This window comes from Bidens hawaiensis, unplaced genomic scaffold (assembly GCF_021521415.1).
Source record: "Bidens hawaiensis isolate Kalapana, Puna unplaced genomic scaffold, B.hawaiensis_p1.1 tig00015554_1, whole genome shotgun sequence".
Lineage (NCBI taxonomy): Eukaryota > Viridiplantae > Streptophyta > Magnoliopsida > Asterales > Asteraceae > Bidens > Bidens hawaiensis.
In genome coordinates, this window is record NW_027492393.1 from 120,545 (window position 1) to 192,633 (window position 72,089).

The 72,089-nt window shown below is 34.8% G+C and overlaps 2 protein-coding genes and 3 pseudogenes across 5 annotated transcripts in view; 1 reads left to right on the plus strand and 4 right to left on the minus strand.

The window, feature by feature from the left end:
- Window positions 1–6,252: 6,252 nt before the first annotated feature.
- LOC143549380 (tropinone reductase homolog At5g06060-like) lies at window positions 6,253–8,872 on the minus strand. The gene is made up of 4 exons (XM_077040283.1): window positions 8,570–8,872; window positions 7,570–7,786; window positions 7,397–7,503; window positions 6,253–6,547 (listed from the first exon to the last, which is right to left on the minus strand). Exons 1-4 carry the CDS (start codon window positions 8,870–8,872, stop codon window positions 6,365–6,367), a joined length of 810 nt encoding a protein of 269 aa, XP_076896398.1. The 3' UTR covers window positions 6,253–6,364.
- Window positions 8,873–31,330: 22,458 nt separating this feature from the next.
- LOC143549383 (putative kinase-like protein TMKL1) lies at window positions 31,331–33,594 on the plus strand (annotated as a pseudogene). The gene is made up of 2 exons (XR_013138129.1): window positions 31,331–32,736; window positions 32,824–33,594. The product of XR_013138129.1 is annotated as a putative kinase-like protein TMKL1 (transcript).
- LOC143549384 (putative pectate lyase 8) lies at window positions 33,554–41,344 on the minus strand (annotated as a pseudogene). Its single transcript, XR_013138130.1, has 6 exons — window positions 41,286–41,344; window positions 38,406–39,047; window positions 38,214–38,317; window positions 37,991–38,129; window positions 37,489–37,898; window positions 33,554–33,639 (listed from the first exon to the last, which is right to left on the minus strand). The product of XR_013138130.1 is annotated as a putative pectate lyase 8 (transcript).
- A 24,759-nt stretch (window positions 41,345–66,103) lies between these two features.
- On the minus strand, window positions 66,104–69,499 carry LOC143549385 (RAF-like serine/threonine-protein kinase 20; annotated as a pseudogene). Its single transcript, XR_013138131.1, has 8 exons — window positions 67,683–69,499; window positions 67,511–67,596; window positions 67,275–67,427; window positions 67,049–67,212; window positions 66,827–66,974; window positions 66,619–66,741; window positions 66,450–66,537; window positions 66,104–66,389 (listed from the first exon to the last, which is right to left on the minus strand). The product of XR_013138131.1 is annotated as an RAF-like serine/threonine-protein kinase 20 (transcript).
- A 2,450-nt stretch (window positions 69,500–71,949) lies between these two features.
- The window catches only part of LOC143549382 (protein ROOT HAIR DEFECTIVE 3-like), a 5,544-nt gene continuing 5,404 nt past the window's right edge, over window positions 71,950–72,089 (minus strand). Inside the window, exon 21 of the mRNA XM_077040285.1 lies at window positions 71,950–72,089. This exon is cut by the window's right edge and continues 284 nt beyond it. The gene's annotated coding sequence lies outside the window, so the exon portion shown is untranslated.

A 72,089-nucleotide genomic window follows, 5' to 3' on the forward strand; every position in this document is an offset into this window, starting at 1 on the left:
AGGAACCCAAATGTATCAAAAGGAAAAGGAATGAAGACGTATTTATTCTCGACACATGCTTTCTCATGCTTAGCAATTTTTCCTGATTCCGCCTTCAACACAGCCTGCCTAACAACAAACCCGAAATCATAAGCCCAACAAGGGGGATACTCCAATAAGGTCAATACAAGCGTGCTTCCCCTTGCCCATTCGAACACAAGAGCGTCTGTTGGCCGAAGAGTGGACCTCCCTTCAAGGGGATCCGACAGGAAACTCACAGGAGCTTCTTTTTTTGCCGAGATCCCCGCTCGTTTCAGCACATCTCAACTGACATCTCTGACCAAATCATTATATTTAAATTTCGGGAGCTCCTTGCAATAGACGACATGTTCACCAAAATTATCCAAACAAACCTTACGGCACATCGGGCATAACTCATCAACTGGGAATAGTGGGATCATTATACGATATTTAAGAACGGCCGGTACTCCACTGCGACATGTGTTACCCTAATTCTTCAATAGGGATAACGTTCAGGTATTATTGGGCATGTGGAGCCAGAAGGCATTCTAACACCGCTCTATGGCGAGTTGATAGGTTAAACTCCTCTCCCAAACTTTGGACGATTTTACTAGAAAGGGCACTCGCCAAACCATGGGGGCTTTAGGGGGGAATCCTTATTAGCGAACCCGCCAAGATCAAAATCGGGAAGGGAACTATGCAAACAATCCAACGCACGCCCATAATCCGAATCCAAACCATCAATACCACAATCCCGCAAAATGTCGTCCTATAACTTCCAATATTGTGCTCTCGTTGCTACGAAAGCATATGTGCAAACATCCTTGGCTGAATATAACCTAATCCCCCAAAACGAATTGGGAGAGAGGCTAGCCTCCATTGAAAATCCCCAAAAAATAGAACGCCATATACCACAATATCCTCGATCACCTCCCAAAGCCCGTTGTCAAAAATAGAGACGGCATCCTTAACAAACATAGGCTGGCATGTTCAGAGACCGAATAACAATTTAGCAACCCCATACAGAAGAGAAGCAAGAGGAGCTCACATTGAGGGACACGCAAACAAGTAAGACATCTCATTAGGCCCACTGCGTTTGAAGCTCTATTAAAGGCCAAGCTACTGATAAAACTGGCGTCCCGGCTAACCGCACCCCAAAGGAGTTTCACACCCAGCTTCAGCCTCCCAATCCCGCTAGGAAATAAACCTATTTTTGTTTTTACCCCATTGCAAGACGGCCAAAAAACTTCAGTTTTTTAAATATTGAGCTCGAACCCCAAACATGGCCCCTCAGACTTAATAATATCTAAGGCTTTAGCCACTTCAATGGAATCTCTTATAATCGTGCCATTATCTAAGTACCATGCATGGAAATATAGCTTGCAAGAATCTCATACTCGATAAATGAGTGGTGTAAAGCTAACGCAAATAGGAGGGGTCCCAAAGGATCCCCTTGTTGAACACTAGTAGTTGATGAAGTACAATCGTTCCCTACATATAACCTAGCTGGTTTCCCGTATAGAAAATTGACCCATAGGGATATTGATGGGCATGTAGCACGAACCTCTTGTAGGCGGGTCGTCCTATCCACCAAATTGAAGACATTAGACAAATCGACTGTAAGAAAGGCTAGAGACCCATCAGAATGGAACATACTTAGAAACCTATTTGCGCTATGAAGCACCGCCTTCGCCCCGCTCAGGATCCCCACCCCGACTTGTCGCAAAGGTATTTTGTCATTTCTTTCCCAACACTCCTCAAAGCCACCTTAGATACAAGCCTTCTTCAAATCGCGCCTATAACAATAAGCCTAACCCCATTGTCAGGCTTAAGCAGTGGGATTAAAGGGGCAGAAACCACAAACTTGGCCAAGGTCCTAGGGCATCTCCCCCCACCCGCAAATTAACCACATCCGTAATAGCCATAATTAACTCCACAGCTGTCGATGATCCTTCCCCACATAGTGCATCGATGATATGTTGGGCCTGCAACCCATCTCTCCCACAAGAAGTCCCTTTGGGGAAAAATTTAATACACCCCAGAACACTTTCGATGTCCACAACCAAAGGGGGCTTCGAAAGTAAGGCCTCGGGCAAGGTAGGCAGGGGCAAGATGAGATGCTTATCCAGCAATGTTTTCATAGTAGCATCACCAAGAGGAGCAACACCCAAAGAGCACAAAACTTTAGCCGCAGCCGTGAAGTGCCCATATGCAACTTTCTAAATACACTGCTTAACATTAAAGCCCTCCTTAGAATAGTCACCCCGAAATTAGGCCTCATCGGGTCGTGGGCTCATATCTGTTAGTTGGTTAAAAAGCGACGAGATTAGTTCAACACACCCACTTCCATCCCCCCAAGTTGCCAAGGCACGCTGAATAGACATGTATTGCGCGGACTTCCTATTCCCATACCTACGTTCTTGTCGGCTAGATGGCCTGAAAAACCTGTAATGTGCAACGCGGTAATATCAAAGTATATAAGTCATAACTCTATACATAAAATAAAGTTGTATATTACATTATACAATAACATAGTTAAATTACAATTATAATTCAAAAAGATCTAAATGTTTATTCTATTTTTGCGTACAGATATAAATATTTAGTTTTGCAACACAAAAGGAAGGAAATGGTTATTGAATAAATATTGATACAAAAAGGAAAATTGGTTTTTATTAGTCCCAACTATTGCATTTTTGTTAGCCCTGGTCTTAACTTTTATTTTGGCTGGCAGCAGTCCCAACTTTAACATTCGTTTCTTCCACCAGTCTGCGACTAATGGAGTACTAACTTCGTTATGTAATTGGTGACGTGCCTATCCTACTTGTCAAAAACATATGACATGGTTGCCTACGTGAATATTAGTTTATGCTTAACATGTTTACATTCACAATCGATCCCCAATTCTCCACCCGACACATGTAATTAGACCCCCAAGTTCTCTCAAGAACCCTAATTACATGTGTTAATTACATGTGTTGGGTGGAGAATTGGGGATCGATTGTGAATGTAAACATGTTAAGTAGTAGGTAACCATGTCATATGTTTTTGACAAGTAGGATGAACACGTCACCAATTAGTCAATTACATAACAGAGTTAGTATTCCATTAGTCACGGAATAAACGAATATTAAAGTTGGGACCGTTACCAGCCAAAATGAAAGTTAGGACCAGCGCCGACAAAAATGCAATAGTTTGAACCAATAAAAACATTTTTTTCATACAAAAATTACTAAAGCACTTCCAAAGGACCATAGCTAATAACTTTGACCTGATGGGTACGTGGATTTACATGTCCAAGAGAAACACAGACGCATTAATAAATAATCTTTATTCATGAAGTTGAAGTCGAACAGATGATTACAAGAAATTAAATCAAAACAACAGTTCGCTGTTTTGTTAAATCCCTACCAGTGAGAGTAAATTTCATCCCTATCTAACATTTTTAACTCTACTCTATTCAAAACATGAGCAATAAAATATAACTCAAAATAATTCACTTTCACATAAATGATTGAAATATCCATTGATATTGAAGGGACACTAGTATAAATGTGTGATGGATTAGTAACCGCTTTGGTTGAAATGGTCAGATCCAAAATTAGTATAATATATATGAGCCAAGACTTTTTTTACTTTTTTGAAGGTGGTGGGTAGTGTGTACCGGTATGCGTCATTGTAAGTCAAGTAGAGTCCACAGTGACATATTTTTTGATAGGGTTTGATAGATTATTATTGTGATTAATTGAGTTTAGAGAATAGAATAAGAAAAACAAGAGATCGAACGATTGTATTACGAAAACGTAAAGAAAGATTACAAGATAATTCCAGGGTCGAGCCCTCTCTCACCACATACGCATGAGCCATGGCAATGTCATCTTAAACATAAATATACTCTTCATCTCCCTATTAGTTATTAATACCTATTTATAGAAATATAAGTTGCACTTGACCCCCTTTCAAAATAGACAAACGAAATTAAACTAAAACTAGACTAGGGTTGGCAATGGGTCGGGTCTGGGACGGGTCTAGGTATTCCCAGACCCGAACCCGATTATAAAAACTCATCCCAGACCTGTCGGGTTTTTATCGGGTAATTACCCATCGGGTATCGGGCACACCCAAATTAAACCCATCGGGTTTCTATCGGGTTTTAACAATATATATATATATATATATATATATATATATATATATATATATATATACTAATCAATTACTGAATATAATCAAATAATCCAATTCAACCAAAATGATATAATTCTTCTAGTTTTATGATACATTCAATTTACAAAAAAAGATACGATTCTAAAAAAAAGTGTCGTCATAACAATTTATGTGATTTAGAGTTTATGGAGCTAATAAGGTAAATAAGAAACCAAATTATATTTTAATTGATTAATATATATATATATATATATATATATATATATAGAATAACAATCTACTTTTCAAATGTTACGATAATTGTCGGCACTAACTAACAAAAGCAAACAAATATATTATATTTAATACTCCTATTATTATACTAAACATATGTATAATAAATATATATATAAAAAAAATTATACCGGGTATATCGGGTATATAATCGGGTAAATGGGTCAATGTTATCGGGTAATCGGGTCGGGTAACCGGGTCTTTTATAAATCCCAAACCCGTCCCAGACCCGCGAAAAATTTCAAAACTAATCCCAAACCCGTCCCAATCTCTAATGGGCCGACGGGTAACACCTGTCCCAATTATGTCGGGTTTCGGGTATTCCCATCGGGTCCGGATTTAACAGTCATCCCTAAACTAGACCATGATTCCTATCATTTTTCCATCTTGTGGTTCCATCCATCCCGTCCCTTACAATCCCCAATCGGTTGTGTTTCCCTCCTCATTTGTAAACAAACCAATAATTTAGAATCTTGAACAAATAATTTGTAGCTACAAGGTTGTAGGTGAACATTTTACTTTCTAGTGATATATGAGAATTAAATAACTATATACATGTATACAAGTTTAAAAAAAAGAATTTGCAAGATAAATATAGAGATGAACATAATAACGAAACATTGTCTATATGGTGCATCTCAAACTCATTATCAAAACAAACCTGACGCACGAAGTTGTTTTCCACAATGGAGGATGCCCTCCTAGAAAAAAACAGCAGCAACCAAAATTTAATCAAAAAATCAAAATGCGCCAATGAGTGGTTCCACTAGAACCCAAAAACCATAAACCTAAAGATAATACAATAAGATAGAAACCAAACACAAAATCTTTATGATAAAAAAGGGCATGTCTTAAGTAAAGCTAACTTTTTGTATATTGTGTGAGTGTGAAGGGAGTTGTTAATATTCAGGTACTAAGGATAATGTAATTTACACAAACTTCAAATCTTATAGCTTAACCTAATAATGAATAACATAATCAAATCCCAATCAACCATTAGAACGGAACAAAAATTGTTATTGGTCAAATTCAATAAATATATTAAACACAAGCAGAGGTAAAAACAAAACAAAACAAAAAAACAAAGCTCGTATCCATGGGCGTGTTCTTTAATAATCCAATCACATCTAGCCCGGATTCTTCCTTCACGTTGACACCAACTCTAAGTTTCAACCACATCACTCATATCAAGCAATATAAAATAATAATTCAAAGTATAAATTTTTGTTGAATTAGTCCACAATATATTACCAAGCGTAATATCTATAAATTTTCAATATGCATTCGTGAAGTGACCTATATGAGATGCACTTTTCTCATAGCATAAAATATGCATTTCCTAATTAATCAAATAAACCTAAGTTACAACACGTCAATGCTAAAAAAAGGGCAAAATAATAAAAACTTTAAGCCAAAAGCCAAACAAAAAACAAAATCCCTAATAAATGGATTGAAATAGCATAAACCACCACACAAAATTGAAATATTAAAACCAAAATCAAGTATGATCCATAGTTTCTCTTTATAACTATTTTTCTAACGCATTCAAAGTTTAACATAACTCAAATCAAGTGGTTCAGTGGTAAACAGGTTTTTATAAAAAAGCTAGGGATGTGCTTGTAAACGGAAAAAACCAACTCGTAACTGGACATATATAAATAAATATATAAATAAAAAGAAAAAAAAAAACCAACTGCATTGTTCTGTTCCATTAACAAAAATACAATATTACCATGTCTAACAAAACATGACACGTCAAAACCGTAAACAAGTGCAAGTTTGATTGCCTCCAAGAATCATAAAACTGAAACATAATCATAAAGAGCCATTTATGATCCACTATTGAGAATATGTTGACAAAGATGACATTAAAACAAGAACAGATAATATTTAAAACTTTGCCTAACATGAACAGAAACTGGAATTAAGATAATGAGAAACCGTTAACAGTAGATCCTCCATCAACGGCAACTGTTTGTCCAGTGATATAAGAAGCAGCGGGTAGGCATAGAAACGTCACCATTGATGCAACTTCGTTTGCTTCTCCGGGGCGTTTCAGTGGAGTTCTAGATACCACTTTATCCAAAAACTGTTCATCGCTTAACAACTACACAAAACATATTTAATCGGTATTTACACAAAACATCTTTGACTACTAAGTTCGCAGGTTTAGAGTTTGTGGTTTCCATATTGTACCGAGTTTGAGTCTAGGACTAACTTCTTGTAAGTTTTTTCTTAATTGACTAAAATGACCAAAATGCCCCTTTCCTATTTTACCAAAACATCACTGGAACCAAAGAAAAACGGTTTTGTTCACGGTTTGTAAAGGTGTGCACAAACCCACCGTACCCGGACTCGATAAAAAAAAACAGCTAGGTGTTATGTTTCTTAAAAACCGACTTTTCAGTTCGGTGTCGGTTTTCCATCATCCAAAAACCGAACCGAACAAAAAAAATTTTTTAAGTCATTTACAAAAAAATTATAAATTGCATAATCTGTTAACTTTAGCTCATATGTGTAATTTTCAATTAATCCTTAATCAACAAACACAAAATTATTGCAAAAGTTTAAAGCGCAAATTCAATATTTTGCACAAAAGTTTCAGGCAAAAATATCAAGCCCAAAATGTAAAACCAAAAATACTGAAACTGAATAGAACCCATCGTAATAAAAAAAATCGAAAGCACCGAAACGAAACAGTTTTCAAAAACTTAAATACCGAATTTTGAGTTTTTGGTTCGGCTTGACCCCAAAACAGACCAATTGCACACCCCAAACAGTTTGAAACTTAAAAGCGTCCGTATAAACCAAACCAATCGTTGACCTCTAGAATTTAAAATACTTTTTCATTTTAAAAACATGTAGTTACGGATACGTATAATATTAATATCCATGGACGATTTTTGACCATCCGTTTGACCCAAACTTGCATAATGTCACAGAGAAAGAGTATTACGTGTTCGACAAGCGAGGTTTTGATGTACCACGGGGCTACACTATTAACCCGAATATTATCTTTTGCCCATTCACATGCTAAATTCTTTGCAAGCTGATTAATTGCACCTGAAAATAGACGCTATAAACCTAAGAAAATTTTGGATAATTAAAAACGAGTCGGGAAAAACATACCTTTTGTGGCTCCATAGACAGATCCAGAGGAAAGGTGAACGAGACCCGCAACAGAGGAAATAAAGACAATGGAACCAACACCAGAAGCCTTTAAAAGAGGGTGTGCGAGTTGACACAAGTGGTAAGCAGAATCCAAATTGGTAGCCATGAGAGTTGAATATTCTTGTGCAGTATACTCTGTTGTAGGTTTCCTAATGTTTGTCCCAACATTGTTTATCTACATACATTTAAGCAAGTACTAAGAAACATGACAATTTTTTTTATCTCCATGGATCATTTGACAACTCCCCTTGGAAGGTAAGCAGGCTGGCAGGTTCAAATGTGCACACCGATCCCGACCCATATTGTTATTATGTTAAAGATTTCGACCCCAACCCACACACATACATTCGGGTCGACCCGAACACAACCAACTTTTTATAAATAAAATGTAAAACAAAACTAATATAATTTAGAGTCGGTAGAGTAAACGAGTAATACGAATAAATTTTTTCATAATATTACTAAAAATCATGAAAATGAATTGGAAATCGCATGTGCAGCTTCAGAAAAATGTAAAACTGAAAAAACAGAAGTAAAAATATAATTATGAAAGTTTTTTTAACTACTAAAACGGGTTAACAGGTCAACCCGAACACGACCAGTTTAACCCACTTTTTTTAAAAAGATTGTAAAACAAAATCGATATAATTTAGAGTCGGTAGAGTAAATGAGTGATATGAACAACTTTATCTTATAAAATTATCAAAAAATGATGAAAATGAATTAAAAATTGCAACTGCGTCTCAGACAAATGTAAAACACAAAAAACCAGAAGTATAAATATAACTATGAATGTTTTTTTAATTACTTAAACAAATCAACCCGAGGTTTTTTCGTGTTGGGTTCAGGATGTGTCATCAATTACCGATAAACATGAATATATACTATGAATCACCACTGGTAATAATAATAATAATAATAGTAATAATAGTAATAATAGTAATAATAATAATAATACCAGAATGTTGAGGTTGCCATTGAAAATTTCGTTGACTTTTTGGAGGAGGTGTTGGCGTTGAGAAGGAGAAGAAGCGTCACATACGGATCCGGTGACGGTGAAGCCTTTGGCGGACCATTCCTGTAACCGTTGAGTAAGCTCGCCTTCGTTGCGAGAGCAGGTGTGTACGGCCGCCCCAAACGCCGCCAGTTCCTCTACCACGGCGTACCCGATTCCACGTGTGCCGCCGGTCACCAAAGCAGTTGTTCCGGCCAGAGACCATCGAGGAGGAGGAGGAGGAGGAGGAGGAACAGGAGTAGTCATGTTTTCCTTTACTAACTTAACTTTTCAGTCGATATGATGTTTATCCTCTTTGGCAAACATTTCCATTTTTTAAAGACACCAACTTCAATTTTTCCATCCTTTTAAGCAATGTTTTCGGACCCGGCCCGGACGTCGACCCGGACGCCTTACCGGGTTAAAGGTCGGACTGACCCGGGAGGGCGGACCGGTGTTTGACTCGTATGACGTCATAAATTATATATATATATATATATATTAAAAGACAACTAATACTCATGGAATCGAAAATCATACATTATAATCGAAATTTTCTAAACACACATCACAATCTTAGTCTTAAAACATTGATATGTAATTTTTTTGAAGTATGCGTATTTAACCAAGCTTTTGTACAAAAATAAATTAAAAAACAAGAAAATCAACAAGATAGTATAAGTTAAGGGTTAACTTTAAAATAATTATAACTAGTAGGGTAAATAGTGTAACTTATCATAAAAAAATATTAAAAAACCAAAACAAGTGTGCAGATGCAGATCCAACAATCTCTCATCTCCTCTCCATTTCAAACCCTAAATTCCTAACTATAAACTACATGCCGCCTCTTCGCCGGAAAATGCTTCTAATATGGCCGGAAGTTACGCCGGAAAATGCTTCTAATCTGGCCGGAAAGTTCTTCTAAGCTGCCGGAAGTTACTCTGAATCCACCGGTTGTGGCGAAGTGAGATGGAATCGGAGGCAAAGTGCTTCTAAGTGGCGAATTTGATTAAAAATTTGAAAGAAAAGGGCATTTGCCGGTTCACCCGCCGGGTCACTGGGTCCGGGCTACCCGGCCGGGTTTTTAGAAAACGGCCAAATAGCCTGACCCGACCCGGTATAGAGACCGGGTCCCGGTCGGACCGGTCCGACCGGCCGGGCCGGGTTTCAAAACACTGCTTTTAAGTTTCTATATAATTTATAGCACGTGTAATTAGATGGTTACAAAATTATAATATAAACAAGTTAAATTTCATAAAATACATAATCACCGGATTCATAAGATATAAATAAAAGAGAAAATTAGCATTTTCCTCCCTGGGTAATATCATCGCAAGATGGATTAACCACTGAAAAAGAATTTGCGCATGCTGCACCTATGTGTTTCTCAAGCGGGTTTTTTGGCTCCTTTCGTCAGTTGACCCTTGGATGGCAAGGTATTTTAGTAATCTTATTTTAATATATAATAAATATAATAATAATAATAACAACAACAACGGTAATAATCATCTATCATCATTCCGCCCACATATTATCATCATCGTCTTCTTCCAATTTCTTGCAACACCCACAAAATCCATGGCTTCCATCGTCCCAAACGGAGTCTTTTCAACTTTCTCTCCACAACCCAATTCTGATACCCCCAAATTCTCAAAAGGGTCTTCTTCAATTATCAATTTCACCCTAAAATCTCACCCAGAACCCCCATGTTCTTAAGGAGCAAACACCACTCAATCGGACCCAATCATTGAAAGTAACGACGACCCAATTCACAAATTCCTCAAACGAGATTAAGTGGGGTTTTAATCAAGAAATCGATTCGGTTACCATACCGAAAGGCCTTTCTGAAGAAACAATTAGGTTAATTTCATCAAGAAAACAAGAGCCTAATTGGATGATTGAGTTTAGGTTGAATTCTTATTACAAATTCTGTCAGATGACTGAACCCAAATGGTCTGATAGTTGCCGGTGAATCCAACGGCTCCGACTACGATGAATTCTTAGGTTGAATTTTATTATTAACGAGAGAGTTGCCGGTGAATCCAACGGCTCCGATGGCTATGATTTTTTAACAGATGACGTATTAGATTCGATTAACATATCCATACGTTCATAAAATGATTTCTTAACAGATGACGTATTAAATCTATGGGTACGGCGGCGGCCGGAGATGGAGTAGTGGTTATCGGTAGGTTTTTGACCATCTAGGGCTTGTTAATTGTTAATAATAATAATAATAATAATAATAATAATAATAAATTGGTGATTATTCATGAATTAACATTGTATCACTGTTGAATATGATGGTGAAGATGAAGATAAAGGGGTAAATGGGTCATTTCAGCATATTTTTAACAGGTCAACGCTTGGTCAACTGACGGAAGGAGCCAAAAAAACCCGCCTAAGAAACACAGAGGTGCAGCATGCGCAAATTCTTTTTCAGTGGTCAATCCATCTTGCGATGATATTACCCAGGGAGGCAAATGCTAATTTTCTCTAAATTAAGTTTTATAATTCATAAATATCTAACAACTTCATTTAATACAACATTTAAAGTTATATTTGTTAGTATTTTTGTAAATTGTAATATGATTAGTTGGCTACCTTAGTTGAATGACATGTAAAAAATGATTTTGTTTTAATAGCATAGCTAGATTAGGATCGAGCCCGTCTGATATACGGGCGGTTAAAAAATTCAACAAATTAAATCTATACTATATTATAATAAATATATGAAGAGCAATAGAATGTGTTTCTACTTGTTTATAATGTCTCACTTGTTATAGGCTGAACACATGAAGAAATTAACAACTTGATACTTCAGGGGAGTGAGCAAATTGTAAAAAAAAAGAGAAAAGATTAGGTATTTTATTTATATTTTCTATGTTTAGCTTTTAATATTAAAGTGGTCAACTTATTCGGTTTCTGAGTTTTAGAAATCGGTTTTTTGTTTTGGGTTCTTTCGGTTTTGGTTTCTTAGTTCGGTTTAGATTTTTTTTTTTTTTTTTCAGTTTTACCATTCTGGCACCAAATTACAAAATTAGGCCCAAAATGCTATTACACTCCTTTTAAAACTTCCATTAAAATATGAGAGTTTGGAGTGAACGGAAAGGAGAAGGGTAAATGGTTATATTTAATGATGTTTATGACATTTATACCTTCCTTTATATTACACTAGATTAGTTACCGTGCAGCAAACGAGTTAAATAAATAAATTTATTTAAGTAATAACATAATGTCAAATACAAAAAAATATGTTCAACAGATATAAAGAGATATTATACAATAAAATAATTTACACATTACACAATATGAAAAAATAAAATTTAGAAAATTCATATATCTCTAAATATTTTTTTTGTACACAATATTTGTAGTTTATTTGTAACTTTACTTCTATATCAAAACTTAGTAGTTTCACATTGTTTATGTTTTTTACTCTAGAGAATGCAACACATAACTGGTCACGAGTTAAAATAAATTGTCCAAAAAATAAACCAACCATCTATAGTGACTGACATTTGCTTTGATTAAAATTCATTGCAAAACAAAAATAAGTGAAATTTTCGTTCTTTGAAATTAATCCTTTTTATCTAAAGGTGCAGGATTTTTCTTTTTAAGAATAAAATTGAGTTCTAGTATTACTTCCGGATATGCTTTTCGCTTCTATAACACAGTTATCATATTGTATTTTCACATGTATTTTAGTTTCATTGCATAGACATTTAAGCATCATCACTTCAGCACCGTCTTAGGACTAACCTATGACTTGACAACATTAGATTTTGAGGCCATTTATAACATCAAGAGACTAATACTTTTTTGTAATGTATCATTTTATGTTTGATAGATACCATCTGAATAATGGTAATATTTTCATCTCTCGGAAACATGGATAACAGACATTTGCTAATTTCTTGAACGAGCTCATTTTTTGGTGCAAGTATACTCATTCACTAAAGAAATCTATATTTTTGAAATCTTTAATAATAGAATGATATACAAAGTCAATTTATCATCTGATTAAAAGTTTGTTAATGTTAAACATTCTTTAATAATAGTAGGTCAAACTCATGGAATTATAACATGTGACAATGGATAGCTATTTATTTATTAGGTACTAAGTTATCGACCCGTATACCACACGGGTGAAAACTATAAATAAACGTCAATTAGAAATATACGTGTATATAAATGAACAATTTATAATCTGTTTTTATATTTGATTTTACACAAATGTTATGTTTTTATAATAAAAATAAATAACTACATGACCCTTTCAATTTGTTTTGTACATGCGAAAAATCTATACACCTAAACAACAAACTAATCCTAAAAGGAGACTTTTATTAAATCTTGTTTAACATAGACCATTAAAACTGTCTCATTTGACATTTTAAAAGAATATTTTTATCAAGAGTCAAAAAGTAACTCGATTATGTATATAAAAGTAGGTTTTCCAATGTCATTATAATGTCAAATATGATTTTTGTCTTTATAGCACGATTATTAAGTAATTTAACTGATAGCTTTGTTATAGAGTTAATGACCATTTTTGTTCCTGTGGTTTGCTACTTTCGCAACTTCGGTCCAAAATTTGTATTTTTATCAATTTAGTCCTCATAGCTTTAAATATTAGCCAATTACGTCCTATCCGTCTAACGGCATCCAGCTATGCCGTTAGTTCAAGGGTTTTTTTGTCTTTCTCCTTTTTATTTTGAGTTATTGGTCATTTTCGTCCCTGTGGTTTGATACTTTTGCCAATTCAGTCCAAAGTTTGAAATTTTGTCAATTTAAGTCAGTTTTTTTTTCTATAACCCTAGAGAGCATTATCCAAGCCCAAAACAAGTCTGCATTTACTCTGTCGACAACAGTAATCATACCCCCTCCTCTCGTATTTAGTTTCTAGACGGTTCCTCAACTCTCCCCCATGGTGGAATTCAATGGTAAAGTGGTCAAAGCAATTCTGTGAAACCGAATTGTGCGGAAAAAACTAAAAATCGTTTCTTTGATGAATGCATAGTATTTAGGGTTTAGAGATTAACATATCATAACGAAAATCTGGGTCGTAATCAACTATTATACATTAATCAACAAAACAATTTTTAGTTTTTTCTGTATAATTCGGTTTCAGAGAATTACCTTGACCACTTTATCATTGAATTCCACCATGAAGAAGATTTTAGGAAATGTCTAGAAACTAAATATAATGGGGGGTGGTATGATTACTGTTGTCAACAGAGTAAATGCATACCATTATTTGAGGTTGCTCGATGGTTTTGGGCTTGAATTATGCTCTTCAGAGTTATAAACAAAAAACATAAATAAATAAAATTGAATTAAACTGAACATTAAATTGACAAATTTTCAAACTTTGGACTGAATTGGCAAAGATATCAAACCACAGGGACTAAAATGACCATTAACTCAAAATTAAAAGGAGAAAGACAAAAATACACTTAAACTAACGGCATAGCTGGATGCCGTTAGACGGACGGGACGTAATTGGCTAATATTTAAAACTATGAGGACTAAATTGACAAAATTAAAAATTTTGAACTGAAGTGGCAAAAGTAGCAAATAACAGGAACGAAAATGGCCATTAACTCCTTGTTATATTACAAATCGATTTTCATAGTAATTCATGAGAGAAATAATGAAAAGCATATAATAATTTATAAATCTCTAAATTCTTATTTTAAAATAAAAAAAACCATAAAATGTTAATTAGAATGATCCATTCTATTCTATTACATTATTGTTATTGAAATAACAATATGAATATAAAATATTTGCCATGAGCTCAACAACATCGAATCACAAATGATAATCATGAATATAACCATGTATTTGTATATTTACTAGAGTAAGATATAAATAACCAGAATTTGTATTTTTATAAATGTCTGAGAGATATTCCTTTTGCTATTTATATAAGTGTTATCATAAACATTATGAGTTGTATGTGTCAAAAAGAAAGTGATATATTTGCTATCATCTCTTCTCATAATATTTTTTTAAGAACGACTTTTTTTTTTGTGTTAGACTATCATATTTTTCAATTTGAAAAGTCTCGTTGTCGTACTCTAGTCAGACTATATTGTCTTAACTGGGTCTACACTGACTCCATAGTTTGGCTTGGGCGTTCCCCAAGGAAACTATACATTCGACTACCACTTGACAGTCTTTGTGCCACCTCAAGAGTAGAACTCTCTAGCGTAACAAACGGCGAGATTAAAACCCAAGTGGGCTTGGGATTCGAACTGACAGCCTCATAAGGCTTAGCTCAAATCCTTCATTGTAAGTTTCCACCCAAAGTGACACAAGTGGGGATCGAACTTGGGTATCTATTAGGGAACCCAAACCTCCTACTACTAGACCACAATTGCGAGGTATCTTCTCATAATTAGCTTTTTGTTTAAATAAAATAAAAAAATTAATTGATGTCATTTATGTTTGCAAATAACATTTATGTTAGATTTTCGCTTTCGAAAAATAAAAAAAGGTTTAATCTAGTATTTGTGTTTAATAGTCAAGAAGGAAGCGACGAGGAAGGGTTTTGTGATCGGAGGTGGTGGAGAGAAGGAAAACGGAGGTGGAGTTGTCTTAGTTAAGGTGGTGTCGTCTATTAGGGGTGGTGGCAAAGGTGGGAAGGTGACATAGGTTGTCTTCAGTGGTTAACGAGACAATGTTCTTGCAAGGGGGTCAAGGCTGGACTTGAAAGTTAGTTAGACTTCAAAGATGCTAAAATGTCATGACTTACGTCATTAGTGGATTGCGGATCGACCTTAATGATTCTTGTACAACTTTTTTAAAGAACATGGAAAACGCAAGTTCTCTTCAACAACAATAAACTCAAGAACGATAAACTTAAGATACAAAGTCAAGTTAGAATGTTAAAGAGCAACAAGTGTCCATACAAACATTCAAGAATTCAAATTCTAACATGAAAATTTTATCAAAAGTTTTATAAATCAAACTGCCTTTTATAAAAACAATGTCTCTGAATCTAATTCAAAGGCATGTTTTTCTAAGGAATATATCATTAGAGACGTTTTCTAAATGAAAATAAAATAAGTCAAACTTACACAAATTATGAATTAACCAAACTGTTTGGGAAGCAAGGAAATGCATATAAACAGTATAAGTGGGCATATGACAACAGTAATCTAAAGACCACAGACCATAGTTAATATATATTACACACTTAAGAATTTTCAGAAGATCCCATAGCATCCAAAACATAGAAACATATCAAACATTAATATAAGTGGTCTTAAAACATTTAATATATCAGCTTCCTAAGTTGTGTCCTACCATAAAAACCTGCATTCCATGAAGTCAAGGCTGTTTAATGTTCTTGTCTTCTTGGGCTTCCAAGTTTTGTGGCTTTGCTTTTTCCGAGTTCATCAACATGAACATGACCTTGAAGTGGACGATGCATACATATAATTTCCAGCCCAGAGGATACATATATCACCGAAAACACGATCGAGTTGAGGCTTTTGGGGGCGAATAGCACCAACACAAACGCAAGGGGACAAGTACTAGTCCCAAGTAAGTAGTAACAGCAGCGAGTTCACCCTTGTTGATGCACTTGTCAATATCATCATTACCTTAACATACGTATGCAAGTGCGAGCCCATAGAAGACAATGCCGACCAAATGCAACATCAGCTTGTGTGTGGGGTAATGATACGGCACCAACAAAAGCGAGCAAGGAGCAATGTTTGTCGAGAAGATCCCAATGAATTTCAAAACGGTGTAATAGCGTGGTGGGACATTTGCAAAAAACACAATCCCCGATGTTACTTCAGCCGTGAATAATGCCAAGATTGAGATGATAAAAAACATTCCGTTTCCAATAAACTCAAAAGCCGATTGATTTTTGTTTGTCATTTCAGTACGCATATTCATTAATGCCACCATGAAGATGCCGCCATGCAAAGCTAGAGCGTATGCAAAGCTCCTGAAACAAAAACAAAAATAGTTATTACATATCACATAAATTAGTTAAAGAAACTCTGTAGCAAATAATTATAGTATTTATTTCTATCCATACATTAGCAAAACTAAATAAGCACCTAAGATATTAGTCTTGAAAGTACAAACCTTCTTAAAAGTGCAAACGAACCAAGTCGCTCGCTCGCTACAAGCCAACCTTTTTTGAGCTCGATTCGAGTCCGAGCCTCAAACAAAGCCCGTTTACTTATCGAGCTCAAGCTCGAGCCTTGCGTAATTTTGAGCTACTTCTATGTATTAATTTCACATGCCATTAAAAAAATGTATTAATTTCACACTGTATAACCGAGCTCGAGCCGAGCTTTGGCTCGTTTAGTCGTTTAAGGTAATACTCCGGCTCGACCTGGGCTTAGGCTCATTTTAAGATCTTTTCAAAATATATAGAATTAGTTAAAAACTTATATATATTAATTAATAAAATCATAAACGATCTGAGCCCAAACTTGAAAAAATGACTCATGAACCGAGCTAGAGCTTTAGAAAAAGAGCTCAAACGATCCGAGTTCGAGATCTCTCTCCTTCGTAAGTCAAAACGGGCCGAGCTTGGGCTCAGGTCAGCTCGTTTACACCGCTAATCATGAGTTTGATCACATCCCATATGAATTTTAAGATTGAACTGCTCGTATATGAGTATAATGATCATTCAAGCCATCTTTGATTAATTTGGTCAGTCAATCTACTAAGTCATTATCTCAGGTAAATTTAAGTAAAAATATTATTTTCACCAAAACATACAGTTACACATTTGCATTTTCATCCAACTTTTTCAGTGACTTTTAACTCTTTTTATACTGATTAAATTTTATAACACAAAAGTTCATAATATACACTTGCAATTAAACATAGTCAGCATATATATTTTCTGTACAATTTAACCAAAGACTACGAGTCAAAAGGGAACTTACCGTGAAATGGAACGTGATGGCGAGGACTCCATGCGTGTAGTGCGGTAACTTCTTAACCTAACAAAATAGGAAAATGTTATATATAATTATTACCAAAACTCTTTCCAATTATACAAAGATCACAGATATATTGCTAGTATCATCATGCCTATTGATTTTACACAAATTTACCACTTTGATTGTTTTGTTTAACTGAGATCCCAATATAATTACTCTTAAATGACTTATGGGCAGCATATTATATTTTTGTTTTCTAGCCAATTGTTTAATATCATCAAACAAAACCAAATAATCATGATAGAATCATGTGTTTGACCTCTAAACTAATATTCACATTTAACCAAACAGAGCATTAAATTATAAGAAACCCCAATTTGACTTACAACTTTACCAGGGGTGCAAACGCGCCGATCGGCTCGTTTAAAAGCTCGATCGAGCCCGTGCTCGAGCCAAAAAGTAGCTCGCTTAATAAACGGGCCCGAGCTTCACTTATCAAGCTCGAGCCGGCTCGCGAGCCTAAACGAGCTTGTCATTTATATAATTTTTTAAAGTATATACTAAATAACTATTAATTAATATATATTATTTTATACATAAGTTATAATAGAAAAAAATATATAAATAATTACACTTATATAACAAATCATTGATAAATAGTAAACTAGTCAAATCTGAGCCAATCTCGAGCTTTGAAGATAGAGCTCGAAATGAGCCTAGCTCGGGCTCGGCTCGTTTGCACCCCTAAAAAGAGTCGAGATGCACACGAGTTACTCGAAATCAGATCTATAAAAAGCTCAACCCGCCCTCCCCCCGGCGATATGTGGGCGATTTGGGGTGGGGGCGGGGTTTAATTATCGCCTAGAGGATATGAAGGTTATTATTATTATATTATATATTATTATATTACTATTGTATATATATGTGTATATATATGTATATATACTGAGTGTGATATATATATATATGTATATGTATGTGTTGTGTGTGTGTATATGTATATGTATATGTATATGTATATATGTTATGTGTGTATATATATGTATATGCAAAATGAATCCTAGAAACAACCCGAACCAACCGAACCACCCATTCCGTCCTTTCGGTCAACACCATGGTTCGCAAAACCAACCGAACGTGAACTTACAATGGAACCCGATGAACCTAAACCAACCGAGTTATCCGTTTCAATTTCCCTACCCGAACCTAAACATGTACGCCAACCGAGCTATATGTTTTATTATATTTTTAGTTATGTATTTTTTTTGTATTTCTTTTTAATTTTAATGCATTTTTATTTAATTATTTGAAGAAATTGTTTTTATTTGATTAGTTTAATTATAAAAAGAAAATAATAAAAAAGATATTGTGGGCCCAATTTGTAGCCCCTACACCATTACACCCCAAAAACAAATTCGCCCCTTTTGCTGACTGGGCGCCACGTGTCACAATTCGCCCCTATTTATAGCCCCTCCACTATAAAATGCTTTAAATGGTGTAATCTCTCAACTTGGTAACTACTTTATGCATGGAACTAATAGTGTTTTTACTTTAATTGTTTCTTTTCACATTTGGTGTAAGTGTGAAAAAAGGTGCATAGTTTCTTTATTGCACAAAAAACGGTTCCTAGAGCCCATTTTATGAGATAGATAGGCCTTGTATCATGATCTCAAAAATCAATGTGTGTATATGTACCGTGTAATTACTATGTCTTACTTCAGATGCATCATACGTAAATATAAGAATTCAAAGTTATAATTTATAATTCACATAAATGAAGTTATAATTAAGTCAAGGATATTAGTTAAAGGCCACATGAAACCATATAGGAAGTTGACTCGACTAACCTTAACAATAGAAGCTCCAGGAAATCATACCGTTGACTGCCACTAGACAGTCGTTGTGTCACCACAAGAGCATAACTCTCTACCGTAACACACATTGAGACTAAAACCCGTGTGGACTCGGAATTCGAACTGACAACCTCGCAAAACCTAGCTATAATCCTTCATTGCCAATATCCATACCAAGCTATAATCCTTAATATCGTAAGTGTGATTGAAATCACCTCAATGGCGAATAAAGAGGATGATAATTTCGGGTGGTATTTGCTGTTTGTGGGTTCAACCTAGGGTTTAGGACATCATATAACGGGTCGATATATCGGGTCAGGGCAGGATCTAATGGGTCTGTACTTTCTTTTTATTTTGTTGTTGTTGGTGTGTCTGGCTACTTGCTAGTATGGCCCGTTCTAAGAAAATTTGTTATTCATTATTTTTCTCTAAATACAAAAGTCGAACGTTAGGATGTTCCATTCCACTTGTACCCGTCCATTACTATTATCAAGATTTAACTAAAATGAAGATGCATTCCTAAAGAATTCACAAACCCTTACGAGAAAACCTTCCTATCAATACCTACTTAAAGATGTTACTCAATGAAATTCAAAGCATTTTCACACACAAACTCGACCCACCACCTTACTCTTATCCCCATCTTCGTCAATAAGACTGAGTTATGGAGCATGGTTAGTTAACCAAAACTGTTGTCACGTCATTAATACTAGGCATGAGGACATTCACTATCACTAACTTTCACTCAAAAACCGTTAATGATTAATTATATGAAAGCACAATTATCATTTACCCTTTTTTTGTATAAAAAATGTGAGTGGGGTATTGTGATCGGTTGGATTCGTAGTGGGCTTCACCATTTAGAGCCTCTTGTTTTTTTTCTTAACAATGTGTATTTTTCCTCAGTGTTGTGTTATATTACTCAACAGTTTGTTGTATTTCGTTCGGCATTTTGTTATATTTTAAGCTATATTGTGTCCTTTTTTTATTTATCATTGTGTTTTTTTGTTTTTTTTTTATTTTTTTCCTCGGCATTGTTTTTTTCTTTTTCTCTTTTTTTTTGAACAAGGACAATGGAGAAACATTTTACCTTTTTTTTTCGTTTTTTTTATACTTTTAGTTATGATTTTTTTTTTAAAAAAAAAATTGAAATATTTTTTTAGGCTACAATTCTTGATACTCTTCTATTTTTTGTGCCACTTTGTATTTAAACATTTACCTTGTTTGCGTTTCATGTCTTTCATGAATTTCAAACAAAATACATTATTATACTATAACATGTGAATTTCATTTCATTTCATTCCATTAAACAAACACATTATTCAAATTTTAGTTTCCTTATATTCTAGCTTGACAAATTTTCGCCTGACAAATTTTCGCCGGTTTAATAAGAAGATGCCCGCATAAATTAACTAGAAAACTCATGTATATAAAATAAATTAAATTTACTTTAGTGTAAGTTGTAAAATATTACGATAATACGATGGCACGAAGTGGCTGAAAGATGAAATAAGAGAAGCGAAAAAAGGAGTCAGACTTATGGAATTATAACACGTGACAATGGATAACTACTTTTTATTAGGTATTAGTTTACGTAAAAATTCATTGACAATTTGTAGACAAAAATGCGCTACTTTCATAATCCTGTTCAAGGGAATAAAAATATTTGCAAATTTAATAAATTTACCGATGGTTGTAGATTTGTCTTGCCTTTATTTCTTAAAAAACACTATGGTTGTAGATTTGTCTTGCAATTTGACACATTCACATCTAACTATCTATATAATTGCCTACCATGAAATCATATGTGTCGTTCTCAGGTTGTTCCCCTCATTCTCTAGAGCTGCGAAAATTATTGTTTGATTATGAAAGAGTTTCACAAATAAATGAGATGTTATAACTCATTTAAAGACTATCTGGGTTTGGTAAGACCCATACCCGCGATTTCGGGTCAAATGCATGAGAAGCCTTCATTTAGAAATCACGCAATCTGGTGACTCTAAAGAATTGGGGGGACCTAGAGCGGCACGTAGGATTTCATGGTAATGCAATTATATAGATAGTTAGATTGTAAATTATTAATATTGGCCTAAAAAAGCTTGAACATAAATGATGAGATTTAAATTCATAATCAATACAACGAAAAAGGAGCGACGTAAAGGCAAATTTGGATTCAAATATTAGGAAAGAGAACTAGTGAATCAAAATAGTCTTACCTTGAAATTATTGTGAAGACCACATAACCTGTGATGCATTCAAAATCATAATAAGTAATTCTCACACTAGTTCTTTCAAAATAGTCTTACCTTGAAATTATTCTTTCAAGTGTAATCATATTCCCCAAAACCGTGAAAACGAAACCAAAAAAAAGCTACAAACTACTCGTTACAAGCAATTCTCACATTTCAGCTACTCTTATCAACTTATTAATTTACAAGCTGAAGAACATCTCAAGTGATTTCAAATCGACCAATCTCCTCTCTGATCTGCATTAAATTCTCAGTTTTGGCTTGCCTGCCAGGTGTTCGATAAAATGTCTCAATGAGTTAATCGGATTTTTTGGGTGTACGGAAGGGAGGGCAACTGGCGGTTGCTCTCCTTTCTCCTCTTAGTTCCGGTTTTTACTCCCAAAACTCAGCTCGAGTTTGTTTGTAGGCCTCTCGTCTCGGGTTATGACTAGGCCTCGGATTGTCAGCGGAGCCCCATCGGGGGAGGTGGGCACGGGCTATTTAAAAGGTTCTTGGCCGTGTCCTTTTAGAGGATTCCATTGCTGCCCGGATGGATTGGTTGGATCCAAGGGGATTCAAAGGTTAGTGGCACATATAAAGCAGCTACACTTATGGACGGATGAGAAAAAATGCGCGATGCGGTATCCGGGGATTGTGATCTTTTTGTTGCGTTGATAGATGCTCTAAAGGTTGCCAAACAATGGTTGTGCGGTGAGTGCATGTCTTTGCAGGCTCTCAATCGGCACTGTCACCATGAAGACAAGGATATCAAGTTCAAAGGTGATACGGGAGGGGTGGAAGACTTCCTTGTGGGGATCCCTAAGCCACAACTTGCAATAGATGTAGTTGCCTTGGGCGGAGTCGCTTTGGACGCGACCCTACTTGACCGTATTTTCGCACTTCCGTTAAAGACAGTTAAAAGCATCCCTCCTAGCTGTCGCATGGCATTTGCCCATGCCTTAACTGGTTCACTGTGCAAGGTGGTGTCTAGGCCTGAGTCCATTGAAGCATGGGTTAAACTTTTGATTTTACCCCGTTGCATATTACAAGTTGTCAAGCCTTCCAACCGATAGGAGCGTAGGTCAGGGAATAGGAAATCCTTACAATGCTATTCTATTCGGCAGGCCCTGGCAAGGTGGGGTGATGGAAGCGGATGTGTTGATATTATCCAATCACTCTTTAACCAACCGATGGATATGGGCTCAAGAGCCGATGAGGCCTCATTCGGGGATGATCATTCGAGGGAGGGCCTTAATGCTAAGCAATGTATTCGAAAAGTTGCTGATGGGCACTTTACAGCCGCAGTTAAAGTTTTGTCATCTTCGGGTGTTGCTCCTCTTGGTGACGCTACTATGAAAGCGCTGCTTGATAAGCATCCCATCTTGCCCGCGCCCGCCTTGCCTGAGGCCTTACTCTCGGTGGCCCCTTTGGTTGTGGACGTTGAAAGTGGGGTTGCTTAAGGCTATCACTGAGGTGGTTAACTTGTGGTTAGGGGGAGATGCCCTGTTGCTTTAGCGGAGTTTGTGGCTTCGGCCCCCATAACGCCATTGCTTAAGCCCGACAATGGGGTTAGGCCTATTGCCGTTGGGGCGATTTGAAGAAGACTTGTATCCAAAGTGGCTCTGAGGAGTGTTGGAAAAGAGATGGCAAAATACCTTGGTGATTTTCAATTTGGGGTGGGGATCCCGAGTGGAGCGGAGGCGGTGCTTCATAGCGCGGATAGATTTCTTAATATGTTCCATTCGGATGGGTCGTTGGCTTTGCTTACAGTAGATTTTTCTAATGCCTTCAACCTAGTAGATAGAACCACACTCCTGCATGAAGTTCGTGTCAGATGCCCATCTATTTCCCTATGGGTTAATTTTCTTTACGGGCAACTGACTAGGCTATATGTAGGGAATGAATGTATCCAGTCAACGACTGGGGTTCAACAAGGCGATCCGTTAGGACCCCTTCTCTTTGCCTTAGCTTTACACCCCCTCATTCATCAAGTACGAGATGGTTGCAAGTTACCTTTCCATGCATGATACTTAGATGATGGTACGATTATAGGAGACGCCATTGAAGGATATTATTAGATCCAAGGGGCCAAGTCTGGGGCTTGAGCTTAATATTAAAAAGACCGAAGTATATTGACCGTCGTGCAATGGGATAAAGGCACAAGTAGGTTTATTTCCTATCGGGATTGGGAGACCGGAGTTAGGGGTAAAACTCCTTGGAGGTGCGGTTAGCCGAGACGCAGGGTTTATCAGTAGTTTGGCCAGTACCAGAGCTTCAAGAGCTGTGGAACTAATGAGATGTCTTACTCGCCTGCGTGACCCTCAATGTGAGATTCTCTTGCTTCGCTCATGTATGGGGGTGGCTAAGTTGTTGTTCGGACTTCGAACATGCCAGCCTATGTTTGTTAAGGAAGCTGTCTCTGTTTTTGACAAAGGGCTTCGAGCGGCGATTGAGGATATTGTGGTATGTGGGGGTCCGTTTTTTGGGGATTTTCAATGGAGACTGGCCTTTCTCCCTATCCATTTCGGTGGTTTAGGGTTATATTCAGCTGAGGATGTTTCCACCTATGCTTTCGTAGCCTCGAGAGCACAATCTTGGAAGTTACAGGACCACATTTTGCGTGATTGTGGTGTTGATGGGTTAGATTCTGATTTTGGGTGTGCAATGGATTATTTGCATAACTCTATTCCCGATCTTGATCTTGACGGGTTCGCTAATAAGGACACCGCCCCCCTTAAAGCCCAAAATGCTTTGGCGAGTGCCCTTTATAGTAAAGCCGTCCAAAGTTTTGGAGAAAAGTTTGGCATGTCCTCTCGTCAGAGAGCGGTGTTGGAATGTCTTCAGGCTCCTCATGCTCAAGACTTTTTGACTGTCACCCCCATCGAAGGGTTAGGCCAGCACATGTCAGCAGTGGAGTACCGAGCCATTCTTAAATATCGGTTAATGATCCCCCTGTTCCCAGTTGATGAGCCCTGCCCGGTTTGTCGTAAGGCGTGTTTAGACAATTTTGGTGAACATGCGGTTCATTGCAAAGAACTCCCGGGATTTAAATATAGACATGATTTGGTCAGGGATGTCCTTTTTGACGTGTTAAAACGAGCGGGAATCTCGGCAAGAAAAGAGGCTCCTGTGAATTTCTTGTCGGATCCGCGTGAAGGAAGGTCTACTCTCCGACCAGCGGACATTCTTGTGTTTGGATGGGCCGGGGGAAAGCATGCTTGTGTGGACCTTACTGGGGTGTCCCCTCTTGTCAGGCTTAGGGACACCGGATTTGTTGCTAGGCAGGTCGTGTTAAAGGCAGAAGCAGGAAAAATTGTTAATCACGAGAAGACATGTGTGGAATCAACACGCCTTCATTCCTTTTGCTTTTGATACATTTGGGTCTCTTGCTCTCGATGCTGCTACGTTTCTAAAAAGAGTTCAGCGGGTCGTGCACAGTAACTCAACGACGCCAAAGAACGATAATTTTATTTTTAGTAGGATCGTTTTTGCCATTCAAAAGGGGTGGCGGCGCAACTTGTTGCCCGCTTACCTGCCTCTTTATTGTAATTGGATCATTTATTATATTTCTAAAACGAATTGTGTGACCAAAAAAAAAAACTCGCAAAAAAAATAAAAAAATTCAAATATAGGATTCTAGTGCATCAAATATTACCATTCTACTTTATTAAACATCATGACTCATTATGCCGCCTATATATAACAAGAAGGATGGTGTTTGGTACACTTTACGAATGATTAGATTGTATCAATAATACATGATGCACAATTTTGAATATTATATATTTAAATTGTAAATTACAAGTTTGAATTCATAATTTCAAAAGCGGTATTGTTTTTAACTGAAATATTATCTCTTTAGAACATTTGCAAGAATACGATGATTATATTTCGGTGATTCACTCGTAAATGTGTAAACATAATAACATTTTTTGTTGTATTAAATAAATCCAAGTAAATGAAAGTAAAAAGATGGACCAAACAAATCAATGATCAACTAAGTGTAGGATATAACTATATTTCAGACTATACTAGCAAGCAAGATTGCTACAAAACATACCAGCGACATCCTTGCCACAACTTCACAGTCATAGGATAGAGATTTATCCAAGTGCCAACATATATGTATATGAGAGAATGCTGAACATGATATACTTATCATTATCCCGTATTTATATTGGTTGTTGCAACCTTTCGCTTACATGGAGTAATAGACCCCCAAGTAGTCACTGATTACAAGTATAACTGTCGAGTGATGGCATCACATGCAGGGAGCCGAGGACGATAATTAATGGTCACTAATTAAAATGCATCCACACTATTTCATGCCATGCTGAAAAATATTGTGACGTCTTGTGTCTACATGCTTTGTTTGTGATTGTTGAAATGGATTACTATGTATACATATAACACTAGTATTATCATAATAACAGACATGACTATTGGTCTAACCCTTATCTAGCAGCTTTATGCACAACACACTATGTTTTGTTGTTAAAATAGCATATCGTTTTGTTTCCAACTACTTGCTAGACCATCAAACAAGCTTATCGTCTTTCAATAGGTGTCGGTTCAAGCCTTATAGTTATTAGCAAAATGTACTATATCGTTCAAAATAACTAAGACAAATTTGAAATCTCAATATTGGAAGAAATAGCAAGTTAACCCATAACCCGACTTTAATTATCGGGCTGAGTGTATGTGTAATAAAATATACATGGTATATATTAACCAAGGCCAATTCAAACATTTTTTTAAGAAAAAACGTATAATGAAAATATGAAATCTAGGCCTTTTGAGAAGAAAGAAAAACTGTGATTTGCTTTCAATCTGGTAACTCATATATATCATTGCGTATGCATACTTACAGTTTCATTCCCTGATGTTTCATTCTACTGGCATTCAAGTACTACGGATTAACCATGCTTTACTTTAAATTTTACTAGTGTTAAAACCGACTAAAGTTCAATTTCAACATATAAAGGGTCGTTATATTCAAACTCTATATGACTCGTATTGGAGGTATAGGAGTTGTATAACCCTCACATGACTGACTAATGTACGAAGTGGACATGATGACAACTTCTTCCAGTCTATACGGGTAGTATTGCCTATATAAGAGCCATATAAGGTTCAAACACCTGACAATCTGCTACACAAAATGACAAAATTCTACACCTATATTGCTGATAAGTTGTATAACCCTTATACAAAGGCTTGGGTTATACATACACCATGTTGGTTATTCATACACCAGGGTAGAGGTGGTCAAAAAAACCGGTCCCCGAACCGGTTTGCCGGTTTAAACCGGAAACCGGTTATTTAAAAAACCGGTTTTTTTAAAACCGGTTTACAAACCGCCGGTTTGTATATCGGTTATACTTTTTCGAGCCCAAACCGGTTTTCAAACCGGTTATAAAAAAAACCGGTTTTTTAAATTAACCGGTTACTAAAAAACCGGTTAACCGGTTTTTTTTAAAACCGGTTTATTACCGTTTTAGAAAAACCGGTTAACCGGCTTTTTAGTAACCGGTTAACCGGTTAAAAACCGGTTTAATGCCGTTGAGAAACGGATATATAGCAGTTTTTTTCATTTTTTGACCGTTTTTTTTTATTTACCATTCTACCCCCACAAACATCTATATATAGTTTAGGTTGGGTATTGGTTAGAACACACTCGATTATACTACTCCAAACGCTCCAAACGCTCTAAACGTTTATTTCATACGCGATTATTTGGTTATCTCACGCTCTATTATACCACATTACCACTCCATACGCTCTTATTTCGTAGTCGATTATCATGGCCTCCCAAAGTGCTGCTTCATCCGTCAACATGGGTGCCTCGAACACGGGAGAAACGGTCGTTCGGGTCATCCCCACGAAACGAAACCAAGATGTTTGGCAACATTTCGACCTATGCGAAATGTCTAACGGTAGCCAAAAAGCTCGATGCAAACATTGTTTGAAGTTTTATGGCAAAGATGCAAACTCCACTTTAAAAGCGCATGTACAAAGGCCCTTTTGCAAGGCCTTGAAGGACGAATCGGGAAGTAGTTCGCAGCCGGAGATGACGAATCAAGGAACAGTGTTTACGTACGACCTTGAAGCGGTACGTCAACAGTTTTCAAACTTTGTGATTCAAAATACACTTCCTTTCAACCACTTCGACAACCCTCAATTCACGGAGATGATGCAAAAGTATGTTCAACCACGCTACCAACACGTAAGTCGTTCGACCCTTAGAAGAGATTGTCTTAAAGCTTGGAAAAACGCTAAATCCGAACTAATTTCATACTTTTCAAACTTACAAACTGGTGTAAACTTAACAACGGATGTGTGGTCGGTACCTAATGGTTCGCCCGACTCATACATTTGTGTGACGGCTCATTGGGTTGACCCCGAGTCGTGGCAAATGATGAAACGAACCGTTGCGTTTCAATTGTTTGATTACCCGCACACGGGTAGAAATATTTTTAAACTCTTGGATAAAGTCATTCGACAATACAAGATTGAACATAAAATCTTTTCAATTTCGTTTGATAACGCGTCCAACAATACGGCCGCGGTTGGCCATTTAAAATTAAAGTATAAACCTATTTGTGATGGAGCGTTTTTTCATAGCCGATGCATTGCACATATTATCAACTTGGCCGTGCAAGATGGGTTAAACGTGATCGAAACGCAAAGAAACAATTTTAAAAGAATGTTACGAGATGTTTTTAGCAACAATAAAACATTTTCAAGATACAAAAAATTTTGTGTAGAAGCTAATTGTCAATGGTTGGGGCCAAATTGGGATTGTCCAACAAGATGGAACTCGACTTGTGATATGTTTGAGAAAGTCATCCAACAAAAAGAATCACTAGTTGCGTTTCATCAAATTTTGTCAAGTAGGGGTAAATGTGCACCGTACGATCCTAGAAACTGGTTATTGATTGAGATCGTTACGGATGTCCTTCAAATTTTTAAATCTTGCACAACTAGTTTATCCGGGGTTTACTATCCAACTAGCCCCATTGCTTTACCAAAAATTGCTGTCATGTGCACAAAGTTGAGTGAACTACATTGTAGGGGTGCACCTTATTTTGATATGGGTGTAAAAATGAAAGAAAAATTTAGAAAATATTTTCAACAACTACCCGCTGTTTTGACATGTGCTGCTGCGTTAAACCCTTGCATAAATGTTGGTGGTGTTGAAGCTTTAATAGAAAAAATTTGTGATGAGCTAGAGTTAAACGACGATCAAAACCCCTATTATAAGCAAACTTTAAAGAATGCTTTCAACACCACCTTGTATAACATGTATGATGTTTACCTTACAAAATACGGGTCGTCTTCCCAAATTCATGACTCGTTAAGAGCTGTTGCCCAATCCCAATCCCAAACCGACCTTGAAATGGGGATGTACTACATGATTTGGGAAGACGCCGGTAAACGTCAAAAGGTAAACACCCCAAGCAGTGAACTTGGAAGGTATGGTGGTACCAACTTTGTGAAACACATGACTCCAGATGAATTTAGAAGTCTTGATTTGCTGGCTTGGTGGAGAGGTAAGGAGGATGAGTTTCCGATCCTCGCCGCCATGGCCAAAGATTTACTAACGGTCCAAGCTTCCACGGTAGCTTCGGAGTCTGCTTTTTCTGTTTCTGGCAGGGTTATATCGATTAGGAGGACTCGACTCACTCCACCAGCTGTAGAGATGTCGATTTGCTACAAGGATTACTTGGACTCTTTAGATAGGGCACAACATCAACGCTCACTCGAGGGGGAAATGGACTATGAGGCGGGCTTGTATGAAGACGAGGTCAATCAAGGACACACTCAACCAATGACCGATGAAGAAGCCGCGTACGACGATTACCTAAGGAATAGCTCGGGATCGGGTAGCGAAGAAAATAATGAGTAAGAAACAGCAAGTTGTTAATGTAATCGTGTCTAAGCATTCTTTAATGTTTGTATTTTTGAGTTATGAATATGCGATAACGATTTAATGTTTGTATTTTTAATGTAAAAGCTATAAATGAAAGTTATGTGTTTTTAATCTTCCAAGCAAAGAACCGTAACAACGAAAGCAAAGAATGGAGTCAGTCCGTTTTGCCTTGTAGTTACCGGTTTGCCTTGTAGTTACCGGTTTGTTTATACTGTGAAAAAATAATGGTTATTTAAAAAAAAAAAAAAAAAAAAAACCGGTTAACCGGTTAGACCGGTTATTAAAAAACCGGTTGATAAAAAAACCGGTTTATTAACCGGTTCTAACCGGTTCCTAAACCGGTCCTAACCGGTTTGACCGGTTATGGTTTTCATACACAAAAACCGGTTATTAACCGGTCCGGTTATTAACCGAACCTGTTTTTTTCCGGGACGAAAAAAACCGGTCCGGTTAATAACCGAACCGGTTTTTTTAAAAAAACCGATTTGTGAACCTCTACACCAGGGTAGCCTATACGAGTCGTATATGCTCCATACGACTCGTATAGGTGCAGAGTCAAGTTATTTTCAAGCATAAGTGTCAGGTTTTATTCTTTTGTATCGTATAGCCCATATACGACTTGTATAGGGCTATATGACTCGTATAGAGTCTATTTGACTCGTATAGTTTTTTTTTCAATTTTAAAATTACATAATATTAAAAATAACACATGAGTTGGTTACAAAATAAAAATATACATAACAACCTACATACAACATGAGCGTTTCAGGGCAACAACTTTTTAGTTTCATTTGTTAGTGTAGATGTTTTGGCTCGTGTGTAACTCAGCTTTTTAAATATAGCCTTTATAATTTATAATATTATAGTTGTTTAATGCCTTATAGACACATGAAATAAAATTTGTCGGGTGACACATTATTTAACGTATTTAAATACTTTATCTTCATTTTTTTACTCTAATTGATTGCGCTTGTAAAAGAAAAACTTTTTAAACATAAATAAGCAAAATTATAATAATCCATACGCGATAATTAATTAAGCAACCAAACAAACATGTAATCATAAGGACCAAAACATAATATCCAAAACAAAAGTTCCCAAACATAAGGTCCAAAACATAAAGTTCAAAATACATCAACATCTAAACACCCGATGATAAAATAACGACTACAAGTTCAAAATACATCAACGTCTAAACACCCGATGATAAGAGTCGTATAGGGGTCGTATACCTTCTATACGAGTCGTATAGACCAGAAAAGTAATTAAATATCTCTGGTCATAGTACATGCTGACATGCTGTGTATACGAGTCGTATAGACCTTATATGGGTCGTATAGGTCAGACGAGTTATATAGGCTATACGAGCTGGAAAATCTATACGGCTCGTATAGGGTCTATACGGCTCGTATAGACCGCAAAAAGCAGCCACACTGACACGTTCGTACAGAAGTCAATAAGTTAGGCCTATACGACTCGTATAGAACAAATAGAAGCTGTATAGCCTTATTCTCACGTAGGGGCTGATGTATGCATAGCATCACCCTATACAAACCGTGAACATTAAACATGCATGATATTCAAATAAGTTACGTGATCAAGTTAAAAGCCCAAAATGACCCGTTACTTGTAACACGCACCCACCTCCTACTCTCAACCGTCCGATCATCATCCAACGGCCAATATTTAAAGAACCACACCCCCATCATTTCAAATATTTTCCTCGCAAATCAAAACCACCAGTTTCACTTTCACAACTTCCCACAATCACTCACTCTGCATCATCAATGGCGGTTCCATTTCTCCTTCTCACCTTCTTCTTCTTCTTCTTCTTCTTCTTCACACTCACACACTCTTCACCATCACACGACATCACACTCCTCCTCACCATAATCAAACCATCAACCCAAGGCACCACCATCACCACACCAAACTTAATACTCTCCTCATGGAACACCACTACCCCATTATGCCAATGGCGTGGTCTCAAATGGGTCTTCACCAACAAAACCCAACTCAACTGCACACCACTCTCTTCACCAAACTGGTCTAACCTCACTCTCTTTACAAAACCCATCTCTTAATCTCCTCTCTCTTCAACTCCCATCAGCCAATCTCTCCGGCCACATCCCGCCGGAGCTTGGTGACCTTCAAACCCTTCAAAACCTTTACCTTTCGTCCAATTCAATCACGGGCCACATCCCAATTGAACTCGGATACAGTTCTTCCTTACAAGATATTGATTTCAGTAACAATTTGTTATCCGGGTCGGTCCCGGTTTCCATTTGGAATTTGTGTGATAATGGTAAATTAATTTCGTTTCGGGTTCATGGTAATTTGTTAACCGGGTCGGTTCCGAAGCCCGGGTTGCCTGATGCTAGTTGTAATAGTTTAATGGTTCTTGATTTTGGGGGTAATTTGTTTACTGGGGGTGTTCCTGAATTTATTACTGGGTTTAGTGGGTTAAAGGAGCTTGATTTAAGTAATAATAAGTTTACTGGGTTGGTTCCTGAAGGTTTGGTTAAATTACAGTTGGAAAAATTGAATCTTTCTTATAATAATTTTAGTGGGGTTTTGCCTGATTTTGGTGGGTCAAGATTTGGGGTGGATGTGTTTGAAGGGAATGATGCTAGTTTATGTGGGCCCCCTTTGAAGAGGTGTGGGAGACTGTCGGGTTTGCGATCTGGTGTGGTTGCGGGTGTTGTGATTAGTTTGATGGCCGGTGTGGTTGTTATTGCGTCGTTGTTGATCGGATATTATCAAGGTAAGAAAAGGAATAGTTTTGACGAGGAGTATGAGGAGTTTAAGGATGTAGACGACGGTGATGATGATGGTGGTGGTGTTAGTGGTGTTGTTAGCGGTGATGGTGGTCAAGGGAGGTTGATTTTGTTTCAAGGGGGTGAGCATTTGACAACCGAGGATGTGTTGAATGCGACATGTCAAGTTATGGAGAAAACGAGCTATGGGACGGTGTACAAGGCGAAGCTTTCGGATGGTGGGACGATTGCGTTGAGGTTAATAAGGGAATCGAGTTGTAACGATTCAGGTTCGTGTATGATGGTGATCAAACAGTTGGGGAGAGTTAGACATGATAATTTGATCCCATTGAGAGCTTTTTATCAAGGGCAAAGAGGCGAAAAGCTTCTTATTTACGATTATCTCCCAAACCGAACTCTCGATGAACTTTTACATGGTATATTTATATGTTATATCCATTTATAGACTGTGTATGTGCTTGTTTAATTGATTGATTTATAATTATTATAATTATTGTTTACAGAATCAAAACCAGGGAAACCGGTCTTGAATTGGGCAAGGCGGCACAAGATTGCGTTGGCTATAGCCAAGGGACTTGCATATTTGCACACGGGTATGGACCCACCCGTTACACATGGCAACATACGGTCAAGAAATGTGCTTGTGGATGACCTTTTTGTGGCACGGGTCACGGATTTTGGGCTCTACAAACTAATGGGCCCGTCGGTGGCTGATGAAATAGTGGCACTTGCGAAAACCGATGGCTACAAGGCCCCGGATCTACAAAAGATGAAGAACTGTAATTCTAGAACCGATGTGTACGCGTTTGGGATCTTGTTGTTGGAGATTTTGTTAGGAAAAAAGCCTGGGAAGAACGAAGGGAAAGGAGAGCCTGTTGATTTGCCTTCGGTTGTTAAAGCTGCAGTTTTAGAGGAAACAACAATGGAGGTTTTTGATGTGGAGTTGTTGAAGGGGATTAGGAGTCCAATGGAAGAAGGTGTGCTGCAAGCATTGAAGCTCACAATGGGATGTTGTGCACCGGTCGCATTGGTTAGACCTTCGATGGACGAGGTTGTCAGGCAGTTGGAAGAAAATAGACCGCGTAACAGGTCGGCTTTGTATAGCCCTACCGAAACAAGAAGCGGGATCAGTACGCCCTTCTGAACTTTTCCTTTGCCTATTTGTTTGAAATGTTGTTAGCTTTAAACTTGTAATCGCTTGTGATCGATTATTTTGTTTATTCAAGGTTAATTTTACACGTAAATCCTTATATGATCGACAAAAACATATCCGAACACTCTTGTGTTATTCCATATCGAATACTCACTCACTAAACATACTTAAATGTGACATCCGTAGCAAAACCGAGTACACCTTAGTACTTACAAACTCGAATAAGCGTTTAACCGCTTATTGCGTAACGAACAAACAAATAACCAAACGGGTCTGGTTATGGTCCGGATATCCCAGGGTGCCATCTATAAGTGATATATGATCTATGCAAGCTAAAATATTAGTAATATGGCCTTAGTTCGATAGCAAACAAAACGAGGTACACTATATTCATTACGTAACAAGTAAACGATAAATCGGTTAATTCGTAGTGCTTAAACGAGTAACCGACCGATACTAATTATGACCCGTATACATACTGAGGGGTCATATACGAGTTATATATATGTTATAGAGGCTAACATATTGATATCTAGGCTCCGGTACGTTTAAAACTCTTTAAACGAAAAAGGTTTCGTTTATCGATACCCTATAAGCTTAAACGCAATCGTTAATATCAAAACAAGCATTGTAGCATCTGTTAAGCCGAAAAAGACTTATAAAACACTTATATGACATGTTCTAAGCAATCCGTGAAAATATTTTGGAATTTTACAACGAGTCAGTACGTTTTTCTTATTTTACAAAAATAAGCTGAAAAACACTCGTTTTTACGCTATTTCTCACACCCGAATTAATTTTCTTGCGAAAAACCGAACCCGAACTAAATTTGAAGTGGGCTTTTCATGTTTGGGCTTGTATAAATAGAGTAATGGGCCAAAACAGCCCATTATGGGCTCTTCTTGAATTCCGATCGGAATAGCCACCAAACATCACATCCTTTTTATATAACTTACTACCTAAGTTTAGTTATTCATTACAACTCATAATATTTGAAGTCCAAGCAGCTCTAACTCCTGCTCTATCAACCCTCCTTCAAAACTCTAGGTATCTTGATTATTTCATCATTTTTAACTTATAAACATGTTTTAGTTAGTTTTAAACATGTTTAACCATCCAAAAACCCTAAAAATCAAGTAAAACCATGTTTTGATGTTAAACATGTTTACAAATCAGGAACATATACTTTTTTGGTCAAAAACGCGGATTAGAACATGAATACAACGTTTTTACGGTTAGAAAGTTCGGTTTGAACCCAAAACCGAAACCCTAATTATCAAGGCTGTTACATGGATGATTTATGCTTGGTTTGATGTTATATGATATGTAGATATACTGAGTTTGCAACCCGAGACCCGGAAAGTCGTTTAAGCTAGCAAAATTCATCGAAAACCGACAAGGTAAACCCGTAACACTCGTTTAGGGGCTGTTTAGTATTAGGTTGTGACGTGCTTGTTGTTAGCTTGTGAAAACTTGCAGGGACATTAGGGATCATATAAATGAGTCCCTGTTCAAATTTGGTAATTTTTCGATAAACGGAGAATATTTGGTGAATTTATTTCCGTTTATGAGCGTTTATTTGGGAAAAATAGCTAAACATATTGAAAAATTATGAAACTTGGTTTTGGAGTTTAATATGTGATGGTAAGATCACTGGTAAAGTTTGGGAATCATTGGAAATGTCTAAGTATGGTTTGTGCAATCACGGCTTAACCGAATTTTAACAGTCGAAAAACGCACAAAAAGGCATTTTGTCAAAAGAGTTAGGTTCTGGAAATTTTGCAGGGGCTATGTAATAACATTGAGGCCATTTGTAAAAATTATCGGATTTTTCGGAGGTCGTTTGATATAAACGGGCCATTTATTACACGATTATAACCTATTAAATGAATTTTTATAAATAAATAAATAATCATAAAATTTCTGAAAATATTTTTATAAAATTCTCCATGTCTTAATGTATTTTAACAAAAATTTACATAATTTATATATAAATACATATTTAGTTATGATTAGTCAAAGATTTAAATTATAATTGTTTTAACGAAACCGGCAGTTTTGTGTTTAACGGACTGACTGGTATGTCAAAATGTCAAAAGTGGTCAAATATCATATTTTTGAATGATATTGATAAAAACGAACTTTTTACGAGAATTCCGGACAATTCGGGTGGATTGTGCGCGTTTTGTATAATCAAACCCGTGTGAAAACGGAAACGAACCCTGCGATCAAACCAGACACCGAAACCTTAAAATTCTTTCAAAAATCAAATCATTTTATCAGTCAATATAGTTACTTAAGTTTTATGTGATCTTACCTAATCCCGAAACGTATAAACGATCAACTGAGCTAGGCTCGGGAAACGGTGAAACTAAGCCAAATCCAGTTTTAAACATTTCATAGTATACAACGTCACAATCTAAGACTATGGTCATGTTCTGGGCCTAACAGTTATACCCAGATTATCTATACGGCCCGACTTAGCTTGAACACTGTACTAGTATTAACGATACGATACCGTTTATAGGAATCAGGCTATAAACGAGGCATCTGACTTATTGATACGTAATTTCCGTGCGAACTACGATAAGGTGAGTTTCATGACCCCACTCTTTAAACTATTTTACGAACTTTTGGGGTGGAAAGCATGTTTACACACGTTATCTATCTGAAAACGGTTCAAGATATAAAATATCTGAACATTTATATATGAAAAGTCCCTACAAACATAATGATTGACTACGTGCTGATGAAAGATGATTATTATCGTTGATTGATATATTGAGCGGAGATAATACGAATTGCAAAACATAATGAAATTACACGTGACAACATGTTTATACATACACATTGTGTAATGATAAACATAACTAATTTGGTAAACAACATGGTCTGTAATGGCCATGGGGATAACGTGGTCTATGATATTTATGGGGCTATTGTGGGCGGAAGGGTGGCCACAATAGTAACAAACTAAAGTTGAGTATGGCCTATGAGCCAAGTTCTGCTGCAACTTATTAAACTAAAGTTGAGTATGGCCTATGAGCCAAGTTCTGCTGCAACTTACTAAACTAAAGTTGAGTATGGCCTATGAGCCAAGTTCTGCTGCAACTTATAAACTAAAGTTGAGTATGGCCTATGAGCCAAGTTCTGCTGCAACTTATTAAACGAACTAACTTGATTATGACATGAATGTTAAGAAAATAATGTGATTATGCGTATTGTGGGCGGATGGGGAGCTACAGTATTTGGTGATACGTGATAAATACTATATGTGTATATGTGTCTATATACATGCTATGTGATTAGCCGTAGGAAATACTATGTGTAGAATATACTAATTATTTGCGTGTACACTATATAATGTTTGATGTTAACGCGAGACCGTTGTGGGCGGAAGGGGGGCCATAGTGGTTGAGTTTATGTGGAACCGTTGTGGGAGGAAGGGGGTCCACAGTGGTTGGTTAAACACGGAAATTGGAAACAGGTAGTACGAACAAACAACCACGATTTTACCGAAATTTCAAATTTATATTATAAACTTACATGTGTGCATATGCACACACAAGGATATGGCTGTACATATTTATACAAACGTAAACACATATTTTTACATACGCGCGTACATACAAACTATGACTGTGTGGTACGCAGAACTGATTTCGTTAAACTTATGAAACTCACCAACTATTCGTAGTTGACCTATTTTAACATGCTTTTCAGGTAATCAGATATGAGAAGTAATTTCCTGTGCGTTACGTGTCTGATTGGTGATTGATGTCATGGGCATTTGAGTTAGAAGTAAAGTAATTGAAGAATCGGTTTGATTGTATCACCTAGTTTGTAAAAGATGTTAGAACGATATAATATATTGTAAATTAGTTAGTAATGTTTCTTTATGAACAATGTATTTGATACCAGTTGTATCTGTTGCATTTCCGTTTTACGCTTCCGCAATTCGCTTAACGGGGTGTGACATTAAATGTTGATAACTGCTCTCTATCAAGAGAATTACATGTAAACTACATAAATTTACAGACTCGTGATAGGCTCGTAGTGTAACAATGCGGTTTTAATAATGGAAATGTGATTTGAGAACAATGCTTCTGGCGAGCAGAGCCGAGGTTGAACTTTTAACAATGGGACCAATAATTCTATAAATATAAAAAGATTATCTCCTTCTGTATTTCACCAAAATGAATCAATTTAACACTGTTTTCCTCTGCGGCAAGAAAGCGCACCCGCACTGGAGGTAAGAGTGGCAACCACAGAAGACGATTGAGCACTTAGGCTCGAAGCCTTTGCATAACTGTCTCCCGCGCCTGCACCCGATGGTGTGAAGTATGCACCATTCAACATTAAGTCTCCCTGTGATCTTCAATTCCAATTCTTCCATTTCCCGGTCGTTATCACTCTCTTTGTCACCTGGATCAAGTATACCGGACCAGCAATGGTGAGGTAATAAGATATTTTGAAGGAAATCAGAGAAAAAAAATAGATGGTTTTATTATTTATACCTCTTTCGCATTCGGGTCAGCTGGTGCAAGGTATCGGTTGCCTTCACTGTTAATGGTCGGGTTTGCACTGCCACCGATCTCATACATTTCCCAGTGTGTGTAGTCATTATTTACAACATGGAAATACCCATGTCTACACCTGAACTCACAAGCAAGATCACAGCATAAGCGGGTCGGGTTGGTTTGGTATCAGGTCATAACGGGTTCGTTAATTGTTACATACCTTGGCATTCTCTGAACAAGACCCTCTCCAAAATGGTTATAAGCAACCGTCACTTGCATAACCTTGTCGTGTGTGTACGAATCACTATGACCCAATAACATTACCTATGAACCGAAGCCAATAAATATTAGCTTCTTACTTGATTTCAGTTTATGCAAACATGTAGAATGGTTTAAACTTTATAGTTTATACCTCATTATGATGAGTGAATAAGTTATTAGAGATAGTAATAGCGGTTGAACCAATAATGGCGTCAATCAGACCGTCGGCACAGTTAGATAAAGAATTATGATCAATCCAAATATGACTTCCACCAAAGATCGAAATACCATCACCATCCGCCATAGTTCTCCAACCATAATGAGTAGGCGAGCTTCGAACCATAGCATTACCGGTCCGCTTGCAGTCATGAATATGCAAACCATGTATAATAATATTTGTAACATATTGGATTGTGATACAAGCTCCATTTGCAATATGAACATTAACTCCACGAGCATCAATTGTTTTGAAACTGTTCATGATCAGTTCTTGTTTTCAGGTTATAACCATGTCTCGTTTAAAGACAATCCATAACGGTTTGTCTTGGATGACAGCGTATCTTAGGGTTCCGGGTTTAGGGTTTACAGCGTCATCGTCGTTAGGGTTGGTTACGTAATAATATTTACCGTCACGACCACCGATCGCGTTCCGTCCAAACCCGATTGCACATTCTGCTAGGCGCTTGCGGTGGCGTTGCCAGTTTTGTCACACCGCCAACAATCGTCGATCGGGTTTCCAGTGCCACATGAGAAGTAACCTAGTTTCCTTCTCTCTGTGCTGTTAAGAATGCTCCTGTATATTTTGTCAAAACCACCATGCTTTTAGTAATCCGTTTATTATATTGTAATGTATCAGGCTTCTAATATAGACTTATAGAGTGCCACAAAATAAGTGTCAAAATTAAATGGGTTAAAATCAGTTTGCTGAACTTGTTTGGTCCGTTTGGAGGCTTAAATATAAGGTAAACGAGTTGAGTCGTTCGTAAGCTGCTCAAGATAGATTCGCTAAAAGGTTGAACCTAGTTGATAATAAATGTGTTTGAACCCGGGTGTGAGTCTAAACCGAAGCATGCTTACTAAGTGAGGCGGAGTCCGGGGTCTTTATATACCAAGTTTGACTAGCCTTGGGAGCTCAAACGAGTTTATTATTTATATAAATTGTAATTATATATGAATATGATAAACAACTAAAATATAAGTGTGCGCGCGTAAACTATTATAAACACAGAGAAAAATAATTATGTTTTATTCATAAAAAATAATAAATTAATAAATATGCAGAGCATGAGCTAAGTTCGAGTTCAGAGAAGAGTCCGAACTTGAACTTTAAATATAAAGGTCAAGTTTAATACTCTTCAAAGTTAAACAAGACAGCTTGACTTCAGTTTGACACATTTGTAAGAAAAATATCTATGAAAATTGACATCCACATCCCACCATTGTTAATTTGTTACCCGAAGGAAGAAAGTGATGTAAATATACCATAAAAGACAAGTGATGTAAATATACCATAAAAGACACTAGTCATGTTGAGTTTCAAACCTCTAGTTATTATTACTACTTTGTTTTCATCATTTATTAAGGGACTTTGTTTTTAATCTTTTATATGCAAGTATATATCATAAAGGAGTGAACAATATTGGCAGTGGGTCAATATATATATGAGGAGTATCAACAACACTCATACGGACTCTACGGAAACTACATGACTTTCTTGACAACCAAATAAATGCTGCTAACTAGTCATGTAGTGATGACATTAATAATAATTGTTGGATCTAGCTAAATTGTAACGTCGGTGAGGTGAAATGTTTATATATACATAATAAATCAGAAAGGTCATTAAATGTAGACATGGAAGTGTCGACTTAATAATATTTTCCCACGAGACTTTGCAGGCCAGATCTGCTTGCTAGACCAGTTTGTGGGGTCGGGTCAAAGTGGTGTTTAGCAATCGAATTTAATGTACATGCATGCAGAATTCATGATTGTTTAGGTAAATATGGTAACACGTGAAGATTGTATTTATGGGGATTCAAAGTTTGGTTGAATCAGAATATAAATGCTTACTGCTATACTGTTTTTATTATTAGTCACCAGACATGGATCATGTGAATATAATAATGTCAAGAAAACGAGGAGGATTATATAAAGGAGGATGAATAACAGGGAAAAGGAATAAAAGCCTAATCACATTTCTAAGAATCATACTTTTTGATGATTTTTTTTTTGTTTTTTTGTTTTTTGATAAAACATTCTGTTATAATATCAAATATCGTCGTTTTCTTATAGTGTGATCATACAGTATCGTATTTATAAGTTACAGACATACATTGTCGTGATGGACTAAATAAACGTGAAACCAGAGAAATTGTTATTGTATATTAAATACATGATCTTAAGGGATCAACGGGTCATGTGAACAGATCACACTATTGTTATGCGCAAGGTTTAAAGTGTGAGATAGGTTACGGTAAATTTGAGGATACCCTATGACCATTCATTACGCAAGGTTTAGGGGGCTTTCGTCTATACATAGGACATCCATCGGCGTTGACTAGTTATTATTTAAATAAGAAAAATAATACTCCGTATAATGTATCTTGAGTGGAATTATATTAAATAGTGCGTACTTTATATAATTGTATAGACAAATGTATTACTTAGATTGCTTATAAAATACAGTACTATATGTTTATATAATTATATATAAACACCGGCATGATACTACCGATATCACTCGGTTTAGGTAATAGCGGAAAACCATGTGGTTTTTTTATGAAAAGCTATTATGCCACATGTCACCTTTAACTCTAAATCGATGCTAACATATTTTTTTTGCATTAATGTTTATACCTCGTTTTTAATATTTGTAATTCTACCTTTTGAATATATAATACCAAGATTAAATTGTATATATGTCACTATTAAGGAGATAAACATATATTTAATCACATAAATGACGCACATGCCCGAATATTAGAAATTAGAGAAAACTAAACTAAAAAAACAAATAAATAAAAATGCTCACATTTGAACCATGGAAGCTACCATTTCTGGATCATCAACAGCATTATCATTCCTTTCCATGGTGGTAAATCTGTTATCACTCAAATTAATGTATTAATGCTTAAGGCTTTTAACAAAGAAATCACACGCGACATGCTTGAATTAAGGGTAACTAACCTATCTACATTCGTCGAGTTTCTTGTTAAGCTTTGCAACTCATCTTTATTATCACTGAAAACATTAATGAATCAAATAAGCCTATGTTAAAAGCAATAATCAATTTGATATAAAAATCAAACAAACAATATTCACCTGGAAACAACATTGTCACTAGCACAAATCGCAACAACGAATAATAAACCGAGTGTGACAAATCTTAGAAAGTGCGACATTATTGATATATTTAAAGAACAACCTCACTCTGCTTCTAAATATTTGTATGTTGAGTCACTCTTTCTCTCTCTAGAATAAATTAGTAGAGAAAGAAGAAGAAAAATAAGAATGAGAAGAGAAGGGTCAATTGTCAAATAGATTGCAAAGCAGAGGAGTCATATAAATACGATGATGGAAAAGTGTAGTTTGGTTAATTATCTACCATGGTTAGGTGTTCTCACACTCACACCCTAGTCAAGTAGGATTTAAGTCATTCACGAAATGTTTATAAGCTACACTAGATCTATATACATTGTTTTATTTAATACAAAAACATATATATATTACGTAACACCATATCTTAGTCATGAATAAAATGATAATCATCTAGTTTTGTTTATTGACTTGGATAACTAATATTATATATTTTATATGTATTTTTTTCTATTAAATGATAATAATACAATTCTATAGTCCTCTTATAGATTTTTAACACTTTATGCTTAAATAAATAAAAAGAGCTCTTATAGTCTTATGGGATAACCCCTCATTCAAACCACATAAGGTTTGGTCCTACAACTCGATGGTTAATTGTCACCACTTGAGGTTAACCATCTTAAGCATTAGCCAACACAACTTTCGGGTATGGATACTTTTTAAGTCCGAAACACTACATACTAAATGTATCGAGTGGGTTACACCTTTAAATAAATTTCCACCTGAACTACACCTTATGGTTGCAAATGTACAATGTATGATCACTACGATGATCATATCGTACTACAATATATATGTAGATGCCAAATTCACTTTACTTATGTAAGCATGTAATGAACTCCAATCTATGTACTCTATAAAATATGCATATACTCTCATATTATTACTTTATATTTGTTTAAAGATAGCATACTTTTTTTTCTCAACTCAAAGCTTGACAATGAAACATATAATGCCTTTGAAAATAATATCGATGATCTTTTCAATACCATAGGAGGACCAAAACTTTTAACATCAAACACACAAGACACTACTACACATCTATATCAACCATAATCAACATTATGAAGAATCTCAAGTGCATGTTCCAATTCCTTGTAAACAAATTTAAGTTGATCAATCAGGCATATGTTGATGTCAAATCTAAAGGGTCGTTGCCGCGGGTCGGTTTTAAGAGGAATGACTCTTTTAAAGGGAATTAAATATCATTAAAAGAATTTAAATATGAAATTGACTTTTGTCAAATAAATTGAAATGTGTTAGAAAGGAATTGGAATTTATGTGCATTTAATTAACAAAATTAAACTATAGCACCAAGATAACAAAAACTATAATTTCCTCAATAAAATATAAGATAAAATAAGTCATCATATACAAGGCTATTTACTCATATGTTACTCCGGTCCATGTCACCAGAATATATTTTATAGGAGTGCCAAGAGATATTTAATGTGAAATTAGTTATATTATTTTAATTTTTAACATATAACCTATTGATATAGTTGTGTCTACTTCTAGAAAGCAATTAATTGCGACATGTGCCATTAACTTAATAATTGAATCAATCTTCAAATCAATGTTTGTGAATTTTATACTTGTTTTAATACTTCCCACGTGTTCTCCATATTTTCTCTTTCACTTTGACTTTATATAGCAACATCGACATATGATACCATCAGAAAATTATAAATGTAAGCATCCCAACCTCTTATGATTTAGTTTTCCTTTTAAGTTGTTTAATATATAATAGGTTATTGACCCGTGGACGTCACGGGTGGAAAAATATAAATAATGTAACATTCACACTTTTTTAGCATCACGTGAAACATAAATAATGTAAAAACATAACATTTAACTAAAATAACATCCATTTTATAATTACAAATTAGTAAATAGTTTCTTATAAACTACATTTGTAGTTTTATTTTTAACTTATCTTCCTTGTCTAATATAAGCATTTTAACACTATCTCTACTCTTCACTCGTGATAAAGCCATGACCATGTGTAAAAACCGGTTCTCGCATGTATATGCCAACTCTTGCTAGTGATTGGCCTTGACTTTTATTAATGGTCATTGCAAAACAAACCGCAACAGGAAATTGTCTTCGTTTTAATTTGAATGGCAGTTTCTTATCTGAAGGAGTTAGACCACTACGAGTTATATAAGTGCGAAACCCAATGTTAGTACCTGAAATAACCTTTACTTCGATAAAACGCCTCCCCAAGTTAATTACTTGTAATCTGGTTTCGTTAAACCGTTCTTCTGATCTATATTCCTTAGTAATATTATTGGCACATCAACTTTTAGAACCAATATATGATTAAGCATACCAGACATCTTTAAACCATTTAGAAAATTTGGTTAGTGTAATGATGGATCGAAACCAGGACCAACACCATTAGACTTTTCTATACTATCAGAACTGAGATGTTCAACTTCTTCTTCAGGAAACAAAGACAAAAATCTGTCATTAATGTCTTGGACAACCTCATTTAAAGGTGCAAGTATGACCCTTTCTTGAAAAAATTAAATATCATTAAAATTTTTCAATAATAATCGGATGAATCACTAATCAAAGATAATCTGGTATATCTATAATGGCGTTACCGTCATTGTCACCGCCAAGTTTTCCTTCACCAATCTCCAACAACCATTCGGCGAAATATACTGGTCTCTTCCAAATCTGATGCCTGACATCCGACCATTAACCTCATGTTTATTTTTAACCTAAGAACCTTGCATTTGGACCAAATGTGGGATGAACTAAGTGAAGCATTAACAATGTCACTACGTGATCCGTTTTGTACTACCGGTAGGATTTGTCTAAAATCACCTCCAAAAACAATAACTTTCCCCATAAATGGATGTTTGTAAGTGTTCGGTTACCACTTTTTAAAACATCTTTTAAAGTCCTATCCAAGGCTTCAAAAGCATGTTTATGTATCATAGGAGCCTCGTCCCAAATAATCAGATCCGTTTTACTCATTATGTTGAAAATATATGGATTCCTTGTTATTGAACATGTAGAATCCTCAGTTAGATTTATAGGAATTAAAAATCTAGAGTGAGCGCTTCTACCTCCCTCAAGTAACAAAGATATACCGCTGGAGGCAGTGTTTAAAACTATTTTAGCTTTAGATCTTATGGAAACCGATAATGTCTTCCAAATAAAAAGTTTTCCCCGTCCCTCCATAACCGTACACAAAGTAAATACCCCCTTCTTTGGATCAATTGCTTTCATCATTTCATTATACACATCTCGTTGGTCAGCCGTTAATGAAATAAAAAGTCGTTGAAACTCATCAGTCATGACTTGTGTATCATAAGCTAGCTCCTCGTTCATAAAACGATTTGTTGATGCAACGATAGAATCCTCATCAGGGAAAGGCATTGTAGGAAATAACGCAGAGTATAATTATTTCGGAGTAGGAAGTTTTGAATTTCAAGTAATGTGAGGTTCTTTAGTTGTGCCTCTAAAAGCACCAAATCTATAACGAATCACAACAGAATAAAACTGAGTATTTAACTAAACATATTTGGTAATGTCTTAAAGTATTTAAAAAGATAAGAAATTCTAATTATTTGATACCTGGATTTTTTTGCTCATTTTGTTGTTTATAAAGAATGCCATCAATTAAATACGGCCAAGTCTTTTCCCATACATCATCCGGTCTAGATAAACTATATGTGATTAACATTATAGCAAATAAACTTCGTAAATAATAACCACTTGCAGTATGACTTGCTTCTTCAATAGCTTCTGTATACTCGTTTTCATCATCTAAAAGGTCTCTTTTATAACAAGCATCTCTATAAGTAGCACACACTTCGCCATCAACAGTACGAATATCTTCAAAGCACGTAGGGTCTCTAACCTTGTTTAACAAAATTCTTAGATAGTATGCTTCATTGAAAGATGGAGGAACATGATGAACACGACCAATAGAGAAACCTCGTTTATGTAGGTCCCAATGTCGTTCATCTTTTTTCCAAACAAATTTTTTTGGAAACTCAATATATGTTAGCGTTCGAGCAAGACCATATTCTCATTACACTCCATCCAAGCAGTGAATCTTGAAGAACCAACAGTCGGCTTGTTTAAAACATCTTCCACACCATCATCATCTACGAACACAAGTGTTTGTTGTTCAGGTAAATGAAACGGGAGCCGGGTAACAGAAGGAACTCTATAACGGACGTCAAAAGAAAAAAAATTCTTCATGCAGCCTCACATGCAGATTGTAACAACTCGGGTTTTCGTTTACTTTATCAATGTCTAATACCCGACCTGTTTTCGTCTTCGGGTAATTTAATCAACTAATTATATTATACAAGATACACCCTCATCCTTACTTTAATCCCTATATGTTTCCACATTAAAGTTCAAGGACTAAAATGCAAGTTTTACCGAATAATATCCAAACCCAACATCCAAACCCGTGTACCCTATTCCATGACCCGATTAAGTTTCGTGGACCACAATTTTCGTTGTATAATTGGTAATTGGATCTTAGATCACGTTAATCACGCTCTAATCAGTTCACCGACGCATTTAATTTGGAAAAAAACGAATCTGTTATAATGCGAATTTCTTATATTACCTAGCGGCCAAACCCGTTCATCAAAATACACGTAAATGACCACCATAATGCAATTAACCTTGCAGATATGATCTCCTAAACATCGACAACTGAAACCCCATATTCAATTTCATTTTTATAATCCGCAAGTACCTGTTCGTGGCCATCTTTGGCCGTCGTCTTCCTTACGGCGTTTATCATCAATTACTCGCTGTTTCAGGTAATTAAAACATGTAGTACGATCGTCTTTAAGCTATTTATATAAGCCCTAACTTTAATCAATCGAATCTTGAACGATTTAATCAATTGTAGTTTCTAGGGTTTATATCATGTAAGCCCCCAAACCGGTAGCCCTACTTTAGCGTCGGATTTACTCATAAACACAGTTCTTGCAATCAGAGTTAATTAAAACTTCCGCGGAAACGTTTACTTGAAGCATTCGTTACAAAACATTCAATCTCTTCTCTGCTACTATAAAACAAATCATTATATTTAAAACATCTTTTCTTCCATCTTAAGATGCCAGCCATTCAATCCATGCCATGTGCCATCCTCATGCTAGTTCTTTGGTCTGATCACCTGCGTGCATACTAAAAGTCAGCTACGCTGAGTGAGTTCTAGTTAATCAAGCAACTTATCATACAACCACTACATGCATCATATACGTATCCGCAGACACGTAGTCCACTATCTAACCTGCTTACCTTACCACTTAGCCTCTTATTTACACCTACCACCTTGCCACTTTGCCACTTTAATAACGTATAACGTTATGCCACTTTGCCACTTTAATAACGTATAACGTTATGCCACTTTGCCACTTTAATAACGTAAAACGTTATGCCACTTTGCCACTTTAATAACGAAGGCACGTATAGGCTTACCCTACCACGTACTATCGTTATGCCACTAACACTCTTACTAGACTCTTGCCACTTCTAACACGCTCTACCTCTACTTGTCTACAACACACTTCATATCATTTACATATTAAGCAAGTCACATCAATCATACACACATAATAACGATGGCACGTACAGGCTTTCCCTATCACGCGCTCACGTTATACCACTAACACCCTTACTAGACTCTTGCCACTTCTAACACACTCCACCTCTACCTGCCTATATCACACTTCATATCAGTTCAGTATTTACGTAATAAACAAGTCACATCATAACATTCATACACACTATCAACCACTTGGAATTTACTATCCTTGGCGATACGTGCAATATCCGAAGATCGTTCACGTACCGACAAACATTATAAAATATATACCTCGTATAACATCTATAGCATACACTTACCACTTAAAGTAAGTATATTCACACTTCACATCGAGTATGCACACAGCCTCGAAAACATAACAAGGAAATGGGGCTAGAAACTCACCTGAACTCTACTTCTTCCTCCGATAGTTGTAAATCCCTTCTTTAACTGAGCTCGGCTGACTGTATAAGTTACACGTATCAATACCCGCCTGATTTAATCTGGTGGCCTAGTATTAGCTTACTTTTACTTATCGTTTTTAATTTATTTTCTAATCGAACTTAACTTTAGGCGAAGTTAAACCTTAAGCGAACTTAGCTTTAGGCGAAGTTAAACCTTAGGCGAACTTAGCTTTAGGCGAAGTTAAACCTTAGGCGAACTTAGCTTTAGGCGAAGTTAAACCTTAGGCGAACTTAGCTTTAGGCGAAGTTAAACCTTAGGCGAACTTAGCTTTAGACGAAGTTAAACCTTAGGCGAACTTAGCTTTAGGCGAAGTTGTCATCAGGCGAACTTAGCTTTGCAGGCGAAGTTCATCAGGCGAACTTAGCTTGCAGGCGAAGTTGTCGGCTGCAGCTACTGTTCGTCCTTAATCATCTTCATTTCTTAACCAAATAACTCGATTTAGGTATCCACGGAATCGTCTGACCAGCGCCTACAAACCCCTACCATCAAATCGACCTAACATCGATGTTTAAAGGGTGCGATTTAGGCATATAGGTTACGGGTTCTTTTATCAATCAATTAACCCATCAAATCGTAACCATTTTCAGTAAGTTTAGCTTTGTTGGATTCGTTTTTACCATACAAACACAGATCTATCATTTCTATACTAATCCAAACCTAAATGAATAAGTTCTCGATATAAACGTACCGTAAATGAGTTGAACTACGAACACGAGCTGGTCTTGTTGCTTTGGTTCGTCACGACGATCTAGCACCAACGAGCTCGGGTCCTCGCCTTTGGATCTTGGTTCGGGTTATGTGTTTTGGGGTGTGTAGAGATTAGGATGGATAAATGGATGGAATGGAAATGATTTGGGTTTAAGGGGGTATTTATACTCCCTTAAGCCCATGGACTGAAGGCCCATATTTCCTTTTGGTCCTTATCTAATCCCATCTAACTATCCTACTAAGTCTTCATATTTTGCTATTATTATTATCGTTCCACTAACTCGTTTATTTCACCCGACAAAATAATATATTAAATATTACTTTAGAAATTTCGGGATGTTACATATCAATTTTGGGGGAATAAGGCAGTATGAGTTGTAAAGGTTGATTTCTGGATTGTAAACGTCTAAACACACTAGCCCAATGGCTGGTGTATGGGTGATTAGTTCTGTGAACTAGCTGGTGTATGGGTGATTAGTTCTGTGAACCGGCCAGGGGCGCGGGTTCGAGCCCCCCTGGACGCGGTTTTGATATTTTTTATTTTCTTTTTGTTCTTTTAAATGGTTTGTATAGTTATTATTATTTCTAAACATAAAATAAACACATTTTATTAAACCGGCATCTTGAAGTTACGTCTTTTGTAAAAACCTCGTTAAAAGCTTTCGTTTACGTATTTATATATATATGTATATGTATGTATGTATGTACTATTGATATATATATTAATAATGAAACGAACTTTGCTTTATTAAAACCCGAACATCATTATTGATGTTTCTCGTCGTTGATCGGTTTTACCAAATTCTTTTATATATATATATATATAAATATATATATGTATATATATGTGGGTATTTTTCTTTAAACAAAATTATATTCAACGTATTTTAAACGTATTAATTATATCTATTAAGTTAGATTTTCATTAAAAGATTTAAACAGAAAATTTATTTTAGATCTTAATACATATTATATTTATTTTATTTATACATAATTAATTATTTGTTCGTTCGGATAATTATAAGTATGTCTCAAGTTATATTTATCAAAGTATTTTATTTAATTTGTATATTTAATTATATATTTATTTAGATATTATTATTGTAAGCATATTGTATATCTTAATTCTTTAAAGTTATTAAGTAAATGGATTTTATATTTTATCAATAATGATCAATAGTATTTTATAAATAATAATAATTATTTATCTTTTAAATGTAGGGCAAACAATAATATTAATCTTTACAATAATAACTATTGCAGAAACCCATCGATCAATTAATAAACATTCTAATCTCAAACATAACTCTAATCACATCAAAATCTTAATTCATTTAAATCATGTTATCTCAGTTATAATTAATTTAATATCATATTATCTAACTAGGAATCTTTGACGGTTTATCCCGAGGGATTATCTTTCTCATCATCATCTTCACCTATATTTCGTTCATCCGAACAGGTGAGCAATCACTCCCCTATTTTTACTTGTTTTCAAATGTTTTGGGGACACTTGCATACCATTTATCATATTATTTATCTTATTATTTCTCAACGCAAACTGTGATCTTTGTGCTGTGTATCAATTGAATGATTGCACGTTACTTGCTATTTGCTTACTTGCTTACTTGAATCGCATTCGGAGAGGTCCAACATAATCTCATTATAGTATGACCATACGCCCGTCGTAGTGGCCGGAGCCCGATCGCATTGGCAATGGTTTCACCGACACCTCATTTTTGGTAACCAATGCCCATTCGCATGGCAACGGTTTAGCCCTTTCTTTATGGTTGATTGTTTATGTATCTGCTATGGTTTAATTGTTTATACTCACAGATAACAGTTTTGCCTATTTTTTTATTCACTTATATCATTATATATTATTACCATTTTTGTTTGTGTCAAAACTGGTGATCTACTCATTCAACATGTGTTGTTGACAAACATATATTTTGTACGCATTTGCAGGTTATAGATTTGGATTGCTTATCGAACTGAAGCTCACATAGAGATGACTTTAGGATAAAACATATACAAGAATAGTTGGTTTTGTATTTGTAATTTTCTTTATTTTTGTTGTATATGAATGTTGTTTGATAATAAATAAATTAATTAGATATTGTCGCTTTCATGATAGTAACCTTGTGAGCTGTGACAATCAGCTCACGCCCCGACATTTCCGCCGTAGGTTGGGGTGTGACACAGATAGATATCTGCAATTATAAAACGCCTTAGCTTCGTCTACCACTTCATCTTGATTGTGAGTCTTTTCTTGTACAAGTGATATAGTAGCACGATCCGGGCCTTTATTAATGTACTTAAACAAATACTTTATCGAACCCTCTTGATTACACCATTCAACATTGATATGGGCCTGATATTTTTTTTAACAATTTCTTGTTATATGGAACAACATGTCTGTTGTCTAAATTGACCGCAGACTTCATAACAAATTACCCAAACCTCTTCTTCGATAAACAGGAAACCCATTATAATCAATTGACGTCTCATTCTGAAATTTTTTGGGAATTTTTTAGAACATGAGTTATCGACCATGCAAGAGCATTTAGGGTTAGAAACACCACAAGGACCATGCATCATGTGGTCGCTTACAAGCGAATAAAACTCCAGGTCTTCATTCTTATCTAGAATTTTGGCTGAGATAAATTTTTCTATATTCTCCGGATTATAAATTTTGTGATCGGAATGCAAAAACAAGCTTATATGTGCATGGGGCAATCCGCGTTTCTGAAATTCAATTGTGTAAACAACTACACATGATAAGTAGTAGTAGATTATATAAGTTATTGAATACCAATATAATATATGTTAACGATATATGGTATACTAACATAATTTTGACAATGGTAATGAATATTAACATTTTAAAAATTATGATAACGAACTAAAACCACACAATTACCTGCTTGAAGCTTTCCAAACAAAGCTCTATCCTTCAAGTCTTTCATTAACGAATCAAGCTTCATCTTGAACGACCTACACAATATATCTGGCCTGTCTTCGAACTTGCGATTTTCTTTTGTAAAAATCGTTTGATTTCGGGCCAGTTTGGGTGTAGACCCATGTTACACACAGGTGGAAAAACATGTCAACAAACATAATAAATTTAAACAACAAATTAAGCAACACAAAATTTCTTCAACTTTCAGACCAAAACGTTAACCATTTTGTAAGGCCCCGTCACCGGTAACCCTACTTTCGTGTTGGATTTACTCATAAACACAGTTCTAAATATCAGAGTTAATTAAAACTTTACGCGGAATATAAAACTTTCATAAAACATTACATATCAATTCATAATCATGTCGTAAAACATTCCTTTTGTCTTTCCAAAATTAAAACATAACTTATAAAACATATCAGATCTTCAGATGCCAGGCTTTAGTCTTCTGCCATGTGTCCTCCACTCAAGCCAGCTGTCTCATCCTACTCACCTGCGTGCATACTAAAAGTCAGCTACGCTGAGTGAGTTCTAGTTAATCATACAATACCATACAATACCTTATTACATACATACGTACTTAACCTCATAACTTTCTTTTATACACACATAAGTACTCATACCTTCATTCTTACTTACATACTTTCTTTCTTACTTACATACTTTCTTTACATTCATAATCATACGTTTTAAAGAGCCTTTCGCCCTATAACCTCACAGATATTATAAGGGTCTGGTCCCTAACATCACAGATATTATAAGGGTCTGGTCCCTAACATCACAGATATTATGAAGGGTCTGGTCCCTATCCTCACAGATATTGTAAGGGTCTGGTCCCTAACATCACAGATATTATAAGGGTCTGGTCCCTAACATCACAGATATTATAAGGGTCTGGTCCCTTGCTTTCGAATATTAGTAGGGTTCAGTTCCCTCTTCGTTACCATACAACCATGCATCATACCTCGAGTATTATTAGGGCTTGGTACCCTTTTCGTAACCATACAACCATACAACCGTCATTTCCTTCTTTTATTAACTTTATTACGTTCATACACATAAACATACATATCATAGTTGCCATATTTATAACGTTACAACCTGACAGTACGTGCAATATCCGAAGATCGTTCACGAACCATCAAGCAATCATTCTTACATATCACATATATCACATATGGCTTTATAACGTTACAACCTGACAGTACGTGCAATATCCGAAGATCGTTCACGAACCATCAAGCAATCATTCATACATATCACATATATCACATATGGCATACACTTATCACTTAGGATAAATGTATTAACAACACATCAAGTATGCACACAGCCCCGAAAACATAACAAGGAATGGGGCTAGAAACTCACCTGGATCCTGTTACGCTCGCCGTTGATCGTAATTCCTTTCTTTAATTGGGCTCGGCTAACTGTATAATATTTACACATATCAATTAACTACTACTACTCGTTTTGTATTTCTATCTATATATGACCCACAACGAACGGGGGTCCGGGGGCAGCGCCCCTGGCAGCGGGGTTCTAGGGGCGGCAGCCCCTAGCGGGGTCCAAGGGGCAGAGCCCCTGGCTGGGGTTAAGCTGCCAGGTCAGCTTGGAAAAATTTTATTTTCGATAACTGCCTTAACACATTTTCCATTAGGTTTTTAATTTATTTTCTAAACGAACTTGGCTTCAGGCGAAGTTAAACCTTAGGCGAACTTGGCTTCAGGCGAAGTTAAACCTTAGGCGAACTTGGCTTCAGGCGAAGTTAAACCTTAGGCGAACTTGGCCGTAGGCGAAGTTATCCTTAGGCGAACTTGGCTTCAGGCGAAGTTAAACCTTAGGCGAACTTGGCCGTAGGCGAAGTTATCCTTAGGCGAACTTGGCCTTAGGCGAAGTTATCCTTAGGCGAACTTGGCTTCAGGCGAAGTTAAACCTTAGGCGAAGTTACGCTTGAAGGCGAAGTTACGCTTGAAGGCGAAGTTCATCAGGCGAACTTAATCTTGCAGGCGAAGTTATCGCGCTGCAGATCTGTTTGCCCATAAATCCTTCGTTTCTTAGCCAAATAACTCGATTTTGGTACCCACGGAATCGTATGATCGGCGCCTACAAATCCCAACCATCAAATCGGCCTAAAATCGACGTTTTAGGGGTCCGATTTGGGCAGTTTGGGTTTCGGGTTCGGTTAACCCATCAAATCCTAACCATTTTCAGTAATATAAGCTTTGGTGGATTTGTTCTTACCTTACCAACTCAGATCTATCAACAAAATCTCGGGTCTCGGCTTCGAATCTTGATCGGTTAGTATGTGTGTGTTTTGAGTGTGTGAAGAAAGAAGGTGGAAATGAAAGATTGGGTTTGGGATGGGATATTTATATCCCTCAAAGCCCACGGACCCGAGGCCCATTCTCATTTAACCCATCTTACGCAATCTAAGCCCAACTCCCTCCTTACTCGACATTAAATAATTAACAACGTGAAATCACTAAACATAACTTTCTTTATTTATAATTAAAATTTTAGGATGTTACACATTTACAATGTCTAGATATTAAAAGTTTAAAGTTACAATAAGTTAGTGTGCACCAAACCACCCAAAAAAATCAACAAAAGACCTAAACATGTTCTTTCATATTAAACCACCATCAACTTCTTTAAATATTTTAACAAAAGAAACTCATTTTGCTTCACCACCTGAAACTTTAAAAAACCAATATCAACCAAATTAAATATACCATTAATATAATAACATGTTTAATAATGAAATCTCGTGTTACACACGGATGAAAGTTATAATAAAAGTAAAAAAAGATTACATGTAATATGTAAATTGAGTTATATTATATAATTAGTTTTATTTATGACTTTTATAATAAGATTTTGATATATTTATATACTGTTAATTATAAATTATAATTTGCAAACCAAACCTTGGTGTTTGATTTATTTTAAAACAAAACATTCATACCGATATTATTATACATTTTATGTGTATAAAAATGATTTTTTAAAAAAAATGTTGTCACATATTAAAAAATTTCTTTCTATAACGTTGGAAGAATTGGAGACGAAGACTCAAACAATAATAAACAATTTCAATATCTTTCAATGACTAGTAACATGTGTATCATACGCGTGAAAATTGTATATAAATATATATAGCGACATTGATGATGATGATGATGATGATAATAATAATAATAATAATAATAATAATAATAATAATAATTTGATAGTGTAATATTTATAAGAAGAAATAACTTTACATTCATTAGAAGGTATTACAATGTTGTTTTTAGTAAAACAAAATAACATACAAAGTAAATTGCCAACCTAAAACATCTTTCTAATTTAAAACATGAGGCCAAAAAGATATATAAATATAAACTACATCATGATATATGAAGTCATAAAGTCTTCTTTATTAAACAATCATTGAAATAGAAAGAAATGTGTTGTAATTTTTATACTTGCAAAGAAGAAAACTAAAATCACCACAAAATCAAATTCAGTGTATTGTAAATAAGAGAAATAAAGGTAAAAATACAATTCACAAACTTATAAACAAATCATAATTCTTTATATACATCCTTAGAATGAAAGAAAGAATTTTATGATAAAAATTATATAGAGATAGTCATCATATTATCATACGCTTTAATAGAAGTTGTTTGACAAAATTATTACATGATTTTTATTTATAGATGATTTAGATAAACTTTGTAAGGATGTGATATAATTAATTATGATGTCAGTTTTTGTCTAAATCTGAATATTAAATTTGAATATTAACGTGTGTCAGTTTCGGTTTAATTTGAATATTCATTTTTTGTCAAATTTGGTTACGAAATGATTTATATATGAAAAATAAATATGTCTTTTTAGTTAAAAAAATAGTATAACTTAAAAATAACTTGTGATGACACGAATTCATACCGAACAAATTTGATATTCTTTTAAAATTAAAAGAATATGTTTCAAAATAATTACAAAATATAAAAAAAAATGGTTAATTAGTCAACTTCAAAAAATTATGGAAAGATTTTTTATTTTTGAAACATTATAGTCGGGGGTTTATTTTAGACATTATATTTTACATTTAGGCATAATAAAAATGATCAAATATAAAAGAATGGAAAGTTTGTTGAGATTGAAGACTATGAAAAACTTTAAAAGCTTGTATGTAATTTGTAAAATTCCGTATTTAATCGGGTTTAAATATGTTATGACTATTAACCATAAATTAAGCAATTATAGTGACTATTTAAAATTTGAAATTTAAATATAAATTCGAAATGATTTATCTCAAATTCCGTATTTAAGCACGCTTACTATATTTTCAGTATCATTAAAATTAAAAGTAAGTTATAATAATGATTCTAATTTGAATTTCGAATAGAAAATTGAAATTAATAATTTGGGGATTTATTTTTAGACATTAATTTTAACATTTATGCGTAATTAAAAATGGTCAAATATAAACAAATGGAAAGTTTGTTGACATTGAAAAATATCGAAAGCTTTAAAAGTTTGTTAGTAATTAGTAAAATTCCGTATTTAATTGGAAATAAATATGTTATGAATATTAATTATTTATTAGTTAAGAATAAATTAAGCAACAAAGATAATACTTATATTTTGGTCAAGATGTGTATTTAAATCATTAATGCTGGAATTCGGTAATAATGCTAGAACATATTTTAGGCATAAAAAATGCTTTAATTTTATATGTATTTAATCTTGATTAATTATGTCATGAATATTAAGCAAAATTTAAGAAACAAAGACTTGTATTTTAAGTAAGATTTTAAAGAAAAGTCAAATGACTATCTTCATTTGAAATTTAAATATCAATTGAAGTCATTAATTTATATTTTAAAAGGTAATTCTGTAATAAGCTGGAAAAAGTTTTATGTAAAAAGCATATTAAAAAAATAATGACAAACATGTTTAAAATTGATAGAAATTTTCTATAACATCGACGCATATTAACAATCAAAACATGTTTACAATTAATAGAAATTTTCAGTAACATCCACACTCATTTGAGACAATTTGCTAATTCACAATCTTGGACCACCAGAAGCTGAAATGAATAAAATTAAATTAATGTTACATAATAATTTTATAATTTATATATACTAAATTAAAAATTAAAAACGCATATTTTGGTTTAGCAAGAACTAACAGTGGATTTAACCGGAATATGTAAGATAATAATTCTAATGACCACCTAAATCAGCCATATCTAAGAGAATAATTGTAAATAGCACCTAAATCAGTTTAGAAATGCAAGGCTTCCTTATATAGGCTTGCATTCTGTTGCCCTGCAAATTATTATTAAGATTAGTAAAAAGTTGTATGAATAATAGAGTAAGTTAATTAATGTGTTAACAATACCATTTCGTCTTGAACAATCATTTCGATGGACCAATCTTGCCCGAGCTTTGAGTTGTCCTTCAGCCGCCAAAGTTTCAAAATACGCACCTTTAGGATACACTCACTGTTAAGAACATCCATTTGGTTCAACATGGTGATATTTGTTGGCTCCATCTTACTAGTGGTGAAAAATTTTAAAAAACAAAAAAATCATTTAGGAACAATAACACTTTTAAGCAAAAAAATTAATAAGAAAATGGAAGATATAAAAACAACAAAAAGTAAAAACCTTGGCACAAAGCTAATCGGTTTTACTAAAGAGACTTTGATGGTGTAAGAATTAGCCTATCAAATGTACGTATTTATACGAAATGAATTAGGGTAGACTAAATTATAGAAGGAAGGTATACAGGTAATTGATTAGAAACATAAATTTAGGAAATTTCAAAAAATTTCAAAAAAGTTATAGTAAGAACGAATAGAAGGGAATCGTAATTAATGGATTTTCAAATTTTGAATTTTCTAAAATGCAATGTTACATAATTAGTGTCACACCCTGACCAAAGGCGGCGGAACATGCCGGGGTGCAACGGATTGACCAAAACACAAGACACTATTAAAGTGACAATATTTAATCAACTCATTTTATTTCATAAATCAATAAACAACACATCTCGTTAATACAAACAAATTGAATACAAGTAAACAATTATATTTTTCGTTTTACTAATATCCTAATAGTCTTGGTAACGTTTTTTCGTCAAGTCATCGAGTCAACAAAAGTCAAACCTGTAACATTTCATAAAATAAAGTTTGTCAACACAAAGGTTGGTGAGAAATTCATAAGTTTGAGCATATAAGTATATAGTGATAAAAAGCCACAAAACTTGTATACAAAACAATAAATAATAGCAACAATTTAGATATGCAAAAGATAAATAGTTCGGACCCTTTCTAAATGGTAACAACCAAGTATACTCGGATCATAGTGTCCATGAGGCTACCCGCCTCATGCTAAATAGTTATCTTTAATAAGAATACATTAACGACACCCTCCATAAGAGAATATCAAATGGATTCGGGATTTCGATTCGGATCGCGATACCGTCTATAAGGGGATACCAAATAGATCGGATTTTGTGAGGCCAACCTGCCTTAGCATTCAAAGTTTAGCATTCAAGTGTGGATACCCGCCAAAGCAATAAACATTTAAGCATGTAAGCATAGAACACCAAATAGAGCAATTATTTAAGTAAAGTATACAATCATGTTTGTGGGTTTAAAGATTCAAGTAAATAAAGAATTTAGTTTGATAAGTATGAAATGTCACCCCAAAACGAAAGATGGAAAAAGAGGTATGAAAGTACTCACATTCAAGTGATAAACTTGATTTGGTAAAATGACGAGTAACCGGAAGGATGAGGTTTAATGGGCAAGTCTAGATGAAAGGAAGTCTTTTATTAGGAAGGTTGTCTTAGGAAGTCTTAAATAAAATAAATGATAGGAAATGTAAACAATTTAAAGTTTAAGGTTTAAAAGGTAAATAATTAAGAAAAGCATAATAATAGTCCTTTAAAAAAGTAAGTTTGCTCGAAACCGGGTTAAAGTATCCAACCTTAATATTTACTTAACCAATGGTAAGTAATAAGGTGGGAAAAATGCAAAATGCAAGTTCCTTCTGAATATAGATACTAAAACGGGTTTTTAACGAGTGTCTCGGGTTGTTGTTTCGGGTCTTGATAATTGGTCAAAACCCAAAGTCAACTTTCCAAAATAATGAATATTATGAGATAACTCAATAAAACTTAATAAGACTTAACCAAGTATGTAGTTCTATTGTTTTAGAACTAACATCGTCCGTTAAGCGAGTGTTCGGTTTTTGTCGGTCCAAACTTTGTTATGAGATTAAGTTGGATCCAACATTCCCAAGTAATTAAGAAAATGATTAAAATCAGTTTGTTAACTATTTTTAAAGAAATATACAAGTCTTGATAGCTAAAAACACACTTGTGTCTTAAGCGGGTAAAAAATCGGATTGGTTCGGTTTTCATCTCACAATACGTTCCTTGATGGTCTCCACATGCCCAAATAACCAAGAACTTGTACAAATGATTTTAGAAACTTAAATCTAACATACGACATGTTTAAAACAATTATTTAACAAACTAGTAACAAGTTCGGTTCACGGTTTGGACTATTTACGGTTAAACCGAGGTTAGTCTCTACAAACCCCCACCATGGAACTTCATAAATATGACAAAGAAAACTAAAAAGAGCATAAGTTAAACATGATTAATATGTGCAACAATTTGTATAAGTGTATATATATCAAGGACCACGAAAGTCCTACATGAAGCCTTGCCTTACGAAGTCCGAAGCTTAAGCAACCGGAGTCGGAGAAGCAACTACCAAAGGTAACAAGGGGTGTGTATTATATATATGTTGTACCACCATAAACAAATATTAATAAGACTACATAAGCTAAAAAGAACGAAAGATTAAACTTAGTTCGACTCTTGGAAGTCAAAACTTCAAGAACACTAAGAAATAACAACCTTTAATCTATGGAGTTTTGAGAGAGAATTTGGAGTAAGAGCAAGTGTAAAAATGAATGAAATACACTTGTATTTTGGACCGACAAAAATGTCATGCAAAAATGTCTATTGGTTGCTTTTGAATTAAAGTAAAGCCATTAATTAAAATAAAATAATTAAAAATGCCCATTGGTTGCTTTTAAATTAAAGTAAAACCATTAATTAAAATAAAATAATTAAAATACTTAAGAGAAATCTGAAAATCATAGTTGGTAAAATATTTATGGGATTAATTTTTGGCAACTTTGGTCCTTGAAGTTCGTTTCGATGTAATTTGAGCGTTTTAAAAGTGTTTTCGAATCCGTAAAAGCGGTTTTTTCAAATTGAACAAGCGGGAATGATTTAGTAACATAAAATCCAATATTTTATATATTTGAAATGTTAGGGATATAAATCGGGTCGGTTTACAACATAAAAACAAATAAAAGATAGCCCGAAATTGACGAAGGTCACAATTAGATTAGTATAAATGTAATATTATTTAATTTAAATGTTGACTATATTTAAGCATACGGAAATAAACTTATTAATGTAAAAATATAAGTTACTAATTATATTATTTACAATAATATAATTAATCATCAATTATAACATCATATATTATGTAATGTAATTCATATAAGGTGTGAAAATAAAAGTTACTAATTTTGTTATATATATGTAACTCAATTGTTAATTAGTAAATCGTAATTATAAGTCAATGTTTACAATAATAAGTCAATGGGTCAACAATGGATTTGTAACTCAATTGTTATTGTTAAACAATAATAAGTCAATGGATTTGTATTATAATTGTTAAAACTTAATGACCGTAATTAGGTCAATGGGTCAACATCCGTAATTATAGTAAAACTTAATGATTGTTAATTAATTCAATTTTACATTCAAATTTACACCATAATTTATACAATAATTAATTCAAATTTACAAATTAATTACATTCAAAGAATATATAATAATTAATTCAAATTCACAAATTCCGTAATTAAACCATTTCCTAAATCAAATGAGTCATCATTTCCTAAATTTAACATGAATGGTACAAACCTTTACAACTTTATGAATTTGATAAATTTAAATAATATAATATTTTAAAAAGTTTAGTAAATAACTAAATACTAAAACTTATTTAAAATTAATATTTTATTCCCACCTTCAAAAAAAACTGGAAAACGTTAATGTAGAAAATGGTAATATAATAGTGGGGCCTACTTCCCATTCTCACCCAATCACATGCCAATGTGCCATCCAAGCGGACGGTAGTCATTAAATTATCAAGCTTCTCTATTGAAATTTAGTTTACATTTTTGGGTTTTAAAAATTAATGCATTGTGGTTTGTGTATGATTATTTTTTTTAACAAGGTTAAAAGGACACTAGCAAGTAATTGGCCTTCACATGGTTACATACATCAAAATAACAAAATTACAAATCTATCTCATACCTAGGACCAATATTAATCAAAATGAAAAACTACATCAATTTTCTTCTATTCTTCATTCATGAGTACTAGAATCTCTTGATAGTTGATACTATTTATAGATACATGGTGTCAAGTCATTGTAAAGAACATAAATCTTTTTTAGTTTGACATTTTTATATAATGAAACTTAAGTACTACATATTTTTTCTATAGTGAACTTCATAACCACCAAACAAACAAACTACAACAGCAGTATGGCTACTCCACCGGAGGAGAAACTACAACACAAAAACCTTTTAATCTATTCTTGATCCATAAAACACTCAATGTTCAATGTACTAGTATATAATAACTTTTTAACAACATTTGGAATCACCTCTATTAGGGGTGAGCCTTCCTAAGAGGTTAGGATGAGATATCAATTGCTCATACTGATTCTGACGCTTCAAGTCTGGCTCGTCCATTAATACCATCAAGGAGGAAACCCACCACTATAGGAAAACTCCATTGAGTTAGGTTTCGAACTTAAGACCTTAAGATCTCAAGCCTTAACCAACACTAGCATGCAATTGGACCAAGATACCAACTGCAGTATATAATAACCAAGAGTTTTAACAATTTATACAAATGTATCTCCAATTCTTAAAAAGCTGTAGTTCATTTAATATTATATTTTTTTCGAACTGTGACTTTTATAAAACATACCAAACAAACACCACGCTCAGCCCCTCTCCAAACCCGAAGAGAGGCCACAAAACCAAAAAATTACATCAAGTTAAAACAACACCAATTCGACCACATTACATTTTTTAAAATTTAGACCTGTATTTGTACCACAAAAACCCAACGTTTTAGTTCATTTAATATTATTGATTCCCTTTCTCTCTAAAAAATTCTCAATTATATTATGGATTATGTTGTATTTTCTCAACTTTTTTTTTTTTGTTATGAACTTAAAAATAAATGTGTGAATCAGTCGTATATAATTAGGGTTCGTGATAACTAATGCCTAAGGTGTACATCAATTAGTGAAGTTACAAAGTGTATAAAGATTAAAGAGTTGTATGACTTGTATCAAAGGAGGCATGGCATGTCATACGTTTTTATGCGGTTCGGGTGCTCAATATATGAAGAAAAATATACATGCTAGAAATGTACGTAATTGCCCACGAATTAGAGATCTAAGCTTTCCTGGCATGAAAGGCGCGTTGAAGATGGTCCATGTGTCATGTTCTATAAAGTAATTTACTTTCTTTTATTATATGTACTAATTTCTAACTCGTTTAATAAAAACTTTGGGAACATTCAAGCTTAGACTATCAGGTAATACAAAATATTATATTTGAACTCAATAACTTTAATAGTGTTAATCTGGTTTTATTTATTTGATTACACCCACTTAAATAATTTAGTTATAACATGTCAACAACAACAATAGAAGACATTGATATTACTGGATCAAGTCTCACCCGTGATAAAATAGAGGTTTTAGGTTAAGCCATGTGATTTTCTCGCATATATGAGTTTCCTCCTGAGTGTGGTCTTCGGTACTCGAGGAATAAAGATGATCGAGTAATCTAGTCCCATCAGTGATCCAAGTGCTCGTTAAAAAAAGTAGAAGACATCGATATCAAATTATTATTTTTCATATTAAATCCAAAGCATCACGCCACTTAAATTGCATGAATTAAAATGAATATATCATTATTATTCTAGTTTGAATTAGGATTGTCACTTTTACCCGAAATCCAACCCGAAAAAACCTGTACCCGAACCCAAGAAAAGGCTAACCCGAATTCGAACCGAAGTAATTCGGGTTGGTTTTCGGGTTTGATTTATAAATTTCGGGTCAACCCGAAAAACCCGAATAAACTTTTAGTTTTGAAATTAAATATATTTTTAGGTATAATAGGCTTAGTCTTAGTGTAACACCCCGATACCGCAGCGGAAACGTAAACGGGATGCAACAGACACATCTGATATCAACAGCATTGCTTATAAAGAAAACACCACTACATTAATTTACATCATTTTACATTGTTCCAAGTTTAGTTCCCGTCTAGGCGTTACATATAAGTTTTACCAACAGTACATTAACATATTTAATACAAAATGATCACTAAACTTCCACAAAAAGCACGCATCATCAAGCATGTAGCACTTATTCCAGTTTGGGAGTACCTAGAAAGCATGTAAAGAAAACGGGTCAACTACGAATAGTTGGTGAGTTTCACTAATTTAAATAAACAGTGACAAATCATTATAATAATCATATATTAGCGATGTAATTATGCTGAGCCCACAAGTGAAACCTCTGACTATCACACACAACCCCGTGGCATACTCCGCTCACGAGCCTGCCCCAAACCGCCATGCCTAACATTACATAGCAAAATAAATATAACACCCAATATAGACATGTGCAACTGGCTGGGAAACATCAGCAAATCCATGCCGGACCAGTTGGGTTTGTCAGACCAATAGTACTATCCACACTCTACCGGCTTTCAGTTAATCACTCGTGTTCCGGGGCCTTAGAATGTTAGCAACTCAGAAAATTACCATCTTAGTACATTTCCGTACGATTCCCGTACAATAAAACATATATAAATACACGCAAATCCATGCGTTCAGTATGTACTCAAACATTTCAGTAGTAACATGCTTTCCGCCCCGGGAAATATTTAAAAACAGTTCAGGAAAAAGGGGCTCGTGAAACTCACCTTATCGTATGCAATTGGGTATCACAGTACACCAGCTATTAGTCCGGATCTGTAATACGATCCCTAAGTTCGTTACTATACAAACACTATTAATATAACTTTAACCGTGTTAACCGGTACATCTGGGGACACCGTTAACCAGTACTGTAACCGTTCCGGGGGCAATGTCAACCCAGAGACACTTCTCAACACTCAGATTGTGATATCGTTTAGAGTTCACTAGTCAAAATTACTAATGGTTTGTTTTCCCTGTTTTGCGTGCATAGCACGGTTATCTGTTTTTACGTTTCAAAAATGAGTTTTGTCACACACGACCCGAAAATAGTGGTTGATTGATAATTTAATTAAAGATGTGAAATTAAAGCTCGGTTTAGTCGCCTCGTTTGGCCTCGGGACCCGTTTCCGTCTTTAGTGTACCGGAAACTGTTAAATCGGATAAAAATTACTCAAATCATCCGAATTATTTTCGGATGATTCATTTTTACTTGTTTAACTCACTTATATGAAAATAGTTCATTTTTAGGGTTTTTATACACCAGTCAGCTCGCTTAGGCGAACTTTACCGGTTTACACGTTTTAAGCTTTAAAAGTTTGTTTTTATCTTCTTTTTAGCACAAATAATTATCCTATTAATCTCGGATCTTGAAATTTTGCACAAATCACTTTTTGACAGTGAGGAATTTTATAAAAATATTTCTAGAATTAATTTTTATATTTAACATTTATTTATCTATTTTTAAACACCATTTAAACACTAATTATGTCGTAAATGCCAAACGATCTTAGAAAAATCCCAAATTTTTCCTGGATGACCCCTGCCATCCACATAGTCTTTAAAATAAAAAAGTAGACTTTAAAATAATTTTAACAAATGCTGATGCAAATGTAGAAATAAATGCCGATGCAAATGTAGAAATAAATAAATAAAGGGTAGGTTTGCTTATGGTTGTTGATATATAGTCATGCTACTAAATTGCTATTCAAACATGTTGGCAAACCACTAAGTTTTACTCCAACTATGGGTTTTGGTGACTTCAATACATTGGTTTACCAAATCCATTTGGTCTCAAAATCATTTGACTAAGACTTGGTGTTACTTTATTCTTAATATATGATACTTAGATATTTAAATAATAATTATATATACTTGTAAAACCCCTTTTCAAATAAAACGCAACACACTAGTATGATGTTTTTCTATGTTCAAGATTTAGTTGACTAAGTCCATCAATCGTATACTTTATTAATGACCCATCAAGTAAAAATATTTGTTAATTATTTATTATTATAAAAACATTTTGATGACTAAGTATATTTTGCTCATTTTATTTCTATTTATATTTAATACATTCAACTAATCAATCAAAATCAAAGAGCTCTCTAAAAAACTCATGGCTTGATGCTTGCTCGAAGCTCACTTGAAAAAAGACAACTCAAATGCTTGGTTTGTAAAAGAGTGGAGCCAATGGTGGTTTATGATGTTTTTTTGATTGTTAAATGGTAACTTGAAATGTGTTTATTCAATTATCTTTTAAAAACCAAGCCAAAACGAGCTGAGCCAGTTGGGTTCAAAATCAAGTTTGGCCAGGCTCGGCTCGTGAATAACCCTAAATCAAACTACTTAATATTTAGATATTTTGTTATTGTTTGTGAATAGCATTGACCAGGTTATTTTAAATATAAAATGAATGTTTAATTGTAGAGCAAAACAAATTATAGCCATGGGTAAACTTGTTAAGTTTAGATTATAGTCCCTTGAAATTCAAATGCATATATATTATTGTTAAGACGCTAGTCAATCTCTCTAATTGACAAGTCTTATTTTGCTCTACTTAATATTCAGTTATAATGAACCTTTTGAATTCCTTTTTATTATCTTTCTCTTCACGACCAATTAGCTTAATCACTAATAAGGTTGCCCTAATAGCACATGTAATGAACACCGATACTTCTTGCTTTATAAAACGAGAAATGATTATAAAGCCAGAGTGAATATTTTGGTTTCTAATTGGAAAACCAACCTTAGAAATGGAAATTCAATGTAATTAGTCATATTGTATGAAGTGTATTAACTTGTTTCGACTTGAGTCATACTCAAACGTCTGTGTCCATTTTGACTACCCATTAAATCTTGCCAAATTTTATTCCCCAACAAATAACACTTTTTGAGTCATAACATCACAATTCTAGTGGTAAAAAAGCTATATGCTTTGGAAAGCAAAATTCAAATGTCAACTCATCTCTTTCACCATTCCATTAAATTGAAACAATGGTGTTTCTTGACACTTGCTTATTTCGATTTAATATTTATCGTGTTTATTAACTTATAATATTGAAAGATAATGTTCAGTTTATCAACCAGTCAAATAATAATATATCTTGTAACCAAACGTCTAAAATACTCATTGTGTGCAGCAAAAAGTAGTTTTAGATAAAAAATCACGAAAACCACAATAAGCGCCGGTATAATATTTAAACCAATAGATACAAATACTTAATGTTATTGTGGTTCTCATGGCTCTCTACTTCGTGTTGTATGACTAATTTTCTAGTATTTGTTGAAGTTTATTGTATTAATAAGAAGCCATTTTCATTTTAAGATTAACAAATAAATGACAAGACGCGTGTAAAAACAAGAAAAGAAAATCAAATGAATACAAGAAAAAAAAAATCAAATGAATACCATATAAAAGGATGCAGTATAAAATGAAAAACACAATGTTATTACTTATTACTAGTTACTTAGCCATGGAGCCTTTTTTGACTCCATTTGCTTGAAGGGTCTTGGACATGGTCCGCAACCGGTTCGTTATTTCAGTAAACGAAGGCCGGATGATGGGGTCCGTGGACCAGCACTCCTCCATCAGCTTCTTCCATTCAGGTTCACACCGGTCAGGTATTATAGGCCGAAGTATATCCTTCACTATCCCTCCTGTTATCATTGCAAGAATTACTTTTCTAGAAAGCACCTAAAGTAATAATGTAAAATTACCTATGATTGCCCCACAATGCATATTTGCATAAGGTTCTTCACCAGTTAGAATCTCCCACATTGTGATGCCAAAAGAAAACACATCAACCTGCCCATATATAAAAATAGTGATTAATTACTAAAATTTGTTTAATATAATATTTGTTATGTTGATATGTCGAAATTTAACCTTTTCGGACACGCGAGTTGTGCTACCGTTTAATAATTCAGGTGCCATCCATGGTAAAGTACCTCTGACACCACCTGAAATAAGAGTATTCCTTTTGATCCTTGACAATCCAAAGTCACCAACCTGCATACGTTTCGATTTGAGTTAATTTTTTTGAGTTATAACTTTTTTAGCAATATAATACCATGAGTATGCTAGTTTTAATTACCTTGCATACAGGTCGTTGTGGATCTCGCATATTAACCAATAGGTTGTCACATTTTAGATCAAAATGAACAATATTTTTGGAATGCAAATATTCCATTCCAAAAGCTGCATCCATGGCTATTAGAAGCTTTCTACGTCGATCAAGTGACCTGCATATGACATATATTAGCCAATTAAGGAAACAAACGCGCATAATATTTCATCATAGTGAATTCAAAATTACCTATCTTTTTTTATTAAGACGCTTCTAAGTGATCCATTTGCCATAAATTCAGTAACGGTAGCTAAAGTCCCACCAGCTGCATCAAGTACAACTCCATAAAATGCTACCACATTTGGATGATGAAGATTTGAAAGAATTCGTGCTTCTCTCCAGAAGTCATTAGTCTGCAAAAGATATAAGTCAACCAATGACGTCACTAAGTCAAATGGGTAAATTTGTGACCTACCAGCCGTTCTTCCTCGGATGATCTGCCAGCAAAGCAGCTTTTCTTGATTCTTTTGATGGCAACATCTGACCCGCGCCATCTGCCATGATAAACAGTTCCATATGTACCAGAACCCAACTCTCTTAGTTCTTCAAGTTCAGCATTTTTTATTATCTGCATATGATGTCCATTTATAATTTTCAGTTATGACTACTAACTAGTTGCTAATTATGCAATTATTAAGGACAGAGACATACCTGGAGTCCATACATATCAGCTTCCAGTTCAGCTTTAACGCATTACTGAACGGGCCATCTTTACAGCCATTATCTGTTGCAGCCTCCTGCATAATATATGGAAATACCTCAATTACAAAATGGCTTTTCTAATTTATACATTAATCTTATTATCTCATAGAAAAGTGAATACCTCAACATTGGAATCTGAGAAAGTGCTCTCAGCTTTGGTTGCATTTGAGGTTTGAGCTTCAGTGCTGACTGCATCCAACACATGTGAACAATCTGCAGAATCAGTCACATCTCCCAAAAGATCAGCCAACTCAAGATGGTTTTCTTTTTTATCCTTAATAGATGGGACTTCCTTCTGCATATTACTATAATACCCTTCACGACCCATGTTACCAACTTCCTGTTTAGGGTAATTGAAGAAATCTTCATCCATCAGTGAAATTTCTCTCATCAAACCAGCACCCGTTGTTGGATTCTGCATCAAAGAACCAAAACACAATGGTGACTCTAGCCCTGAGTTAACAGAACCTATTAGCATAGGCTCCTGGCTATTTGTTACCATCTGATGTGAACTTGGCAGTTGAACAGCAGATTCAAGAGACATGTTATCAGATAAGCCAGAGAGTAGATCAGGCAGTGAATTTTCAGGATTACGGCCCCGTGGCGTGTTGTTCCCCTGCTCATAATTGACCTTAAGTGCTTTATTGATGTCACCATTGGTAGTTGCAGATGAGTTATTGTCTGAAAAAGGACCAGCTTGATAAAAAGTTGGTATGTTTTCCTTTGAAACTTTCTGCACACCAACATTCTTCCTTAGGTCTTGTTTTTCTGTTTGCAGCTTCTCATCTATGCAATTTGCATCATCATGTACTCTCTTTAACTGATCTGTATGACTGTATAAAACAGGCTGTTTCACACTCGGTATCTCAATAACAACTTGTGGATTGGCATTCTCATTTTGCTCAACAGTTACAACCTTCTCTTGCAAAATAACAGATTCCACCTGAGTTGGCATCTGTGTTGATACAAAGCTCATAGTAGAAGGTAAAGTATTTCCATCTTCATGTGTCAAACAATGTGAATCATTGTTTTTTGTTAGGTTGTGATCAACTATTCCGTTAACCGACGAAATACTGAAAATCTGGATTCTGCTGCTGATTTGGATTGGCTTCAATTGCACATGTAATTTCAGATTCACTTAAAGGAATCAAGAATATTCTGAGTCGCGTGGGCCCGTCAAGATTTCCAAGCCCATTGTACTCCTCTATCATATTTTGAAGATCCTCATTAGAAGAAACTGATATAAGAGCATCAAGATCCTCTCCTGGAAGCTGGTACTTGATTGTATAAGGCTGGTTGCAATATTCAGTAGTTCTCTTTACAAGTTCTTCCCATGTAATATTCTTCTGTATCGAAACAATACGCGTCTCACCTCCTACATATCTCAATTTTCCATCACTCGGCCTCGGCAAAATTTTACCACCAGAACTACAAATAAACTTAATCTTCCCTCTTTGAGAATCATCCGAAACACCTGATCCTAACACAGCATTTGACCTACAACGAGATCCTCTTTCAGCAATGTTTTCAGCCATATCAGAATCCACTCTCTCCAACCCAAGTATAACCCTAAGTTCCTCATAACCAATATGATGGTTTCCATTTCTCAGGACCTTATTACGCTCATTACAAACTTGACTTCCTTTACTACGATCCTGAAGAAACTCAATGGAGAACTCTTCACCCGTTCTTACAGATATGTTGTTCATCGGACTCTTTCCAACCAACGCACCATCTTTCAAAACAGAATGCGGTTCTTGCTTAATCCATTGACCAGACAAGCAAGGAACCTCAGTGGCCATGGCAGCAGCAGCTATGTTCTATAAACTAAAATCACTCACAGTTACACCGGAATTGTGCATTTACACAGTTTTACTAAAACTGCAGCACCACCAAACTTATGCTATATGCAATTAATACAAACCTCTTCAACAACTTACCTACAACGACTTGCAACATTCATGATACTGCATGAACATCGGATGATCAAACTCAAGCAATTTAGGTAAAACCAATCGGATGATCACTCACAGTTCCACCGGAATTGCAAGTTTACACAATTTTACTAAAACTGCAGCACCACCACCAAGCTTATGCCATATGCAGCTAATACTAACTTGTTCACAAACTTAACCTAGCTAATTAGCAAACTACAATTAAAAGTTGACTACCGATCGCACGTCCGCACCATACTAGCAACAACTTCTACCAATCCTATTCTCTCTGTACATTTAAAACAAGTATAATTTAACTAAACAGCTAAATCGAGCTTCCGGCATGAAATCGGCTAATCAGTAACATCTAATTTTAAGGAAAACATCTAAATATCTAATTATTTAACTAACAGTAACGATCAACGACAACACGATGAAGAGTACTAGCAACTACTTCTACCAATCCTTCAGAGAATTTTCTCTGTACATTTAAAACAAGTATAATCTAAATCTAATTAAACAGCTAAATCGAGCTTACGGCTAATCAATAACGTCTAATTATGAACAAAACGCCTAATTATCTAACTAACGGTAACGATCAACGACAACAGGATGAAAATTAAACACATGCATTTCGTAATCATCGATTATTATATATTTAAATCCTAGCGATTCATAACTTAAGGTGAAATCAAAACATTTAGAGCATAAATCAACGCGTAATTAAGCAATCGGAGTATTGAAATTAGAGAATTGCCTGTGAATTGCTTAAAGTGCACTTGAGAGATTGACTGAGAAAAAGGTGGAATGGAATTGAGATGTGTGATTGAATAAAGGTATTATTATTATTATTAATATTATTTATGTTATGTAGGGAGTTGTAGTATATAAGTATTTGAATTGCAAATTGGCGAATTTGTAGACAAGTGGACGCCATCAACGCTTAACTAAACCCTTCTCTTTTGACATATCATGGCTTCACTTTTTTAAAAAATTTTATTCTAGAAATATATATATATATATATATATTATTCTTTTTAACTAATGTCATGAATATTATATAAGAAATTCATATTTATTCTTCTTCTTCTTCTTCTTCTAGATTTATAAGATTAGTTTACCATATCAAAACAACATAAAGTGACTTATTTACTGTAACATATCATCATATAAATAAACAGGTTAATAAGAGAAACTAATGTTACATTTATGTGATTATAAATGTTAAGATATAAAACCGACCAAAAATATAATGAATTAAATGGACGATGCATATGATATGCGTGTTTTAGTTTTTTAATTATTTTTTTAAGGTTGGAAGTTACATATGCATTCGTCATGGTTTGAAACTTTGTAACGCTTTTGACGTCAACGCGTTTTAGTGTGTGTAACGCATGACAGATTTAATGATAGAAGATACAGTTGTTCAGCACTTTGATTCTAAGGGTCAAAGCCGTTACAAACTTTTAGAATAAGTGAGTCTAAAAACGTGATTTATGATTCGTAAGAATGAAATTTAAAATTTGTATATAGCATTGAAATCATCCTTGTAACTTTACTTACAAAGTAATAATTAGCAATTGATACATAAGAGAAGTTAAAAAAAATGCATTTTAATATGATAACTATGAACTTTTATAAGATTTAATTGTGTGTTATTATAAAAGTTTATTAAAATATATTCATGTAAAAAGAAACAATTTATGATTTCTTCTATTTAATACTACTATTTTTTTTCTAACATAAAGGGTTTTACTTTTTAGCCTGATTAGTCAAGATCATGAACGAAACAGTCCATCTATTTTAACTTTTGTCGGCCAGCCCATCAAACCAAACACACAAACATTCACACGAAACCCAACCGGTCAACACTGATTCGGTTTGACTTTTAATCATTTTAAATCAATAAAGAAAAACCTAATCGGTCAATATAAACTACAAGTTTCTGCAAACAGGCTAGAGATTATTTTTGTAAACACATGATTTTTCAAGTATAACAAAGGTGTAACACCTTATTAAATATAATAAAACAAACATTTGTACAATATAATACGAATATGAGGTTGATTTCACAACAAAATACTATAACTATGAAGGTATATTCTTAGGACCATACCTTCTAAGTTGTCATGATTATCGTAGTAAAATCACCAGAAAAAAAAAGTCTAAAAAATAATATAACGTTCATTGGACATGTTACTGACATAAACCATAGAAACAACTATAGTTGTATGTATGTATCTAGAAGTTCATTTACCCAATGAACTGACTCATTGTTTTTTGTTAGTTTCTTCTGTTTCCCAACTCCGCCAGTTTTCTGAGGATGTTCATGACGGCGGGAAGAAGCCTGGTGGTTAAAGAAAGAAGCCCTGAAAGCTGGAGGCACAATTCATACAAGAAAAACAAGCAGTTAAAGACAAAGTGAAGTTTAGTTTCCATTTGTTTAATGGAGGTGATATCTTGGCAGGGTAAAGGGTCCAAAAGATGATTTTGCGTAAGGGTCACGCCATATTGACTTGAAATATAATTTTTTGAACGTTTTACAGATAATTATTGTGACAAATATGATAACTAGACAAAATATATTACCTTAG

Excerpts from the sequence above, each read along its gene's own strand:
- LOC143549380 (XM_077040283.1), bottom strand. The coding sequence starts at position 8,872 with ATGACTACTCCTGTTCCTCCTCCTCCTCCTCCTCCTCCTCGATGGTCT. Across the intron at positions 7,787-8,569 it reads ATGGCAACCTCAACATTCTG|ATAAACAATGTTGGGACAAA; the intron begins GTATTATTATTA and ends AAATGTATGTAG. Across the intron at positions 7,504-7,569 it reads TGTCTATGGAGCCACAAAAG|GTGCAATTAATCAGCTTGCA; the intron begins GTATGTTTTTCC and ends GTCTATTTTCAG.